Below are 72,089 nucleotides of genomic sequence, written 5' to 3' on the forward strand. Positions count from 1 at the left end.
GGTGATCGAGTTCGAGAACGAGTTCTTTCGACAAGGTCGAAAATGCCGGCGGATGAGCCGAAGAAGTATGCGGTCAGGCGGACCCTACTTAAACGACAACCACAACAATAACAACATATTTGTATTTGTTTAACCATTCTTATTTTAAAGTAGATTAACTGAAATTAATATAGAACCGTTTATGTAAAAAATGGGTTTTTAACGCCGCGTTTTGAAAGTCGCTTAATTTCATTTTTGGTACAAAACTCACACCTCGAATCTCGCGTGTAATATTAATTGTAATAGGAAAATGCCTAGTTTAGACTTCTTCTCGATTTTTGTTTTTCTTTGAACTTTCTCGAGAAATAAGAATAGTTGGGAAGGGGTCTGAACTCGCCATTATGTTTCGGCAAGTTTTGGAAACTCATCCAACAACTTGTTGAAACCGTGATTGTGTGTGTGGAAGTAAAGTTTCGCTGAGAGTCAACAACGGTGGCTTTCCTGATGAGCGTAAAGCTTCCAGGAAGAAAAGGAAGGAGAAGGAGAAAGAGGAAATCGAAGAAGTTAATAAGAAAAATTAAGATTCGAGGATCGAGGTGAGGCTTGTAAAAGGAAGAAAATAGGAAGGAAAAGATAAGTAGCTATTTCTTTGTTCTTTTGTGTCTTTGTAATATATACATAACGTCGGGACGTGTCCGGTATTAAAAGCCCATTTTTTTTGTTTGCTTTTGCTTTACTTTGTGTAATTTAAGTTTCAGTCATTTGTGATTTAAACTTTTGTTTTGGAAAACATTTTGGGTTTTAGTCCAGGGATCTTCAATCCCACGGTTTCCCTAAGTAATAAATTTTAAAGACAATCAAACGTTTTGTTTTGTTATTTTTTTTATTCGCTTCACTCATCATAAGAGTTTTGGAATTTTCTTCTTCGGGTTGTTAAAAAAAATTCCTGGCGCCCATTTTTATTGCAACGTACCCCACTGTAGGTACTTGCAATAACATAATTTCAAATTATAGCAATCTGATTGAGTTTATAAATCAATCAACATTGTTATAATTAATATAAATAAATTCTTCCAAAAGAACCCAACCCAGCTGAGCAGCCGCGGTTACAGCTTCGTCAACGAGCTGTATTGTTGCACTTTTTTTGTTCTCTTCTTTGTGTCGCGTTCGTACTCATTTGAGTGCAATTTCGTCACTACGCAGCCGCCGTCGTCATTTTAGTTACTTTCGATTTAGTTGTGATTTTAATTATTTGTCTACAAATAATTAATAATAATAATAAAAAAAAAGTGTAACAAATTGGCGCCCAACGTGGGGCGGATTGGAAGAATTTTCGGTGGTAGATTTTGTATCGTGTTTTGTTTTTATATTGTTTTTAGAAAAAAAAACACATTTAATTCGTCTCGTTTTTGTTTTTTTAGGTGTTTAAAAGGAAAAGGTGTTTTAAAGAAAAAGGTGTTTTGGTCCGGATAAATTGATCAACAGAGTTAACAGTGTTTTGATTAGTGAAAAATATAGAGAAATTTCTGTCTAAAAAATTCATCGAGGGAGTTCAAAAAGCGAAAACAAAAATCGCAAGTATACCTTTTAATTTGTGCAGTGTTAACTCGTGTTTTTTTTATTATTGATATTTTGTGTGGTGTCTGTTATTATTTAAATTGGTTTTTCTTTTTTTATTATTTATATTTAAATAATTTTGTTTTGGTCGACATTTTGCCTTCTAGTTCTCAATTTTTTTTGTTGTTCTTTTTTTTGTGTGAGAAGAGTTCTTTTTTTTCTAGTGACTTCCAAATTTCGAGTGACTTCCAAAATTTCGAGTGACTTATTTTTTCTTGAGTGATAAAGTTTATTTCAGAGTGTTTTCTAGTTTTTGAGCGAAAGTTAATTGTTACATTTTCAAAGAATTGAGTTCGAGTAGGATTTTAGTGTGACCATCCCAATTTTTTTTCGATTACCTTTAAATTTGTAAGGACATAATTTTTGGGTTTTTATTTTTAACTTTTTTTGGAATTAATAAAAATAAATTAATTCACTAATCAGAATTTTTAGTTCAGGGTTACAAAGTAGATTTTTTTACTTAAATACTTTTTTGTAAATAATTTTTTAAATAATATTTTTTTAAAGTTTTTTTTTGTGTGTTAGTTAAAATGAATATTGGTAGGTTAGCGCAGGACGAATTGGCCTATGAGATGAAGGTTAGAGGCTTAAAAGTAGGGACAGTTGAGGAAATGCGAAAGGCATTGGGGTCGTCGAGGTTGCTCGTTAAGAGGAACTCGATGGAAGTTAGTTTAGTTTACCCCTTCACTTATGAAGAGGATGTCAGGGCAATAGAAGCAAAGATTGAGGAGATTAGGGTCCTTCTTAAATACCTCCGAAGAATCCAAAGTCTTCGGAGTACATTAAGATAGTGACGAAAATTGAGTGGTGTATAGGCAGGTTAGCTAGGACACCTTGTGAGTCCGAAGGTGAAGAAGATGAAGTTAGTTCACTTCGGAACAAGGTTTTGTGTTTGTTAGGAGATCTCACTGGTGATAGTGAGAATAGTGATAGGGAAGAGGAAGTGGAAAAAGAAAAGACTCCACTTAAGACTCAAACCTAACTTCAAGTACAAGTTGGTTTGACTTCTTGTAGTGGACTGTCTGCGTTAGGACTGGCTGGAGGATCATTGACTGAACCGAGGGGTGGTGAAAGTAATCCTTCAGCCAGTGATATATCAGTTAGGATTCCAATAGGCAATAGGGTGGATAGGGGTGACACTTCTGTTGAACAAATGGTCGTTCAACAGAAATGCACCGAACATTTAGGGAAGTGGGGGGTGAAGTTTACTGGTGACTCAGGTGGAGCATCAGTAAATTCATTCCTGGAAAGAGTGGAGGAACTTCGTCTGGCTAACGATGTTCCTGAAAGCCACCTTTTTAAATCCGCTTCGGAGCTTTTGAATGGTAGGGCACTTATGTGGTTTAGGTCGGTTAGGGAAGATTTAGCGGATTTGCAGGAACTCGTCAAGGAACTCAAAGCGGAGTTTCTTCCTGCGAATTACGATGATCTCTTGTTGAAGGAGATTAATCGGCATTCGCAGGGAAAGGAGGAAACTTTCGGCGCGTATCTTACCACGATGAGGACATTGTTTCGAAGATTATCGGAACCTTTGCCAGAGGGAAGGATGCTTTCGATTTTAAGGAAAAATGTAGATCCCTTCTATCAGATGCAGATAGCTAGTGCCAAACCAAAGACGGTTAAGGAACTTGCTATCTTAGGTAGGGAATTAGATACGCTTAAGGTGAATGTGGATAGCTTTACCCCACCTTCTAAAAGCAAAAATTTGTTGGAACCGGAGTGCGGTTACCAACCTAGTTCGTCTGGACAACACCGAGTAGCGGCTGTTGCTCCAGTTTCGGAGAATCCATTTAGGCAGTCGGTAAGGTGTCACAATTGTAACAGGGAAGGACATATAGCTTCGAGATGCACCGTTCAGAAACGTTGCTTCGGGTGTGGAGCGGTAGGAGTGTTTCGAAGAGATTGTAGGTGTTCGGGAAATGGGAATCGGGCCCTTGTGTCAGCAGAACAAGGAGTCCGTCGACGTTAGGAAGGTCGTCCGCTGACGATCAGCGGGTAGAAGTTAACCTGAGTTTCACGTTAGCGGCAAATGGTAGGGACACTAGACCATATTTAGGAGTTAGGGTTTACGGAATCAAGTTTTAAGGACTTCTTGATTCAGGAGCCTCCGGTACCATTGTGGGTGGTGACGGGTGGAAAATTTTTAAAGAGTTAGGGCTAAGGTTAGGAAAGAGTAGTGTTGGGTCAGTAGCGTTAGCAGATGGAGCAGGTGTAGATGTAGCTGGATCTGTTTCTCTACCAGTGGAGGTTGAGAACAAATACTTTTTAATTGAATGTCTGGTCATTCCGAATCTTCCACACCAGTTGATCTTGGGTGCCGATTTTTGGGCACTATCGGGCATAGTCCCGGATTTGAAACCAGGTGTGTGGAATTTTTCGAGCCAAGAGAGATTGGCTTCGATGACAGACATGGTAGCGATTAGGGAAAAATCGGATTTGAACGATTCTGAAAATAGGGAGTTAGAATTAGTGTTAGAAGAACTTTTTAAATCAATGACCGAAGGTTTAGGGTGCACCAACTTAGTTGAGCACAAGATTAGGACGTCTGCGGAACCGATAAAACAACGATATTACCCTGTTTCGCAAGCGATTCAGAGACATATCGATCAAGAGCTCCAGGAGATGTTGGAGGCTGGAGTGATCGAGAAGTCGAAGAGTCCTTGGGCATCGCCAATACTTCTGGTTAAGAAGAAAGATGGCAGTTATCGGTTCTGTGTTGACTATAGAAAATTGAATGAGGTTACAGATAGGGATGCTTATCCACTACCATTTATTTCAGCTATTTAAGACAAGCTTCGAAACGCGAAGTACTTGTCTTCTTTAAGCCTAGTACATACTTGTGAACCATCTCGTGAACCCATACAAATTTCAGTTTTTGGTTCACCCGTGAACTTGCTCGTGAAGCTGAGTGGAGAACAAAGTGGAGAGTTTTCGTTCACGGGCAATTCATGTGCAAAATGTACGGGAACTGTTGGTGAAGCTTTGACATTTGGTTTCCGCATGTTCACAACGTGTACTCACAAGTGTGTACCAGTGAGCAATGTCAAAAGTTCACTTTCTCCACTGGCGAACGTTCACTTCACGTGGAAGTATGTACTAGGCTTTAGACATTAAATCTGCTTATTGGCAGATTCCAATGGAAAAAGAATCGCGCAAGTACACAGCCTTTACCAGGGCGTGGTCTGTATCAATTTTGCAGGATGCCTTTCGGCTTGCACAATTCCCCGGCAACTTGGCAAAGGTTTATTGACGACGTTTTAGGTCCTGACTTAGAACCGTTCGTCTTTGTGTACTTGGATGACATTATCATCGTCACCGATTCTTTCGATAGGCACCTAGAAATTTTAAAAGAAGTTTTTAAAAGGTTAGGAGAAGCAGGTTTAAAAGTAGGTAGGGAAAAGTGTAATTTTTGTAGGCCTTCTAGGGTATGTAGTTGATAGGAACGGGCTTCATGTTGACCCGGAAAAAGTGGAAAGCATGATTAGGATTCCTGCACCAAAAAACGTGAAGGAAATTAGGAGTTTTGTAGGGACTATTTCTTGGTACCGTAGGTTCGTACCAAATTTTGCAAATTTAGTTAGGCCTCTTACCGATCTCTTAAAGAAAGGTAAGAAATTTGAGTGGACAAAAGAATGTGAGGAGAGTTTTAGGAAAGCCAAAGAGTGTTTGGTTACGGCACCGATTCTGACATGTCCGGATTTTTCAAGGCCGTTTGTTGTACAAACAGATGCGTCGGACTATGGCATCGGGGCCGTATTATCTCAGGAGTTTGAGGATGGCGAAAAAGCCATTTGTTATTTAAGTCGGTCATTGAATAGGAATGAAAGGAACTACTCTACGACCGAAAAGGAATGTTTAGCGGTCCTTTGGGCGATTGAAAAGTTGCGGCCGTATCTCGAAGGTGTTCGATTTACAGTCGTAACTGATCATCACTCTTTGGTCTGGCTAAGAAACCTTAAGGATCCGCAGGGTAGATTAGCTCGTTGGGCCATTTGGCTCCAACAATTTGATTTCAAGATCATCCATAGAAAGGGGAAAGAACATGTCGTTCCTGATATGTTGTCGCGAGGAGTTCCAGAAGTAGCTGGTGTCTCTGAAGTGGATTCGGACCCTTGGGTGATTAAAATGAAATCACAGGTAGAAAAGAGCCCGTTAGATTACCCATCTTGGCGAGTTGAGAATGGGCGGCTCTATAAACATGTTAGGTTGAACCATATAGTCGTTCATAATAATGGTGAGGAGGAGAAGTTATTGTTGGGGAAAAGTGATAGGACGAGAATCCTTAACGAGTGCCATGATGGTCCGCTTTCAGGACATATGGGCGTTAAGAAAACTTTTGCTAGGGTAGCAGAAAAATATTACTGGCCCAAAATGAGGAGTGATATTACGAGGTACGTTAGGAACTGTAAAATTTGCCAAAGTGTGAAACCGGTGAACGAAAAACCAGCTGGTATAATGACCAAAAGAGTAGGAAATTCCCAACCGTGGGAAATGATTTGCGTGGACTTGGTGGGTCCATTAAAAAATCGTCGGAGGGTTCGTTTATATTTTGACGGTCGTCGACTATTTTACAAAATTCCCCTTGTTGTTCGCGTTACGGTCCGTAACGGCAAAAGCGGTATGTCGGGAGTTGGAAGAAAACGTGTTTCTTCTTTTCGGTATTCCTAAGTGGATTGTCTGTGACAACGGTCCCCAGTGAAGCGTACGGGTCACAACTTCGGTGTACGGCGAATTATCATCCGCAAGCGAATCCGGCGGAACGGATAAATCAAATCATTAAGACTACGCTCCGGGCGTATGTTTCGGAAAACCAGCGGAGTTGGGATTCGCAACTGGCAAAAGTGGCCTGTGCAATCCGAACTTCGCAACATGAGGTTTTAGGTGTGTCGCCATACTTCGCAAATTTCGGTAGGAACATGGTTACTAGTGGCCATGGTGTAGGAATTAGGGATAGCGATAGGGACCCAGATAAAACGGAAATTGATAGGCAGTTTCGGAAACTGAGAGAGAATATAGCTAGGAAGTTGGAAGCAGCGGGAAAGAAGGCTGCTAAAACTTATAATTTACGTAGGAGAGACGCGCAATATCACCCGGGTGATCTTGTTTGGCGTAGGAACTTCGCGCTGTCCGATGCAGCAAATTATTTCGCGGCGAAGTTGGCGACCTAATTTGTAGGACCTTTCAAGGTCAACAAGAGAATGTCACCTTGGACATATCTCTTAATAGATGATCGCGGTAAATAGCGAGGAACGTGGCATGTTAAGGATTTAAAACCGTTTGTTAATGTTTGAGTCAAGTCCCTTTTGTAGTAGTAACTTTTTTGGTTTTTCATTGTCATTTTTGTTTAATTAATATGCCACACTAATGATTTTCTTTTCTTTTTTTTCTTTTAAATGTAATGATGGTTATCCTTTGTTGTTGTTGTCTACCCCCGGCTGAGCCTTAAGAAATGGTTTGCTTTTCTTGAAAAGTAAACACATTTCTTGGGAGGTAAGGGTGGGATTTGTTAGGGTAAATTTAACCGCAACAAAAACCAGCCTTTGGCTGTTTTCTTTTTCCCGTTGTGGCTGCAAAATATCGGCAAAGTTGAGGGCAACCATGGTCTCATCAACCACAGGTGTACCTAGCCTTTATTTTGCAAAAGCAACAAAAACAGGTGATCGAGTTCGAGAACGAGTTCTTTCGACAAGGTCGAAAATGCCGGCGGATGAGCCGAAGAAGTATGCGGTCAGGCGGACCCTACTTAAACGACAACCACAACAATAACAACATATTTGTATTTGTTTAACCATTCTTATTTTAAAGTAGATTAACTGAAATTAATATAGAACCGTTTATGTAAAAAATGGGTTTTTAACGCCGCGTTTTGAAAGTCGCTTAATTTCATTTTTGGTACAAAACTCACACCTCGAATCTCGCGTGTAATATTAATTGTAATAGGAAAATGCCTAGTTTAGACTTCTTCTCGATTTTTGTTTTTCTTTGAACTTTCTCGAGAAATAAGAATAGTTGGGAAGGGGTCTGAACTCGCCATTATGTTTCGGCAAGTTTTGGAAACTCATCCAACAACTTGTTGAAACCGTGATTGTGTGTGTGGAAGTAAAGTTTCGCTGAGAGTCAACAACGGTGGCTTTCCTGATGAGCGTAAAGCTTCCAGGAAGCCGCGATACCGTGACCGACAATCACGAAAACGGATGCTTGTGTTGTATGAATGTGTGTGTGACTGGAATGGACGAGGGAGGAAGAAAGTAGTTGGAAATTAGCTTGGAAGGCACTCTAGATAGAGCTTAACAAGCGATAGGAGACAGTGATAAAGTGGTCGAGAAATTTTATTAAGAAAAAAGAAAAGTCGAGAAGGAGAAGGAGAAAGAGGAAATCGAAGAAGTTAATAAGAAAAATTAAGATTCGAGGATCGAGGTGTGAGGCTTGTAAAAGGAAGAAAATAGGAAGGAAAAGATAAGTAGCTATTTCTTTGTTCTTTTGTGTCTTTGTAATATATACATAACGTCGGGACGTGTCCGGTATTAAAAGCCCATTTTTTTTTGTTTGCTTTTGCTTTACTTTGTATAATTTAAGTTTCAGTCATTTGTGATTTAAACTTTTGTTTTGGAAAACATTTTGGGTTTTAGTCCAGGGATCTTCAATCCCACGGTTTCCCAAAGTAATAAATTTTGAAGACAATCAAACGTTTGTTTTGTTATTTTTTTTATTCGCTTCACTCATCATAAGAGTTTTGGAATTTTCTTCTTCGTGTTGTTAAAAAAAATTCCTGGCGCCCATTTTTATTGCAACGTACCCCACTGTAGGTACTTGCAATAACATAATTTCAAATTATAGCAATCTGATTGAGTTTATAAATCAATCAACATTGTTATAATTAATATAAATAAATTCTTCCAAAAGAACCCAACCCAGCTGAGCAGCCGCGGTTACAGCTTCGTCAACGAGCTGTATTGTTGCACTTTTTTTGTTCTCTTCTTTGTGTCGCGTTCGTACTCATTTGAGTGCAATTTCGTCGCTACGCAGCCGCCGTCGTCATTTTAGTTACTTTCGATTTAGTTGTGATTTTAATTATTTGTCTACAAATAATTAATAATAATAATAAAAAAAGTGTAACAAACTGAGCAGCCTCTATAGCTTGCCGGGTGATTACCCTTGCAGTTCACACATTTTGCTCTCTGATCTTTGCTCATAGGACAATTTTTAGTTGCATGTTTTCCTTCGCACTTTACACAAGCAAACTCTCGGTTGCAGTATTTTTGGGTATGACCAAAAGCTTGGCAACGTTTGCACTGTATAACAACTTTAGATTTTCGGAGTGGTTTAATTTTAACAGCTTTGCCCAAGATTGATCTCCTTGAGACTTTATTTGCAGTCAAAAGTAAGGCTGAATAAAGGCAGCAACCTCTTACTTGTCACTGATTCTCCAGAGGAGTTTTTAATTGTCTCATTCTTAAATAGATTGACTGCATCAAGGGCTTGGAAGCCTCTTTGTACAAGATCTTCTTCTACTTCCTCGGGAAGGCACGAGGAATGAAGACCTCTGGCTACTCCTTTAATTGACCTTGTAGCTTTGTTCTCATATGACTGCGATTGTATTCGGTGTTTGCTCAGTTCTTTAGTGATAGATCTATACTCGTCAGCTTCTTCGACTGTGACTTTCCAGTTGTCTTTGTTGTACGATTTGTATTTGCAAGCTTTTTTGGTACATTTTTCTATTATTTTCTTAAGATCTCCAAAAATTGCAAATACTGAGATCATAATTGGTGGTGGTGTAATTTTGTTGCTGTCTTTAACGTGAGATATTGATTAAGCAACAGCTACCACTTTAGTTCCTGTAATCAACTCTTTTTTACTTTCGGTTTAAGAGCTTTTCTGATTTCTTGAAGTAGTCTCGGGACTACTTTTACGTTTCTTTGTCGTATGCTTATTTTTCTTTTTCTCAGTTTCAAACAAGAGCTCTTCTTCATCAGTTTGATATTCAGGTTCAATATATTTTGGACTTAACTGAATCGTGGACTCTGAATCTTTCTTGTCAAGCAAGAAAACTTTCTCTTCGAGTTTTTTCACTTGCAGCTGAAGACTTTGAACTAGAACTTCAAGTCGTTTTCTTGCCGCTATTTCAAATTGCCATTCTTAAAAGTAGTTCTTTGATTTTGATTGGTCTTTCTCTTTGACTTTGTTGGAACTCTGTTGATCTGAGATGTCGATCTCTTCATTGATCTTGGTTCCTTTTTCGTTTATGTTTTTAACATCTATAGTATTGTTTGAGGTTGTCGATGATGTAACCCCTGAAGTAAATTTGTTTGGGTAAGTTCTTTGCATCTTTGAACTCCGTCTCTCAATATTTGTAAGCAATAATTGGTCCTTCCCAGAATCCATAGGACCGACCTCGTAAGAGAGGGGATTAACCAGTTTAACTAGAGTGCCACCTGGGGTATTTAATCTAGTCGTTTTGTTCATTTCCATAATTTTGTTAACTTAGTGTTCGTACTATAAATAGGTCAGTTACTTCTATCCATAGTTTATATTCAACCGCCCAAAGGGTACAGACGCTGACCAGTGTACCGCACAATATGTGCCAGACGCTCTTGGATTTAATCGTGAGCTGGTGCATTCAGAGCGGTGTTTCTATTCTTTTGCTCCTAGTTCCTGAAAAGATAACTCAGGTGACTCAGCTCATGGATCCAATGGATCAAACGCTCGTCGTTAGTTGGTATCCAGTCGGCACCACGAGGAGGTGACGATGCGATTTTGCCACGCCCTGGCTATCACATTAAAATTGTCTTAGGAGATTTTAATGCCAAGCTAGGAAGAGAAGACATCTTTGGTGGCATAATCGGGAGATACAGCCTGCACCACACTACCTCCGACAACGGGTTCAGGCTGGTCGATTTCGCTGCGGGGCGAGACGTTCTGGTAGCTAGTACACAGTTCACGCGTCTTAATATCCACAAGAGGACATGGAAATCTCCTGATCAATCAACCGTCAACCAGATTGACCACATTGCGATCGACACACGACACTTCTCCAATATCCAGGATATCCGAACATTCCGAGAGGCCAACATTGACTCGTACCACAACCTTGTTGTAGCCAAGGTACATCAACAAATATCCCGATCCAAGCCAAAACAAGGAATTACTGTGACAAGATTCAACGTTAGACAGCTTCAATCGCAAGAGACTGCCATGTCTTTTTCCGATCGAGTCTCTTCTAACCTCTTAACGAGTCCTATGCTTACTGCATTAAGCATTGAAAACAAGTGCCACCATTGCCTTGCAGCCATCAGAGATGCCGCCTCTGAAGTGCTAGGTTTCACACGACCAACACAGCGAAACCCCTGGTTTGACGACGAATGCCGGCGAGCGCACGCAGCGAAAGAGGAGTCATACATAACGGCGCTGCATAAAAGGACTAGAGCTGCTCGCAAGCTCTACGAGCAGAAGAGAAGAGAGGAATACCGGCTTCTTAGACGGAAAAAAAGAGAGCATGAGAAGCGTGCGATCGAGGAGATAGAGGGATGTCACAACAGGAATGAGGTTCGTAAATTTTACCAAAAGGTAAAAAAAACCTCCCAAGGGTACCAGCCACGAACCGAAGCCTGTAAAGACGATCAGGGGAACATCGTAGTAGAACCGCAGTCGATGCTGAGAATATGGAAAGATCACTTCCACTCAACCTCGGCGACGCAGATCAACAATTCCGCATAACCGACCTTGACGAAGTGAAGATAGCTATATCTAAACTTAAGTCAAACAAAGCTGCTGGAGCTGACGGAATCGCTGCCGAACTATTCAAAGCAGCAGGCGATGACTTGGTAGGGAGCATGCACCAACTCATCTGCAAAATATGGTGGGAAAAAAGCATGCCCGATGAGTGGAATTTCAGCATATTGTGCCCGATACATAAAAAAGGAGACCCTCTAAACTGCGCCAACTACAGAGGCATCAGTCTCCTTAACATTGCGTAAATGATCCTCTCTGCCGTATTATGTGAACGTCTGAAGCCATTCGTCAACAACCTGATTGGTCTTTATCAGTGTGGCTTCAGATCAGGAAAGTCCACTATCGACCAAATATTCACACTACGGCAGATCTTGGAAAAAACCCAGGAGTTTAAATCGATACCCACCATCTCTTTATCGATTTTAAAGCCGCGTATGACAACATCTATAGGGAAGAGCTCTACCGAGCAATGTCTAGTTTTGGCATCCCTGTCAAACTTATCCGTTTGTGCAGAATGACGATGGAGAATGCACGCTGCTCTATCAAGGTCGGAAAAGATCTTACCGATGCATTTGATGTCAAAAAAGGTTTTAGACAAGGCGATGCACTGTCATGCGACTTCTTCAACATCGTTCAGGAAAGAATTGTGCAAAACTCAACCGTCAACACTAGAGCCACAATCTTCCAAAAATCCATCCAACTACTCGGATACGCAGATGATATTGACATAATTGGAAGATCAAAGCGTGATGTCAGTGGAGCGTTTTTGAGCATTGCGACGGAAGCGAAGAAGATGGGTTTAGTGGTCAATGAGGGCAAGACCAAGTATATGCTGTCATCAAAAAAGGACAATGAACGACGACGTCTTGGACAAAACGTCACCATGGACAGCTATAACTTTGAGGTAGTTAAGGACTTTGTCTACCTAGGCACCGCTATTAATGCAGACAACGACACCAGCGCTGAAATCAAACGAAGAATAACTCTTGCAAATCGCTGCTTCTTTGGACTTCGTTCTGGAAAGAATAGTGCAAAACTCAACTGTCAACACTAGAGGCACAATCTTCCAAAGGTCCATCCAATTACTCGGATATGCGTTTTTGAGCATTGCGACGGAAGCGAAGAAGATGGGTTTAGTGGTCAATGAGGGCAAGACTAAGTATATGCTGTCATCAAAAAAGGACACTGAACAACGACGTCTTGGACAAAACGTCACCATGGACAGCTATAACTTTGAGGTAGTTGAGGACTTTGTCTACCTAGGCACCGCTATTAATACAGACAACGACACCATCGCTGAAATCAAACGAAGAATAACTCTTGCAAATCACTGCTTCTTTGGACTTAGAAGGCAATTGAGAAGTAAAGTCTTCTCTTGAGCATCTAAAATCACCATAAATAAGGCACTCATCATACCGGTTCTCATTTATGGCGCTGAGGACTGGACCCTGTCAAAGAAAGATGAGAGCGTCTTAGGATGTTTCGAGAGAAATATTCTTCGGGTGATTTTTGGTCTCGTACGCATGGATGGAGAATGGAGGAGAAGATATATCGACGAACTGTACGGGCTGTACAACGACACTGACCTAGTTAGCAGAATTAAAATCCAACGGCTTAGGTGGGTAGGTCATTTAGAGCGGATGGACATCAACGCTCCAGCCCGGAAGGTCTTCGAATCCAATCCCGAGGGACGGCGCAGTAGAGGAAGACCGCGACTCAAGTGGCGCACCCAGGTGGGAGAGGACCTCAACCAACTTGGCGTGCGGAACTGGAGACATCTAGCTAGGGACTGAGCTGGCTGGAGACGCTTGTTGGTTGAGACCCAGGTCCGCCCCGGACTGTAGCGTCACCTTAAGTATGTAAGCAAATATAAATATAATAACAACATAAATGCTTATAGAATGAAGTTAAATAGCAAAAAATCCTGTGATATAGATAACATTTCTTACTGTATATTACGAAAACGCCTCATACACTCGATATAACACTGTCTTGCAATTTCAACTAGTACATAAATAATGGATACTTTCCCATTATATGGGAAAAAATCAAAGCTTATTCCTATAGCAAAGAAGAGAAGTGTGAATGAAATTAAAGACTTTCTTTCTATATCTTTATTGTCAAATGTTGTAAAACTTTTCGAAAGTTTTAGCTGATTACCTTAACAGTTTTTGGGATGAAAGAAATATTATTGCTTATAATCAATTCGGATTCAGGAAAATCCATTCCACTGAACACTCAATACTAGTTCTGATTGATAGAATTGTTCAAAACCTCAGAAATAAAAAGTGTTTCGTTGTTATTGACTTAGATATGCAGGTGGCCTTTGATTCTTACCTCGCAGCTTTGCTACCTGCACATAATTCGCAGGAGCCAAAGTAGTGTGTGTAGTTTTGTCATAGCAGTATGCTTTTTTATCTTTATTTCATCAAAACTAAGAACATAAACTTTTTGGCTGACATATAACTGTGTCGCTACTTTTAATATTTTCACAACCGGTTTCAAAATACCCTTCTTACGGAACCTTTTTTTCTTTGCAAAAGTCTATAAGCTCTTGCACTCACTGAGTATAATGTTATAGACCACGCAACATCAATTTCCGACCAATGCGTAAGCTTAGAGCCATTTTTTAATTTTCTTATCTGACCGAAGGTGAAAATGGAAGCCAGTCTTTTCTCCATGTTCTTAATCTCAAATAGACTTTTTGTCAAAGACACTTCTTTTAATTTGACTTGAAGCTTTTCTTGATTTTTCTTCAGCGAATCAATCTCATTTTGCATTTTTTGTCTGATATAGCAGATGCATCTGCTATATCAGTCATATAAATTAAACAGTACCAGGTTTAAGTATTAGGCGTCTATGACTCAAAAATCCTAAAATTAAAGATTAGCACCACTCAAAACTAATGTCCAATATAAAACATTCCCATTTAATATTGGAGGTTCCTTTCGAAGTCACCAGACTCAAAGTGTTCGTTACAAATTCTTGCCATTTTTGTATTGAGTAGATCCGTCTTTTTACAAAAACGAATCCACCTTACGAGCAAGCTAGTATCTTTTGGAAATGAAAAATACGACACATTTTCTTTCATGAATTTGTCATCATTCATATTGTTATTGCACTCATGCACAGCACAACGCATTTTAATTTTTTAAAGAAAACCCACTTTTTATTAATAAATCCGAATTCAATTTTAAATTCCCGCTCTTTTTGTCTGGTCGACAAATATTTTTCAATCACTTCATAAATTGTACCAAATGTCAGAAAAATAGAACATGCGCATGTCATAATCTTATATTCTTTGATTCATGTGTAGATCAAAAATACTCCATTTACCAAGATCGGAATCTTTCGTACGTTTTACTCTCCCAAACCCGTTTGTTTACATTGTTGTATTTGTAATTTTGACAATTAGTCCATGAATAGATGTGAAAACAAACAAAAAAAAAACGATGCCGTGGGCTAGCGGCACTTTGCAAAGCAAAAACAAAATGGGGTGGTTAATAAGTTTGTTTTCATATTTTTCTTTTTACTTTTTTCGATGAAAAACTCAGTTTTAAGTTTTAGTTTTGCAGTCATTTTGTTGATAGCGAACCAATGTAATTTTTTTCTTGAAAAAAGCATGTTCAACACCAGTTAAATATAATTTATTCACTCATTTACAGCAATCACTACGAAATTGTTCAAATTTCATAACTAACTTCGGATTATCGTATCAAAAATGCGTTCGAAGAACCATCAAGTTAAGGGTGCGAGCGCAATTTATTGAATTCAAATTTTGTTTGCAAGTATTTAAAATCTGTATCAATTTAATTAATTCAAGTATATTTATAGTTTGTTTTTGATGATTTAAGCTTGCAACTATTTTTCAATTCCATTTCATTCCTTAAAAATGTTAAGTTACCAAAGTTCAAGTTTACTTATTATTGTTTGAAGGGTATGTTTAATAAAAATGCTGCTAATAATGAAAACAAATTGTTGAGTTTTACGTACATATATGTTTTTGTTTTTCTTAATATAATAAATACTATAGTAGCTTACTTTTTTTTAAATGCAGAACATAGAAGAAAGTATACATAAACAATAGTTTTCAGACATAAAGCAGAGGTTAGCTTAGAAAAATATTTTTGAGAAAGCCAATAATATTTAAGGTAATTAATATAATAAAATTTAAGGTATTTATTGCACTCATTTAGTTGGTATTGTGTTTAACCATATTGCCTATTTTTTCCTTAAAAATGCTTTACACAAAGCAACTTATTTTTAAAACATGGTTCCCTCAAATTTGTATTCCAAAATCTAACTACAAACAAAATTCTAACTCTAACATAGTCCCTCAAAAAGAAATTTTCAGAAATATTCCTGCAACAAACAAAACTAAAATTTGGTCGTGCAATTATCGAACTGATGATGAAAGTACTAATTTAATTGAGGAATCTAAACTAGCTAAAGTTGGCAATGGAACTTCACAAGTAGCATTGTCTGTACAAAGAAATTTTAAGGCATCCGCCTATTGTTTCCACCTGAACTTCTAACGTCGCCAAAAAAATGTTCTAAGCCAACTACACCTGAAAAAATTGTCTGTTTTGTCGTTTTACAAAGTATTGTGTTATACTTATGTCCATTTCCATCTATACTTAACCAGTTCCAGCTCATATTGCGTTCGCAAATAATTTAAGTAAATAAAAACCAGCACTAATAAATCATTAAATATGTATTTGGTCAATCTTATTTTATATACATTAACAACATTTATTTGGATTGAAATTAAAGAGCTACACAAATCTTCGAATTTAAGACCACGTCAGCACTTCAGATTCTGTTGGTTAGGATTGTTTAGTTTTTGAACGAGGCCATAAAACATTCTAAATAAAGCATTTAGATGTGCCAGCAGACTATAATAATGTGAGAATAGGTTTGGTTTTTGCATCATTTCACGCACACTTTCTCACATTTAGTGTGTACTTAGCTTGTAGGCAAACCGAAATGTCAGTCTGAGATTCCGATCTTGGTAATGGAGTATTTTTGGTGTAGATCAATAACTTAAGGAAACGCATTTTGTGGAGAAATGTTAAGTAACCTTGATTTATTTTAAGAATCAGCTGTTCTATCAAGTTTGTAGCCAGACCAAGATGGCTACTAAGGATTTATATCAAAAACACTCTAGTAAAGATATAAATCCTTCGTACGTATCACCCTCCAAAACCCATTTGTTTACATTGTTGTATTTGTAATGTGGACGAATTCAACGAGAAAAATTGACGTGTTTTCACGCATACATAGACACACTTCCTGAGGTTTTTTGAGAAATTTAATTAAATAAGAGGAGAAATTACACGCACACTATGAAAAAGTTTATGAGGTTGATTTCCGGTTTAGCTTGTAGGCAAACCAAGATGTCTACCGGGGATTTATATCTTTATATAGAGTGTTTTTGATTTATATCTTTATAAGAGTGTTTTTGGATCTGGTTGTGGTCCAGAATCTATATTCTCCGCATGCAATTGCATTTTATTTGTTGTTCCAACGACCTTATTCAAAAAAAAAATTAATAGTTAAAATTTGTTTACTTTGAAATGAGCAAGCGTTATTATAAAGAAACTATAAAAAATGATAATACAGACCTTAGATATGGATATAAAAGAATAAATGACTGTATTTGCAGAACAGGATATCTCATTAACATGCACTCGGTAAATATTTGTTTTTCTTTTGACCGGTAATTCAATTGCACATATTATCTTACGCCAATCAAATAGAATGTAAAAAAGCCTTATTATTTTACTGCAACAGAAATAAAAATCCGAGACATCGAGTACAAAGTAATAAGTAACATGTTTAGTAACATGTTTAAAATTTTGGTTACAAAGCCGGTAAGCAAAGGCTATCAATAAAATCCATCCGCAAAAATTGAAACAGGAGGGATCTGAAATGTTTTACTGATTAGCGTTTATAGCTATCAGTAAATTTTGCTTAATAAATTAAAGGTATTAAAACATTTCCTCCGAACCTGCTCTTTGATGTTGAATTCATCTTTAACTTTTTTATTGATGCCTTGGGACCAGTAAAAAATGGGAATGTCGGTAATAAAAATGAAATTCTGCTGGCATTTTTCAGTTAGGTGATCAGTAGAAAAAAATACTTGACATAAGAATCAATTTTATTGCGTTTATTTTTTGCTGAAAATAAAGCTTTTGATTGTTTAAAAATTTTTAAAAAAAATTCAATTTATGAATTCTATTTATTTACATATGTATATTAGAGTTAACAATATACTCAAATAGACTAATGAATAACACAAGTTTTATTTAAAACATAGGTATACTTAGTTTGGAAAGTGAGGTAATGGTTAGTTGAAGGCATTGTCCACTCTACGAACGTTTTCGCGAAATCAAGTGAAGTTCTATGAGAGCTAGTTAAAAAGGACAGTCTATGTGGTAAGATAAGATGCGATTAATAAAAGTAATAGCATACATCTCCTTTCGGTTCTATAGTGTCTGAATACCAATAAGTTGACATCTTATAATGTAAGAAGACATTTCAATGTTCCAGTTTAATTTATTAAACACATCGTGTGAATCTTTTTCGAATTGCTTATGTAACAGAGTTTCAATAAATAAAACCAAGCATGGAATTCGCTTTGTTAACTAAAAATTTGATATTTTTGTAAAAGTTTAATTATTGGTCAAAAATAACTCCAAGATCTTTTTTTGTAGAAACTACTTTTTCAAGTGTATGATTTCCAATGTTATAATTGTATTCAAAGGAAAATTGTCGGCGAATAAAAGAAAGTGATTGACATTTACGAATGTTCAGATATAATTGATTTATCATACACCAATCAGAAAGACTGTTGATTTTATTTTGCAAAAGATCACAATCGCTTGTACTTTGAATACGTCTAAAAAATTTCAGATCATCTGCAAGCAAGAGACACATTGAGTTTTAAAGTACTTTAGGTAAGTCGTTAATGAAAACGAGGAATAAGATCGGACCTATATGGCTTCCCTGGGGAATTTCTCATGATACAATTATATGATTTAATAGATTTGAATCAATATGTACAAACATACTGGCAACAATTAGTTAAATATGTTTTTAAGCATATTGGAATGAACCCCAATTTATTTAAGTTTTTAAAAAGAATATGGTGATGCACCCCGTCCAATGCCTTAGCGAATGTGGAATCTACTAGATAAAAAACTGTGTTATAAAGGAGATATTATTTCTTTGTGTAAATATTTGTTGGAGCCATTTTTATAAATTGGTATTATATAGGACGTTTTTCATTGAGAGAGAAACAAGCCATGATGAAGTGAGTTGTTTAAAATATTTTACAACAAGCGGAAGCACACTTTTTTAAAAGATTGTGGGGAATTCCATCAAGGCCAACATTATTGTCTTCATTAATTCTCAATTAATGCATTTTGTACTTCTGGTAAAGTTATACTTAAGTGTCCTATGTTTATAAAGCTAAAGGAATGTTCATCAGAAAAAATTAAATTAATTATTTTAAAAATCTCAGAAAAAGCATTACAAATGTCAGTTAGATTATTTAAAGTAGATCCTGGAAATTGAAAACCAATTTAAATTTTACAAAAAAATTAATTTATTTTAACAAACAAAATTAATCGCATGTGGGAATCATACGCCAATCTAGTAAAAATCTCCCCTTTTTGTAAAAACTCCTCTTTTATCTGAAGTTATGTATATCTTTTTTCTTTTCTTTTTTAAGAACACTTTCGTTTTAACGCACTATTAATCATTTATATGTACATATATATTGAAAGTAAATCGACTTACCCGTTCTTCTGCTGTAGTGGCCACTGCGGCTGGAAGGCTAGGGTCGATGAATAGTTTAACGTAGGTCATAAGATTTACGAAATTGTTCACTGTTAACTTCAACAAATAAAAATGTCAATTACATTTTATTTAACGTTTCCCGAAACGTATTTCATTAAAAGATTTTTGGCTTTGAGCAGATTTTATTTGCGCCACAAAAGTTTAAAATTTATTTATTTAAATATTTATTTATTCACATCAATTAGAGATCTTAACATCTACAACTGAAGCGTTCAAATGAAGAAGGGGGTAAGTGACATTTTTGAATTTTTCTGGTTTTTTTCACCAACGAAGAAGGTAAATGAAAACTTAAATTTCTGTGTCATTTGCGTCTTTCTACAATCTCTAGTTTCCAATATAGCCTTACAAAAAATGGTGTAAAGGAGGTAAATGCATCACAAAAGTGCAATATATTAGTAGAAGAAGGAGTTAAAATCACTTAACCCCTTTACGCACTGAAAAATCCAAATTGAAAACATTTTTGTTTGCATGAAGGAGTTAAATACCTAAATACCCCCTTCATGCTACTGAGAGAAATAAAAAAGAGACAATGATTTTTAGCATGAAGGAGTTAAATGCACATTTACCACCTTAATGCAAATAATTTATGATAAAAAAAATTTGTTTGAGAGTGACGGAGTTAAAAAAAAAAAACAAACAAAAAGAACTAAAAATGTCACTTAACCCCTTTGTTATTCCTTTGAAATAAATTTAAAAAAAAATGTGTGGAAGAAGGAGTTAACTGCACTTTTTGAGCAATGTTATCAAAAAAATGTATCTTAAAGCTATTTTTATTGAATGAAGTCCTTATATTTTAAAAGATTGTTATGTGTTTTATTTTTCTTCCTTATTAGAAAGTTTCAGTTGTAAGCCCAAAAAAAGTTCAAAACCAGAAACTTTGAACTCTTATATCTCAAAACTTCACTAATGTCACTTAACCCCTTCTTCATCTGAACGCTTCAACTATATTACAAAAGGTCAAGAAATAAATAATCATTTATAACAAAAAAAAAAATAGGCTTAATAATACATAACATTAAGTGCTTAAAATAACAATTTTATAATCATGGTTTGATTAATTAATTCGATAAGAACAAAAGTATATTATTTTTCAAAGCGTATCTGTTTATATGAAAATTAAAATCAATATGATTTGAAATGATATTAGTTTCTCTTACACAGAGAGTTAAAAGTTCATTACAAGCATAGTTTACCCTAGCAACGTTCTCTTATTTGACGCGAGGGAGCATACAAATCTATCAACGATAAAAGGAAAGGGCATTTGATATAATGCGACAAAATGTCACATTTCCTTCTATTTTCAAGTGATTGAGTTTCAAGAAGTTTAAATCTAGTCGAGTACGACGGGATTTCGATGTTCCAACCTAATTTCTGAATTATAAACCTTGTACATTTTTTTGGATCATTTCAATTCTATTTGAATAAATATTATAGTAAGGACTCCAAATCACACAACAGTATTCTAAGTTTGATCTAACATAGGAGTTAAATAGAGATTTAAGAATAAAAGGATCCTTGAGGTCTTTTGAATTACGTTTAATAAAACCTAGCATTGAATTGGATTTTGCTACAATATATTCTATATGCTTGCTAAAGTTTAGTTTTGAATCAATCACTACACCAAGGTACTTTTTCTTCAAAACTCTTTCAAGAACAAAGTTATTAACTTTGTAATCAAAAGAAATTTTCGAAAATTTGCGACAAAAGAAAAAAAATTGACATTTATTAACGTTCAAGAATAATTGGTTAGTTGTATATCATTCTGTTAACTTTTGGAGATCATAAAAGAATAAAGAATACAATCATTTAAAGAATGTATGCATCTGAAGAACTTTAAATCATCTGCAAATAAAAGTGTACTATAATTTAAGAAGATATCAGCCAGGTCGTTGATGAAAATTAAAAAAAGAAGGGACACCCGAGGTAACAATAATTGGACTAGAGAGTACTTGATCAATACAAACGAATTGTACACGATCCCTTAGATATGACTCCAACCATTTCAACATATTTGAGTGAAAACTAAATTGTTTCAGTTTTTTAATCAAAATAGTATGACTAACTCTATCAAAAGCCTTTGCAAAATCAGTATAGATAACTTCAATTTGGTAGCCTTCTTCGAGTTTATTTAAAACGAAGGGTCTATTCATAAACGCAGAAAATCTGCGCTAGTATAATCGCATTTCTTTTTTGATGCATTTTTGAACGCACTCCCAATGCAGAAAGTCTGCAGTAAACAAAATGGTTTGACTTAGTCCGATTTGTGTGTAAACAGAGTTCATAAACTTCAGAGAAAAATGGCGTATTTTTTCTTCTTTCCAGCATTGAATTCCATTCTTATTCTTATTAAAGTTTTATGTGGTTAGTTGTTCACACAGAACCTACAGTACTTTTATCATCCCCTTAAAAACAATATTTTAAATTATTTTTATCAAAAAATTAACCAAATATTTGACGTTACTTACATTCTTTTCGAGTCAATGCCGCTTCGTCCTTCTTGTTGTAAAGATTATTTTAATAATTCCCGCACTTTCTGCAGTCAAACAAATTCAGCTGCACAATCTGCCCGGCGCTGACGACAGTCTGACGTTTATGAACGGTAGGTACTGCAGTTCGACTAGGTTAGTTCGATCGAAAATCTGACTTTATGAATGCAGATAACGCAGTTCTTAGTTAGGCTGACGTTTATTAATACACCCGAAATTGGAAAAGATAGAAAGATGTTGAAAAGGTGAAATATGCTCCATAAGGAGAAATGTCAACTTTTCAAATATAATTTTCTCCAAGAGTTTCGGTATACTTGATAATTTACTAATAGGACGGTAATTATTTACTTCCTGCTTAGGACCATTTTTATGAATTGGAGAAAGAAATGATTTTTTCCACACTGAAAGAAATTCACCTCTCCCAAGAGAGGCATTGAAAATGAAATAAAGGGGCTTAGATATAGCAAGTGCACATTTCCTCAAAATAATTGGTGGAATTTCATCAGGGCCTTGCTTGCAATCGTTATTTAAATTCAAAAGACCTTCTTCGATTTCCAAAATATTAATTTCTTATTGTCCTATGTCAACCTTATAACTATGATTAGACAATTCGGCTATTCTTAATGGATCTGAACTAGATTTCGAATAATTTGATTCGAAGTAAAGGGCAAACTAATTACAAATATTTGAAAGATCCGAAAATGTAGAACCCAAGTAGTTCATACTGCTAGGAATACCATTTGACATTTTTTTTACTATTAATAAATGACCAAAAACATTTTGCATTAGTTTGTATGTTTGATTCAATCGATAAAATGTAATTTTTTATATAGAAATTTGTTAAGAACATCGAATTTTGTAAGTATTTTTTAAATCGATATTATTCTTCTTCTGGATGGAATATAACTTACAACAACAAATAATACGTATTTATTTTCAAACATGATTTTAACTATAATTTGGTCAATGTCGTACGGACAAGAAGAAGCAGAAGAAGGCGAACTCATTTCGATGCATACGTATGTGGAGCAGACAGCAAGTAGCACACCTCCACCTCTTTCCAAACCAGTAGTCTGAGAACAACGATCTTTACGAAAAAGAGCATAGTGATTGTTGTTTCAAATTTTTAAAAGAACTTTGTGTATTCCTGCGGAGCATCCAATGTTTTGACCATTCCCTTGTGTTTTTCTTTTTTTTTCCTCTTCTTCATTTAGCAGAAATAAAACATTTGCCGCTGCGAATATTGCAGTTAAACAAATAATTTCATTATTTGTATCCATTTCAATCTATAAAGTTCTATATCTTGTAAAAAGCAGACAAAATCCTATGCATGTCGGTAGTTATCACCCGCTCAAAATCTCGAACACAAATGTTTCAAGTTCTTCGTTCCACAACACAAAATGGAAAACGGGTCATGAGTAGTCACAACACATGTAGACACATAGAGTGTTGTGAGCACAACGTTGTGGGCACAACGCGTATAGACAGGCACTCAGATAGTCAATGGATAACCAAGTTTCGGTGAGTGCAACGAAATCATACCGAATAGATGACAGAGACAAGAACATTTGTTGAATTTTCGTGCGCATTACTCCGACGTTTTGGTAATAGCCGAATAGCTGATTATAATTACCAGAACACTGATAAGAGTGCGAGGGAGAGCAATTTAGTTTAGATGTTGTAAATTTTGATTGTTAATTTACATTGAGTGGAGGATGTTGTAAAGGCTGTTGCGTTGATAGGGGCGGGTGGTGGTGGTGTTGGTGGTGATGATGATGACGGTGGTGGCGACGACGACGGCAGCAATGTTGACTGTGATAGTGATGATAAAAATAAAATTTAGATAAATGAAATAAATATATACAGTGATGCTAGAAACATTTCGGGGTTTTTTAGTATAATGCCTTCCTTAATTTCCACTAAGAAAAATTAAACTGAATTTGTGTTTTGTGTTAATTTCTAAAACATATTGGTATACTTTATAATTAGTTTGATGTTTAAGTAACGAGTTTTCTTGTCATTTGGATAACATAATTAATTAAAAGAAACTAAGCTGGTTGTTAGCTGTCTAATAGAAATTATTCGATTAATAAAATGGCTAAAACACGTCACACAAACGCTATTCGTTATAAAAGTATCAACCCGGTACAACACAAAATGTAATCGCTGAAATGCTGAAAATTCCAACTTCTACGGTTCATGACATTATAAAAAAGATTAGAAGCGGAAAATAAGTAGAAGCAGAACATCGTGGCGGACGCCCTCGCAAAACAATAGCTAAAACAGATAGGCGCATAAAGAATTTTCGTCATAAGGACCCTTTTCCGTCATCGAAAAACATATGTGAGGATCTAAATTTATCTATAGCGCCATCTACGGTAAGGAGTCGTTTACTTACTGAAATACATCGTAAAAAAAGGTAAAACATGATATGATAGGTGTATCGGAAAGACTTTCAATTTCTTAATTAAAATATTTAATCAGAGTTAAATTTGCAAAAAAATCATCTGAACTGGACTATACGCAAATGGAAAAGTATGCTTTTCAGTGATGAAAGCAAATTCAACTTATTTTACTTCGATGGTAGAATGACAGTAAGACGCTTAAAGCCAGCAAATGCACTCCCTACGGTTAAGCACGGTGCTGCCTCGGTGATGTTCTGGGGTTGCTTTTCCGGTTCAGGCGTTGGTCCGATACATTAAATCGCAGTAATTATGGCCCTTTTCAAATAAATGGATATTTTGGAGTCAACAATGTTGCCATATGCTGAAGAGAAAATGCTTTTGCGTTGGGTTTTTCAGCAGGATAATGATCCCCAGCATTCTTCAAAGCTGCAAAAAGAGTGGTTTGTTACAAAAAATATTCGTGTCTTAGATTTTAACCCCATTGAGAACTTGTTGGCTGTTTTAAAAAAGGGGGTTGGAAAGAAAACGCACACTTCAACCAGCTCTCTTTTTGCTGCTTTGAAGAATGGGTGGGAGAATGTTCCTGTCTCGATAATCGACAATTTAATCATCTCTGTACACAATATTAATTTTTTTAAGATTAAGTGACAAAAATCCGGTTCATTTTTAGCAGACGATTTTCTGAATTAATTTAATTTTTTTTACCATCATTTATTGTGCGAATTATTTAAACTTGTTTTAATTTTTGTATGATCTAATTACATTATAGAAAATATAGCCTAATTAACCCTAACTTAAAACTAACTTACTGGTCCCATACGGACACAAAGTTAAAATATAACACTTAATACTAATGCCTCTTGGCCCTAAGATCTATTTTACTGTAACTAATTTTATTTATTTTGTATTGATTAGAAAATTTGAAATAAACTAATTTCAATATCTTTTTTTATTTTTTCTTAAAGACTACTTAAAATTAGGTCCTTAAATAAAACTTAAAATACCTATTCCACATATAAACTACTTAAAACTAGGACAACCACATTAGCAAATCTAACTATCTAACATTTTTTGTTTTTCATATTTTGTTGTCCGTTTATTATTCTTATTCCAATTTTAATTTGGTGCCACCATGCCTATTCTACTTTAAACTAAACCCTAAAACTATAAAGTCAGTATGTAAGCCAGCCAAGGCTCAAAACCCCATCCGGACTACCACTATCAAGTGCCGATTGAAGCCACCAATACTCCTGTTTCACCCTATCAGTTCGGTCCTGTTCGGACACAGCCCTATTGAACCGAAGGAGCTCTGCTCCGCCTTGTGCCATGACGTCTCGATTGTATAGGAGTCGCTTATCCACGGTTCGTCGTAGTGAAATTTTAAAATTTATTCAAGGAACAATAAAAACAAGCAAACAAATCGACATCAATTTTTGGCTTTCGTCGAGTTTATGAAAAAAAATAAGGGCATTGCAACGGGAGAATATCGGCTAAAACAAGATAACTATGGGACAATATTTCAAAAGTTTTAAATAGCCAAGGACCCCTCGAAAAAATGTTGAAAGCTGCAAGAAAGTATGCAAACATTTTGTTCTTTTAACCTTATCATGCCATGATTTTTTTAAGGTATGGAAGGATTTCAAATACAACATAAGAAAAAAAACTTCGAATACAACATAAGAAAAAAACTTCGTCAAAACACCAAATGCATCCGTGGAACAGGTGGTGGCCAAATACTCAATACACGTTTTCTCCCCTTGAAGAAGACAGAATAAAGCTTCTAGATTTGAAAGCATATGGGACTGGGATTGATGTGTCTTCATAAGGGTGCTAGGAGGAAAATCGTCCCGAACAAATGGACACGAAAGCACTTCTAGTCAAAATGTCAAAGGCGATGAACAACCAGAATACTCAGAAACTCCGCAATCGCGGAACTGTGAAACATTCGTGCCTTCGACACCAATTTCAAAAACTTTGGTGCAACAAACACAACCATTTTCAAAAGCACAGCAATCGCAGTGTTTTGAAACATTCGTGGATTCGACACCGATTTCACAATCTTATTCAAAAACATCTGCAACAACAGCCAAGAAATTGCTGGAAAAACAAGTGTCGCAGCAGGAACAATACCAAGCCAAAATGCTGAAACTACAACTGAACCACGATGAACACTTGCAAAATCAAACTAAAGAGCTCAGGAAAATAGCCGATGAGCTAAGAAAATAAAACAAAAAAATACGACTTATAGAATTGGAAATTAAACAAAAGAGAACTTGAGAGACTGCAAAGGGATCTTAGCCAACAATCTGATTATGTTCCTTTTTAAATCAAAGAATAAAAGCCTGTATATCTAAATACATACATATTCATTTACATTATTTATTTTATTATTAACTGACCAGATCTTGCGGTACTTTAGTACTTTAGTTTCAGTTTATTTATTTGTAAAGCTTACACAGTAAGATAACTGATATCTTATAAATTTGTGAGAGCCTATGACTTAACTTAACAATTCAAAATACAAAAGCAAATAATATAAAATAAAATTAAAGAAAAAACTAAATTTATCGAAAAAATATTATTTTACTTGAAAACAAAGAAATAATAGAATTAAAAGAAAAAAAAGGAGAAAGAGATAGTTAAAGTTAAGAAGAGAAGATAAGCTAAGTTAAGTAAGTTGCTTTGCTTTGAAAAGAAGATTTTAATACTTTTTTCTTTTCTTTTCTTTTCTTTTCTTTTCTTGATATAACCAGGCATTTGCTTGCGTTGAGAATCAACCCATTGCAAGACGCCCATTAAGATATCTTTTCTAGTTCTTGATTCAGGGTGAAAACGCAGTCTTCAATTAAACCCAAAGGACAGCTTTTGTAAATTTGAATGTCATCATGTTTTGATACATTTAAAGTTAGCTTTAAGTTTTATATTAAGGACCTTATTTTAAGTAAAAATAAAAAAGGACCTTGATATTAGTTTTTTCTCATAATTTTCTAATAAATACAAAATAAATAAAATTTAAATTGAAATAAAATAGATCTTAAGTCATAGTTTAAATTAGAGTGTCCGTATGGGACCATTAAGTTAGTTGTAAGTTATGGATAACTAGGCTAGTTTTATGAATTTTTGTCTAGCTTTGAGATAGGTTTAAGAATGAATTAATAAAAATGAATTAAAAAAAAAAAAGTGCGTCGGACTGTCATGCAAGGGGTCTCGGGTTCAATCCCTGCCTGTGCCATCTTAATTTTAAAAAAAAATAATTTTCGCGGGTACTGCCTCTTGCGAGGAATTGACAAATCCTTCAAGAGTAATTCTTGTCATGAAAAAGTGCTTTCTCAAATTAGCCGTTCGGATTCGGCCCAAAATTGTAGGTCCCTTCCATTCCTGACAACATTACTCGCACATAGGAATGGTTGAGAGTTGTAAGTGACTAGGGCTGGTTCACAACAGACTGTTGCGCCACCCAATTTATTTATTTATTTAAAGATAGGTTGAATTTGTGACGCAATTTATTCAGAAGTATCGAGTGATTCACCATGTCGAATGCTTTTGAAAAGTCTAGTAGGACTAAAAAAGTTACTGTGTCAATCGAGTATAGTCCCTATGTCTTCGCGATTATTTTAGTTAGTGCCGTAATACAGCTATGTTGTGAACGAAAAACCAATTAAACATCGACTAAAAGGTTGTTGCGACTGATGAAGCTGCTTAATTGTTTTTGCATTATCCTTTCACATACTATAGATAGAAAAGGAAGTATTGAAATCGGTCTAAATTCATTACATAGCGAGTTTTTGGGAATAGGAATTATTTTGGCTTTTTTCCATTGATGCGGGAAAATGCCAGTGGTAAGGATTGTATTTTTTATATGTGTAAAGTAAAGTAGAAGCAGTGGAAGAATAGCTTAAATAAAAATTGGATTCAAATCATCAGCACCAGTGGCATAGGACTTTATACTTATGCAACTTTCAACTATGTCTAAGGCGGTCACGCAATCGAAACTGAACAAAGTGTCTGTAGAAGTTGGTGGTATGGTATTGAGAGAAACATGATCTTTTGGAGTTACTAATGGTGTAGGAGCAAATTTACTGTTTAGCTCATTTATATTCATTGCAGCTGGAAAATTATTTCTTTGTTTACCTATTCCTGGTGGAGGTTGTTGCATAGTTTACGACCATCGACCTTTAATCTAGACGCTTAGAGTAGAATTATAATTTTGCGCGTCTAACGTCTTGAACTACTTTATTTCGTAGTGTTTTGTGCAACTTACTGAGCTCTTTAATACGGAAACTTTTCCAGCGTCGGTATGCTAGATCACGCCGATTTATTAGGTCTTTAATCCTACTAGCAAACCATTGTTTATTTTCGCAAATCCTAGTTTGTGTTTTCAATGGAACGTGTTGATTAAATAAAATACTACGATTTGTGTTTAAAAACTCGACTTGGTCATCTGGTGAAGGCATTAGGAAAATGTCATTCCATGATATCATGTTTATATCATTTTCAAGATGTGTTTTATTGATATTCTTAAAATCTCTAAACTGAATTCTAGAAATTACTTGGTTTACACTTGAATTTAAATCATAGGTCAAAAAAATAAGATCATGTCTAGAAAAAACTGGAGTTTCGAGCTGATCATATAACAGTACTCGATCGATTTCACTCACATAGTATTGATCTAATAGCGTACAAGATGACTGAGAAAAATGGGTTGGTTGAGTAACGTTGACTGAGTGCAAGTCGAAGGATCTCATGTTCTCAATTAACCTTTTGTCAGTTAAATGGTCGCAGTTAAAGTCACCGCATGCGATAATGTTTGAAGAGATGACAGTAATTTCTTCTATAACTATAGATTTGTTCCAAATAGATATACCTATTAGGTCTATAGATATTTCCCAAGAGAAGATTACCCTAACTGCCTTTAACCTCCAAAAACAAATACTAGCAAGAAGAGCCGGGTAACGAATAGTATAACTTCTTATAGGTAAGGTTTTCCCTGACATATATAGCAACACCTCCTCCGCGGTTGCACCTATCAGACCGGAAAATCCTATATCCGCTAAGAGAGTATGTTGCATCTTTCACAGATGCAGAGAACAAAGTTTCGAAAACACAGTTCGCGTCGATCTGCGATTCTTCAAAAAGTAATCTGAATTCATCAAACTCTGATTATTGATATGAGCAACTTTGAAACCGTCACGTCGACAACTCAAAAATTTTAACATAGTTCGCAATATAACATCACTGGTGTATCCTATGAATCTCACCATACGTTCACTCAACTCTATGAAACGAATGGTTATAAGGCGAGATCTAAGTAACATACATATAATATGATGGGGAACAAAGCAACAACTTTTACAAAAAGATTTTCATATGATAGCAATAATAAATAAATATTGGTGAAAAGGGAAAATAAGATAGAACATAATAAGAGGAAAAATAGAAATAGTGCAAGGTAATAATAATAATAGTAGTAGTACACGTAATAATATTTCATACAATAAAAAGTTGTTCATCATGTTGAATGCTGGTGAAATCCTTCTTCCTCTTGATTGCCTGTCACAGCAGAGGCAGCGAGTACGGTTTTCAATATTGTATCGTTGTTGATGTGTATTGTCTCTCCTTCTTCGCTCTCTTTAACATAAACAGAGCCGGGGCGCGTATACACTTTACTAAGAGCGCCGCAGTGTTTGAGACGCATTGCTTGCTGGAGGTTTTTAGATGTTAATCTTGCATGCAGGTAAACCTTATTCGCTTTTTTTCCTTGTACATTTATTCCCGTGTCGTCAGTGCTCTTTTGTGTGTTTTGTGAAAGAGAGCAACAGATTTTAGTACCAAGTTCCTTTTGTGTGGCGAACTAAATTTTAGTATGATCGGATCGTCGTGGGTGTTATCATTTTTAAGTTGCAGTTGGAAAGAGCTATTATAATGTGAGGTACACATTCAACTGCATGGCAGATGCGGTTTAAGACAGATTGAAAGTCTTCATTCGGCAGTTGAGGTATACCGAGAAGAACAGCATCGGATGCAACCTCCTTTCGGTCAGACAAGTTACATCGTTGTTTTAGATCAGCTAAGTCATCCTTTAGTTCATTTACACCATCTGAGTGATGGGATGCGATTCTGGCAATTCGCTCTGTAAGGGATTTTATCGTCTCATTTGTGTTTTTCATGAAGGTGGTCACGGTTTTTTCAATTTGTTCAAAACGTAGGACAAAATCCAAACGTAGCTCTTTGATCTCTTGTGACAATCTATTGACGATATCGATTGATTGGTCTTTTATCCGAGCGTCCATTTCAGATCGGGAGATTGAAAACGTAGGTGACATAGATTCGCTCCCTTTAGTGGAGGGCGGTGTGGTATCAATGGCAGCAGTGTGAGTGATGTTGGCGGAGGTTGTTGGATTGTTGATAAGGTCTTGATGGAAGCGGTTGTGTTCGGAGTTGATTTTAATTTGATTAGATTTTGTTTTACTATTGCGCGAGGGGATATTTTAGTAATGGGAGTAGTTTTTTTTTGTTTTCTCTATTTTTTGGAGGTTGCAGGGGTGAAAGCTTTTGAATTCTCTTTATCAGATGCGCGAGTCTTAACACCAGACATTATTTCAAAGAGAGAGAACAAAACAAATATGAACTAATGGAGTTAATGTACAGACAAAAAAGGACGCGTGCCACTCGTGAAATTTAATTAATTTTGTTTTGTTTACTAAGCACACTTTGATTTCTGAATAAATTTGTCGGTTTCAATGCAGCCGATCGTATTCCGCACACACTCTTGGACTTTTATAGACAGCGATACAAAATATGCGTATAAATTAAGCTGTTTTGTCCGACAGTACTATTAACTCATGAGAATTTTCTCTTTTTACTTGTTAATTGATAACCTGTAGTTCTCCTTCTCTCAACAGATTGACATTTTTTATTGACGACTTCAGTGTCCTAACCTCCAAGTCGTGTGAGTCTGTAAGTCTGTACGAGTTTTTAAGACGTTGTCAGTAAGCCACTCTTGAGACTACGTAGTGCGTCAATAGTCGTGTTTCTGTAAACGTCCATTTGGTCCCGTTCTTTGTACTTTGGTATTGTCCGTTCCATCGTTCGTTTTATTGTTTCAACCATCTGTCGTAAATGTTGGTCAATTTCTGTATTTTCGGCGCCTAGGCACACTAGCCTACCGCGCTTCTACAGCTTCTTGGGTTCAATCCCTGCCTGTGTCACCAATCTTTTTTCAGGGGTACTGCCTCTTGCGAGAAATTGACAAAACCTCCAAGAGTAATTCTTGTCATGAAAAAGTGCTTTCTCAAATTAACCGTTCGGATTCGGCATATAAACTGTAGGTCATTTCCATCTCTGACAACATTACTCGCACGCCAGAATGGTTGATAGTTGTAAGTCACTAGGCCCTGGTTCTTCATAGACTCTTGCACCACCTAATTTTATTTTATTTATACATATTCATATATGTAAATTATGTCAAAATTTTACCTTATTTGTTTGATACTTCCCTTTTTATTTAAAGGAACACCAAATGGAATTAAAAAAAATGTCCCTTAAAATAAAACTAACGCTTTATTTAACCGAAATAAATTGAGTATTTAAACTTATATTTTGAAATTTAATTGTTTGATACTTCCCTTTTTATTTAAAGGAACACCAAATGGAATTAAAAAAAATGTCCCTTAAAATAAAACTAACGCTTTATTTAACCGAAATAAATTGAGTATTTAAACTTATATTTTGAAATTTAATTTTGACTGCGAACTTTATTTGCGGATGCTTTTCCTATTTTTTCCGTTTATTAAAAGAGTCTAGTCTTCCTAGCTAACTTGCGGACTACCCCTTTTCTTATTCTAGAGAATCCAGCAAAGCTTCATCCAGTTGATGGTTCTCTAACTCACCAACACACGAATCCCAGTCCCCATCTCACGCTTCTGAATCTAACGCGGATTGGTCTCTTCTTGTAAAATGGAAATGTTGCATCCAGGAAACTCTACTCAACCTAAGATTCTTAGCCAACAGTTCCACCTTACCCTTTATTATCTGATAGTAAGGTTTGCCTTCTTTTTGTTGCATATTTGAGGGATTCCCGGTTTCGGTTAGTTTGAAATTCTAGGACTAGGTAACAAGGTCCAGAAATATTTGCTATTGGATTTAAGTTCAGATTCAATTTCATTGATATAATTCTTATATAGGAATTTATTAAGAACATTAAAATTCTTCTCCAAACTTAAGTAATTTGTACGCAGATTGGAATTACATGGAAATTTTCGTGAAAGTTTGTATGCTTTATTTTTTTATTATTTAAATTAAAAAGGTGTCTTTTATATCAAGGTGGTTAAGATGTGTTGAAATATTTAATTTTAGGCACGTATAGATCAATAACCTCTTTCAGTTAGTTTAAGAAATTGTTTTAGTATTCTGATAAATTTTGACATTCGATCGCGTCTGTTACATTTAATTCGATCTTGGTTTGGTTTTAAAAAAGTTAATAACATTGTTGTGAGAGAATATCTGTCCTTTCGAAATACTGAGTAATGTGAGGAGTAAACATTTCTGAATTGTGGTGATTTTCAATAAGCCAAGTCTCAGTAAATGCTAAGAAATCGTACTGTTCAGAAGATGATGATTAAATGTTTGACGCATATTTGTTCTCATTCCTCCAACGTTCTGATAGTAACCTTGAAACTTCTCTGTATTATTTTTGCATCAGATAACAGAGATTTAAATGCTGGCGGTGTTGTTAAATGTTGACTATGCATAGTTTGTGAAGTATTATGAGAGTGTGACAATGTTGAATTTAGGCATTGTGAGCATTGATGATTACGATGATGGTAACATTGATGGCGATGACAATGCAGACAGTGGCAGTGATGACGAGAGCTGAGAACAATGAAAAGCCGGATAGGAAAGCTCTTCACTACCATTGTGCGTTAGTAATGGAATTGTTGATGATGAAAGTGAAGATGTTGAAGATGAGAGTACGCATGATAAGGGAACTGATTGCGAGGTGGTTGGCGTTGTAATATATCGCACCCTTAATATGAAAGTGACCTAACTTGTTGCAACTTGTGGGAAATGACGAAAAAGTCTTCTTCTTGCGCAAAGGGTTAATAATACCATAACGACGATGGTTCATAAATACTAGCCGCTCCAGCACCCGATTTTTTACTTTTTTGAGCTTATATATCTCATATATTTGTTTTTAACTAAACGGTGGTATCCTTGATTTTTTATAATCCTGTTACTATAATCAAGACTCTACTTTTTAAAGATCCAGATATTCCCTGCTTAGGTAAGAAGTTTAATTTGTTTTTCAATCATTATTATTTTTAAGAAAGTCCGCAAAATCATTGTATATTCTAGATATATATTTTTTTTTTCAAATAAACGGTTGTACAGATTTTCACATTTACGTCGCAAAATATCTGCACAAGTTGACGAACCTGAGCAAATACTAAAATCGCTTTGATTTTCACACATTTACAACAAGAACAATCACAATTTGCGCAGTTATATTATCGTGAATTGCCGGCCCAAGTCTCAATACGGTAGCCAGGATTGTAGTATTTTATATATTCGTGATACAACTGCCATCTATTCTATTCGTGATAGATCGTATTTCCTAAAGACGCTGCCTATATTAAAATTTATTGTGGAACCTAAGAGAGGCGATAAAAAAATATATAAAGAAAAAGCGCGGATAATAAATTTATACAGATGTCTCATCCCTGCAGGAAAAAATGAACAATTTTTCCCTTAACAGACAGGGAGCTTTTAAAAATAAAGCGCTTTTTGCCTTTCATATTTTTTTTTCTTTTTAAAAAATTTTCTCTTCTCTTTTGTCATTGGTGAGTTGGTGTAGGTTATGTCTTATGCCCAGTAGGAAATTTCAAAAAATTCATCGGTGAATCACCAACTTATTCCTTGGTGAATGGAAGCTACACCTCATGAAAACATGGTGAAAACATCAGTGAAATTAACATGGGGATTGGATGGGCGTTTGGTGTATTCCAAAGTGAATTGTAGTTGCTGAAAAATACCGCGAATTCACACCGGGGAAATCACTGGGTTAGTGGAGTTGCTGATATACTTGTGTACTTTACATTGGTGAAAAATGTGATGAATGTTCACCAAGGAATTCACTTTGCAAAATTGAACGCCTTTTTCATAATTGAATATTGACCAGTGGTCAATAGTTAGGGAAGCCAATGTAACCCATTCACTAATGCAAATTGACCTGGTGAAAAATTTCGTGAATGTGCATAAATGAAGTCAATCATGTTTTTATTATCGAATTATTTTTTACTCATACCTAAATCTTTGGATACAAATATTTAAAAAAAAACAGTCATGTAAATTTTTATGATTTTATTGAAAAAAATGCTGCCAATGTGCAAATCCCATTTTTTAGCTGCTCAATGGTGACACACAAACGTTTAATGTCCGCTCTCATTTCGTCTATCATATCTTGTTGATTCTATACAAAATGTAAAGCAGATATATAGAAATTTAATTTAATAAAATAATAATAGTTATAATTACCGTTTTCTTAAAAATCCGCCTTGGCTGCTTTGTGGGTGAAAATTCAATGGAGTCCATTGCCAACTGTTTAGATCCGGAAGCCTTTAGAAAAAGAGCAAAAAAATAGGACTAGATAATTGTAGAAAGGGATTTGTAATTTAAATAAAATTACCTGAATATTTTCCTTGTCCACAATTACCTCCCAATTTACCTAAATATTCACTTTTTTACGCTTATAATTTATTTTCTAAACTCTTTTTAATAATTTTAAGCTTTACTCACTTGTTGACACTATGAACAATGGAATTCAACTGAAAAACAGTTTCTCGAAAAAACAACAATGCTTTCAAAACAAATCACTTACCCCGAACACTGTGCGTTGTTGTTGGAAATAACTTTGTTTCTCAGCAAACCAGGCTGAAGATCGCGAATCGAAGTTTTATGATATGTAAAAAACCCGAACATTGCAATCCTTCAACCATGCGTCGCCATCACCGTCGGTCGTTGTTGTTGGAAATAACTTTGTTTCTCGAAGCAAACCAGGCTGACGAACGGGAACGGCAATTTTTTATTGTATGTAAAAAACCCGAGCATTGAAATTCTTAAACTGAAGCCAATCTCCGTATTATTCAGTGGCAGGTAGAGAAGAAAAAGGCAAATATAAACAAACACAAAACACCCATCTCGTGCTTCATATCGTGAATGAAATATTTTACAAGGAAAAAGATAGGGTGGATTGTATAATCATAGGAAAAACGCAATGCCTTTCAGTAAGGATTTCATTGCATGCTATTCCTCAATGATTCGAGTAGCTGATTTCCTTGATGATTTCACACAAAATTTTCATTGGTGAGCAAATTTCCTACTGGGATGCATATTGTTTTTTTGTGCGCATTTTGGTGTGTAAAAGAAGAAAGGGGGTGATAATGTTGGATAGCTTTTTGTTTATTTTTTTGTGAATGTTAGATTGTTAGTTGTCCGGCTAGAAGAATAGACAAGGTTGCTTGTTGATTGATATATGAAATTTGTGTGAATGTGCAGATGTATTGGTTTCTGTGTTTTCTATTTTTTCTTTGGTATTTGATTTGATTGCATTTCGCGCCTCTTTCAGCAATTCAAGGAATTTCATTTGGAAAGTAAATTCATTAAGATCAAGAGCTAGTTGAATATTATATAGGTGATTTGTTAAAAGTTTTATTTCAAAACTAAGTAACTTTAAAACTACTGAAGAAAACAAGTGTTGTAAGATTGCGGGCACTTAACATCTTTTTTATTTTATTACTTAAATTGTTTTTATTACATTTTTTATACTTACATTCTATATTATACTATTTATCATTTGAGTTTCTTTTTTTGAATTGTTTTATACATAATTAATTTCCTTATTGCAAGTACCCGTGGCATGATAGTTAGTGCGTTGGACTGTCAATCGTTATTTGACTTCCAACCAGTGAAGTAGTGATATTTTTATTTTATTTTCAACTAAAACAAGTCCAAGTGTGTTAGTTAAATATAAAGTTGGCAAGTTGCCACAGCTTGATATAACTCATCGGTAGCCCAGTGGAAGTGGCGTCTGGGGCAAAGTGAAGGGTCGTGGGTTCGAGTCAACGCGAAATATTATTGCTTTTTTTCACAATCGAGAAATTATTGATTTCATCTATTGGGAAGAAAAGCAAATGGTAAAGGAGAAGAAAGCTGAGGTATAAGATACCTCTGCCAATAAATCAGGCGATGTTACGGTGGTGCCAGTAACAGTATCACAAGCAACAGCAACAACATCTGACCATGCGACAGTAGCAACAACGAACCAAAAGAAGAGGCTCAAGAAGCATAGCCCAAATAAAGTGGGGAGAGCCAACTCCGCTAAGCGGCGGGATATGCGTAAAGACATGGACCGGGGTAAGGGAGGAATTACCACCGAGAGTGAGTTCTCAGACTACGCTAAGTCTGAGAAAACAGAGTACATGTCCGAAGGTGGAGAGGGGCTCTTCAGGTCTCCGAATAGGGATTTAATCCTATCGGAGCCACAGCCAGTCCCGTAGACAAACAAGGCTTTGCAGGTAGAGGCGGACCTCCAAGATGAAAGAAAACTGGTGCAGGCCCTGCAAGACAAACAGGCAGCCATCAGCCAGCCAGTTTGAGCAAAGCCTAAATAAGCTTAAGGAGGAAATTGAGCCCCTCCTCAGTCAGCTAAGATGAAACAAGAGGCGCGCCGAAAGCAAGACGCTGCCCAAAAACAAGCAGGAAATAATACAACAACAGCAACAACAACTACAGAAGCAAAAACAGCCACAAGCCAAGCCCGCTCCCAAAAACACAGGAGCGGATCAAAATAAAAAGAGGCCATCTGCAGTGACAGGCCCAATATCCGAGAGCCATCGACTTCGGCTAAGGCCAAACAACAGCTACAACTCTTAAATGAAAAAGAAAAGAATTATTCGGTCCAGTGTTTTTCACTTGCCGAATACAAGTTAGTAAAAGGGTTGCTAAAAGAGGCCACAGCTGAGTTTTTCAGCTGCACGCCTAAATGTGAAAAATTTAAGACGGTCCTTCTGAAGGGCATAAGTTCCTGCACGGAACCGGAGGAGCTCTTAGCTGAGCGCCGCCAAAAAGCCAATGACGATCTCGATTTTATCGGGGTCAGCCATTCACTACGGTAAAGTCCCGACGAGAGGGTTATAGGCTACCAATGTTCCTCGTAACATTATCGCCCCAAAGCAGTTTTGATAGTGTGAAGAGAATCGAATCTCGACAATCAAGCTGTACACTGGGAGACATTAAAAAGGCACGACGACATTCAACATGCCAATGCCAACTGCAATATGCAGTTGCGCTGTGTCAGGTGCTCAGAAACCCACATCGAAAGCGAATGCAAGCTGGGGAATGAGCGGGTTGACGATTTGACCCTGCTCAAGTGTGTCCTTTGTGGAAACCAAGGGCACCCGGCTAACTATAGGGGTTGCCCTAAGGTCCAAGAAATTAAGCAAAAACAGGCCAGTCAAAAAGCCGAAGGAAGTCGAACAGTTCGACAGGCTCTAACACAAAAATTCGTGGATCACAAATTCTTTTACGCCCAAATGGTGTCAGGGAATGGGAACACGAGACAGGCTCCACCAACGGTTGTCCCAAAGGCCCCTTTGATTAAGGCACAAGTGAGGCAGCCTGACATTGTAGCCTTGTTGTTGAGCATTCAAGGTCAACTAACAGGACTGCAAAGTCAGATAAAGGAGCAAGTCAAAAGGATAAATCATCTCTACTCTTTGTTGCCTGGCCTGGCGCAATGCCAGCGCCTTAAAGTTCTAGCTGTGAATGTAAATTCACTGATTAGGATTGACCGAAGAGCCAATATGTGCCAATTGTTGACAGGCTACAGTCCCGATGTCTTTATGGCTAGCGAAACTAAGCTAAACCAAAAACACAAATTGACTCATAAAAATTACAATATCGTAAGAAGAGGCCGACCCGACTCCACTCCAGGGGCGGTGTCGCTCTCATTGTACGAAAAGGCATTAATTATAAGGTCATATACAACAATGAATTCTGAAAGCTCAAGGATCTTATGCTGTACGACACCACACTGAGAGAACTTCGTTCCAGTGACATAGCCCCACCAAACAACAGAAACCTGACAAATACAGAAATTGACCAACATTTACAACAAATGGACGAAATAATAAAACGAACGATGGAACGGACAATACCAAAGTACAAAGAACGGGACCAAATGGACGTTTACAGAAACACGACTATTGACGCACTACGTAGTCTCAAGAGTGGCTTATGGACAAGACTCAAAAACTTGTACAGACGACTTATTGACCCACACGACTTGGAGGTTAGGACACTGAAGTCTATCAATTAACAAGTACTGGGACCGCAAGATCCAGTCAGTTAATTCGAGTGACCCTGGTATGTTCCCCAAAATCAATAAGATCTTCAGGAAAAAAAAACAATAATGACCTTCCGTGTCTTAAACTACAAAGAACGCAATCAAGTTGCGTTTAAGGCTCAAAGAGGTTTCATTGACGCCTTGCTTCACATCGACCATGCCATTTCAAATGCTCTTTCAACCAAAAAACATATTTCCATACTCTCTCTTGACTTCGAAAAAGCCTTCGATCGTATAGGTCCTCATATTATATTAAATAAGCTCATAAAGTGGGGTGTTGGAAGCAGAATATACGGATACGTAAAATCATTTTTAACAAACAGAAAACTTGTGGTAAAAACCAATAACGTCTACTCTTCCAGCTACCCACTTCATAACGGTATTCCCCAGGGATCACCTCTCTCGGTAATACTGTTTATTATTGCATTCGATGATGTTAACGCAATACTAATTAAGTACCAACTTTTGGATCATTGCAGCTATGCAGATGATATTTATATTTTATGCAAAATTAATGACCTAAATAAATGTAAATCTTTATTTCAAATCGCATGAGAAGATATAATTGAATGGTCAACAAAATCAGGTGCAAAACTTTCAATTGAAAAATGTAAACTGCTTCATGTATGTCGCAAACAAAATTGTCAACAACCCAACCTTAACATAAACAGCACTATGATAAATAATGTAAGTAACTTAAGTATTTTAGGATTAATATTTAACTGTAAATATTCTTGGAAAGAACATTGTTTAGAGCTTAAGAAATCCCTAGCTGCACGAACTAACATAATAAGATATTTAGCAACATATAAAAGCAATGTACATATTAACACCCTTTCATACATAACCAAAACTTTAGTTCTAAGTAAAATTGATTATGGGCTGGTTATATATGGTCACTGCCCAAAGTATGTTTTAAACATCATCAAACCCATCTACAACACAGCAGCTAGAAGAAGCATAAACGCCTTTCGAACAACTCCAATAAAAAATATCCTAACTGAAGCCTCCCCAGCATCGAAGTACGAAGAGATACACTAACTTTAAGAATGCTCGCAAATTTATTTATTATTCTTAATTTCCTTGTTTTCACGTTTTAATATATTTTTGTTTCAAATTTAATTTATTACATTTAATACATTTATGTATAAGTTTATATTATTGATTACATTTTTACTTTTTACTTATTTAATTTATTAAAAATAATTTATGTGTAAATTTATCTACAAAATATTTTGACTGGTTATTGTATAATTCTTTCTATTGCTATTATCTATACTTAAAAACATAAATTGTCATACAAAATATATTGTTATTAAGAAAATATAATACAAAAAAAAACGTAAAACTGGCATCTTTTAAAAGTACAAACTGTTCAATTATTCATTGTGAAGCAGCAAAAACTTAACGTTTAAATATAAAATTATTTGATTTTCCAAAAAAATACTACAAAGTATACGCAATGGTTAGCATAAGTAGGAAAGTCACAAGAACACGTAGAAGGCCTAAAACGACCCCATATATTTAGCAAACATTTTGAGAAAGCATTAATCGGAAAAAAAAATTAAAGAAAGAATGCATATCCCTCAATCAGTTTGAAACGATCTGAGGAGGTGTGTATTTCTGATAGTGAATCCGTTAATTTTGATCCGAGCAAAGCCAAATAACTTATGAAAAACGAAATGAAGCTGATATGAGTTATAATGAAATTGATGCTGAAGAGTTGAGTCGTGCGTCAAAAAGATTATCAGCAAAAAAATCAGACAAAGAAATAGAATTCATCTGTACAAACTGCGAAGCTAATCTTAAAAGGAAACTAAAGAAAGAAAATCTTGTCTTGAAAATAAAAATGTTACAGAAAAGCTAATCTAAAAAGGAAACTAAAGAAAGAAAATCTTGTCTTGAAAATAAAAATGTTACAGAAAATTAGTCGACTTAAAAAGACTAGAAAAAGGCTTCGGTCTGATGAAAAGAATTCTCTGGAAAGAGAAATCGATTTAATTTAAGGTATAAATCAAATCACCAAGAGTTTTTTTAAAGTTATTTTATCGCAAACCTTAAGAGAATATACTAATGAGGAAAAGTGGATTACACAGTGCATTTTTTCCGTTCGTCCTGCGGTTACAACTTTCTCAGAGATCAACTTGGATTACACTTGCCCAATTCATCTTCCTTACATAGATGGATCAATATAGAAAGCCTTTTTCATGAGGTGAATATTAAAGTTTTAGAAGAAATAAAGAACGTTACATCAAATTTATCAGAAAAACATAGAGAGGTTTACCTTAATTTTGACGAAATGAGCTTGCAAACTAATTTGACCTACCATAAATTGAAGGTTTTGTTGACTATGGAAAGAACCAAAAGTCAAGTATTTTGGCTAAATCTGCATGCGTCTTCATGATTCGCAGTGTCTGTGGCAATTTTAAGCAGGTCTTATATCATGTTTTCTGTCCAAGCAATATTCCTATGAAGCAACTTGAGATTGAAATACATAATTGTCTTGACATATGCACAGGCCTAAATCTAAATGTAAGAGATATATGCTGCGATCAAGGCCCTACAAATCGTAGTGTATTTAACAAATTAAATCTTGATGAAAGCAAATTCAGTTTTACATACAAATAAAAAGAAATATAGGGAATGTAAGATATTCCCAACTTATCGAAAGCATAAGGAACAATTTATTAAAATATAATTTTTCAACTTGTGATTTAATTGTAAGTTAGAAGGTAAATAAATACCTTTATAATATTGAAAGATGTAATACCACTAAAATATGTCCGAGACTGACTTCAGCACATATAGACCCAACTGAATTTCAGAAATTGAGCGTAAAGTTGGCTGTTCAAATTCTAAGTAGATTTGTCGCCTCTGGAATTGAAGCATTAACTAAAACTGGGAAAGTTTCCGACCGAAATAAATCAGTTTTCAAAATCAACAGTCGAATTTATTAAAAAAATTAATCGTCTGTTTGTTCTATTAAATGGAAAACCTGCACTCATTAGAAATTACCAAATCATATTCTTTACTAGCTGACCCGCAGACTTCGTACTGCCTCAAGCGATTAATAAAAGACCTACACTTTTGTATGAATTAATTTCAAAACAAACAAAACGTTTTGAATAAAAAAGCATTTTTTTTGAATGAAGCATGATGTTTTATTATTATTTTCGACACATCATGTTGCTTACTTAAAAAAATACAGAGTTTTTCTGAAATACTAGCTATTTATAAGGTTTGAATTTTTATTAACAGACACACACTGTTGAAAAAGTTTGTTAATCAATTTAAAGCTTTCTCATAAACTATATTTTTTGTCTTGTTTTGTTTTGTGGTGCGTAAATAAACAATGAAGACGGTTTTCCCACGCGCGAACACGCAATGTATAATTGTCCATGCGCGAAACATGAAAACTCCAAATTGATTCCGCAAAGTTCTAAAAACTGTCCTTGCGATTTATTTGTTGTCATCGCAAAGGCCAGAAGTGCTGGAAATTGTAAGTGTTTTAAATCCATTGGTAAATCCGTTGGAATCATCGGTATTCGCGGGATCAAGACATCCTCTCCTTTGTATTTTCCCTTTATGATTGTAGCCTCAATGACGTTATTCATCAGCTTTTTCACAGCCAGTCTTGTTCTATTGCATAGTCGAGATTGATTAATGTGACCTCTTATGGGCCATTGTGCATTCATCCCAAACAATTAATTTGCATACATGTAGGATCTTGGCCATTGCGCTGTTTAGCGATGTTGCAAATTGGTGTTTCGGTGATTTGCATGTTTAATGGAACTTTCAAGGCAGAATGTGCAGTTTGTCCGCAGCTATTCCAGATGAAGCCAACCCTAGAGCAACATCATTTCGCGATCTGATCCTCGCCAAAAGCAATGAAATTACTTTTTTCCGGTTCCTCCGGGAGCATCAAGGAATTAAATTCCACGAGATCCAATGTGCACAGCTTCTATCAAAGTGTCGTATTCTTTGTTGTTGATTTATTTATTATTATTATTATTTATTAAAATATAAAATAAATTTACATTATAATATAAGCATTTACAGCACTAGCTACCACAGACTTTAGGCTGGAAATAAGAGATCTATTTAAGATAAATGTTTTAGGATAGATACAATGCACGTGGCTGTCAAAAGGCTTGAAGACCAGCGATTGGGGTACAATCGAAGGTATGTTGTTGATTTAATTGTGGAACATTTGTACGAATTGCCAATGCTTCAATGTCGTACTGTTGTTCCCTTTGCAACTCGTGGTTTAATGGATCGTGCATATGACGATTAGGTACTGTCATTCCCAAACACGCCAATACTTTATTTGCTATCAATAAACACATATCTTCTATCATGATCAATGTCTCATTGTAAATTTCTTCAGTCATTTGTAGTGTAGTTTTTAAAGTTTCACGGCGCACACGATGCAAAACATCCTCAGACATGTCATCTCTATACTTAACCCACAAATCTTTTGGATTCGAGGGGAAACATGTCGATATGATAATCGCAAACAATGTACGAATTTGATGCGGCGATTAAGATATTACCGAATCATTGATTCATCCCAGTTCATCGTTCTGAAGTAAATGTAATAGTTGGCATTCCTCACGTTAAGTCGCACACTGCTGTCCATTAAAGATCAAAGGATATTGTAATCCTCCTGTTTCTGAACATAGGGCGAAATATGAAAACAAAATTTGGCCCTCCGTTACAAAACTGACTACCTGCTGATTGATTTACTATGGCAGGGCCAATTTTTTTTTATATTTCGACCTATGTTTTTTTGGGGAAAGTTGTTGAGTTTCATGAGCACATTCACCTCCTTCAGAGTTGATACCCCCTTCCGTTACACGCTGTATGTATATTTTAGTACAAACTTGAATGTTATAAAAAAATATTCTGGTATAATACCTTGAAAGTGGGCTTGCATTCCAAGCCTATCCACTTCATTTTCACTTATTAAATAACGCAATTCTGACATAGCAATACGGCTATTTTCTTAATCTGTCTCTCTCTGATAATCAGTGTGGTTAGCACGTGAGGTAGCTCTTCGCACATTTGATTGATTAAGTCAGGTCGTCTTCACCTCGGCATCGTAACGTAATTATCCGAAATGAGAACATTTCTCGCTCACTTAACAGTAAAGTGTCACTATCACATAATATCAACAAAAAAAGAGCACACTACTTGAAATGTCACTATCGCAAGGGATCACAAAAGTAAAGAAAGTCACAAAGATAGAAGGATGCACTCATAGAATATCGTAACCATGATCGTAACACAATATATTCAATCGTAATACTTTTTTCCGTGTTCTGAAGTGAATGATTGATATATTAGTTGGTCGTCAAATCTAATGTCAAATATTGTATTGTTTTAAGGGATAAGCATTAACAATTAAAAGCATTCTTTGCATAAAAGAAACATTATTTATCAAGTATATCGATTTATATTATGCACATGTAAATAAATGTATTCAAGATCTATTGAAAAACTTATTTGGAAAGATAAGAAACGTTCACAAAAGTAATCCAAGTGTATCAAAATTCGGTGCCCTGTTAGCCAAAGTTATATCGCTCAAATTCTTATTTAACTCAAAATGTTCCCATTGCGCATTGCGAAGAAGATGATGCGGATTATCTTCGGGTAGTTTGGAAAGCCAAAATAAATTGTTATCCAAGGAGCAACCTCAAATCGAGGAAATTTTTGATGTGACCGAATGCTTTGAAAATGACATCAATGTTAGCAATGTAGAAGATAATGGGATATTGTTTTTTTCAAAACGATGACAAAATTAAATAAAATCTGTGACGATTGTGTTAGAGAAATGTCTAAGGAAAAACACAGTTTTAGTTTTACAGAATTATTAATAAGCTTAAAAGAGTACGAAAATTCAAAAGAAAAGACACTTCTCTTATGGCTAACTAAGACTTATTTTCAAGTATGCCGTCTTCATGTGAAAATATTTTTTTCTTATTTCATAAAACATCCTTCTGTATTTAACTTAAGAGACAAAATAATCAAAGAATGCATAAAGTCGACAAACAGACCGGTTTAATGTAAATAATAATTGCTATGAGCATACAATTTATTTAATAAACTTTCTTATAGTAGTATGGTACAAAAATTAATAAATGTTATGAACGTTAAAAAAATGTATACCAAAAGTTCATTGTAAAAATATTGTATAACATATTTTGTTCCATTACATTATTGGATCTTTAAAGAAGATTTATTTGTAAAACATTTATGATAAGTACTATCACCGCCGTGATTTTACTCAACTATTTCAAATTTGAGCATCATATTTTAAATTGTGGGTAGGTATTGTAAAACTGTTATGGGGTACCGCTGATAGCACCACATTAGTATAACCTGATGAATTGGCAGAGGTATCTTTCGATACTAATTAATTCATTTTTATTAATTCAACCTTAAACCTATCTTAAAGCTAGACAAAAATTCATAAAACTAGCCTAAATAACCATAACTTACAACTAACTAAATGGTCCCATACGTACACTCTAAGTTAAACAATAATACATAATTCGAATGCCTTTCGGTCCCAACATCTAATTAACATCAAATAAATTTTATATACATTTTTATTCATTACAAAATTTAAAAAAAAAACTAATATCAATATCCTTTTTTATTTTTACTTCAAAACTACTTGAAATTGGGTCCTTAAATAAAACTTAAACTACATATTCCACCTATAAACTACTTAAAACTAGGTCAACCATATTAGCAAATCTAACTATATAACATTTTTTGTTTTTCATATTTTGCTGTCCGTTTTTTTTCTTAATAGCAGTGCATGACAAAGTACTAGATTTATTATGTAAAAAGGAAGAAAAACTGTAATAAGTTATATAAAAGTATACAAATAATGTTAGCCTACAATTAGTTCTCTGTTGCATAACCATTGTTTTTTATGATGCTTCGCATCTACGTGGCACCGAGTCCACTAAAACCTGACACCTCTCGACTGGTATTCCGTTCCACGAATCACGCACTGCTTCCCACAATTTTTTCGAATTCTTAGGTTTTGCTTTACGAACTGCGTTCTTAACATCCCCCCACAAATCTGCGATGGTGTTAAACTCGGGGTATTGAGCGGGCCACACCATAACGGATAACTTATTCTGCGCAAACGATGGTTTTGCCTTTTTGACATATCCTTTGGGACATAGTCTTATTGGTATACCCAAACCAACGGCATTTCCTCTTCAGCATAGGATAACATAACCCCTTCGAGGATTTTCACATACTCGTTGGCATCCCTTATAACCCCATGGGATAAATAGGCCCGAACCCATATCATTATTTTTCACCCACCATGCTTCACTGTTTTTATGGTGCACCGTGAATGGTATGCTGCATTTTGCGGTCTTCTCACATATTCTCGACTACCCATGGACCCAAAAAGATTGACTTTGCTTTCACCGCTCCACAGAACATTTCTCTTTTGCCCAATTTCTATGCGCTTTAACAAACTCCATTCTCTTTGCCACATGCCTTTTCGTAAAGAATGGTACCTTGCGTTCACTTCGGGCTGGTAACTTCGCTTTTAAAAGACGTCTTCGTATTGTGACAGCGCTAACAGACAGTTGAAGTCAATTTCTTATTTTCCTAAAGCCTAAGGAAGGGTTCTGTTTTGCTAACTGAACAATTTTTCTTTTAGTTATCTCAGTAGCCATCCTGTTTGGGCCTCGCGTTTTCGGTTTATTTTGCCATTTTAAGGCGTTACTAACCATTTCTGCTGAGCAGCCTAGGATGTCTTGAATATTTTGGTAGGTTTTTCCCTCCAAACGCAGTTTTCGAATTTCTTCGGTGCCCTGTCTTGACCGTTCCATTGTTTATTTTTGAGCTAATATTTATTAATTTTGTATATGCTAGTATGTTACAAATACTTAAAATTTTAAATAGTAAAATAATTAGTTACCGAAAAATAAAAAAATGAATTTTTAACCTTTTTAATTATAAAATCAAAAGCACTGCTATTTTTATGAACACTCTATATCCAGAGAGTTTGAAATAATGTGTGTTCACCGGGAAAAGTAGAGTATAACTTTAAGCTAAAAGTCTCCAATATGAAAACGAAAGACCGTTAAATGCAAGAAACATGTTCATTTTTTTTGTAAGAACTTCTGTTATATAAATAATTGACAAACTAATAAAATTTTACCAGCACTGCTATTTTTATGAACACAACTGTATACATGTGTTTGTGTGCCCCCATGCCTATTCTACTTAAAACTAAACCCTAATACTATTAAACAAGTATGTAAGCCGGCCAAGGCTTAAAACCCCATCCCGACTACCCACTATCAAGTGCCGATTGAATCCTCCAAAACTGGTTCTCCTGCTTCACCCTGTCAGTTCGGTCCCGTTCGGACACAGCCCTACTGAACCGAAGGAGCTCTGCTCCACCTTGTGCCATGACGTCCCGATTGTATAGGAGTCGCCTATCCACGGTTCGTCGTCTGACGTGGTAGATTAGCGGAACTGCCAATCTATCCTGTATCAGACCGCATCTATCTAAAAAGAGGAATGCCTCTGGTGGAATGAAGTCGATCAAAATACTCGTCGTTCGGATAGAACGCCCCGAAAATTAAATTGTTGGTCGAAGACATAGCTCTTGCAATGTGACCTCGAACGAGTTTTATTACGAAATTGTCAATTCTGTTGATTCGAGCCCCGTTGTATAGGACCTCGTTGGAATAGTAATGCACATAAGAAGATTCGGCTGTTCGATATAAACCGGTATTGCGCCGTAAACACTACCGCTCGAACACCCGAAACATCTCCATCTGGGAAGGGGCAACGTTGAACCACACAGGACAACCATAAACGATCATTGGCCGCATGAGGGTCATGTAGAAATTACCTTCACTCTGGGGTCAAGCCGGCTGCTAAAAAACAGACTTTTCGTCAGAGCGAAGGCTCCTCTGGCTCTGGTCAGAGCAGCATTTATATGTCTGTTTCGAGGGTGATTACCCACTTTGTCTGTAACTGTCAGTCTTGTGTCGTACAGCAAAAGATCCAAAAAGGAGCCGCTTCTTGGATACGATGGCTTTTCAGTAGCCAGCAGGTCGACGCCATAGTCAACACTGTAAAGATTCATCAAATTAAAAAGATGGTTACCTCTGGGATTACTATGTTGATTTCCCCAATCTTCATGTTTTGCGTTCAAATGACCGGCCAAGATGAAATAGTTTTCGACCAAGCTCAGTTTAAGTTCCCTAAAAGGAATCTCAAACTAAGTAACCTGCGGAGCTCCAGCCGCATAAGCCGCAATCATATACATCCGCTTCCCTTGAGTGAGAGAGATGCATACAACGAAAACTTCTAGCTTCTTGAGCTTTCGCACTTCGTTGTTGTATACGACTTAATAATAATTCCTTTTCGTATAAAAAGAGCGACACCGCCCCCTTGTGCGACTCTACACAAGTGTCGCTTTTACCAATCTTCATACGATATTTTAATTTTTATGAGTCAATTTGTGTTTGTGGTTTACCTTAGTTTCCCTAGTTATAAACACATAGGGAGTGTAGTCTTTCAACAATTGGAACATATTGGCTTTTCGTTCAATCCTAATCTATGAATTTACATTCACAGCTAGGACTTTTAAGCGCATCTCCGGCAGCGCGCCCATTATAGTCTAAACTGCGCCAGGCCAGGCAACAAAGAGTAGAGATAATCTACCCTTTTGCTTTGCTCCTTTATCTGACTTTGCAGTCCTGTTAGTTGACCTTGAATGCTCAACAACAAGGCTATGATGTCAGGCTGAATCTCTGGTACCTTAGGCACGGGAGCCTTTGGGACAACCGGTGGTGGAGCCTGTTTCGTGCTTACATTCCCTGACACCATTTGGGCGTAAAAGAATTTGGGATCCACGAATTTTTGTGTTAGAGCCTTTCGAACTGTTCGACTTCCTTCGGCTTTTTGACTGGGCTGTTTTTGCTTCATTTGTTGGACCTTAGGGCAACCCCTATAGTTATACGGGTGCCCTTGGTTGCCACAAAGGACACACTTGAGCAGCACTTCTCCAGCTTGCATTCGCCTTGTTTCTGAGCACCTGACACAGCGCAACTGCATATTGCAGTTGGCTTTGGCATTGCAAAACCTCTGACACTTCGGACATTGAGAATGTCGTTGTGCCTTTTTATTGTGTCACAGTGTACAGCTTAATTGTCGAGAGATTCGATTTTCTTCACACTCTCAAAACTGCTTTTGGGCGATAATGTTACGAGGAACATAGGTAGCCTATAACCCCCTCGTCTGGACTTTACCGTAGTGAAAGGCTTGACCCCGATAAAATCGAGATCGTCAGTGGCTTGTTGGGACGCCACCTCCACTAGGCTGCCGATTACTTATTTAAAACAGTGGCACAATGCCAACTTAGTTAATTCTTAAACACTTTTAAATTTAAATTGCAAATTATAAAAAAAGATGTACAATTCTTCACTCGCTGGAAGTCAAATAACGACTGACTGCATACACCACCTCCACTGGGCTACCGATGAGTTAAATAAAATTGTGGCAACTTGCCAATTAGATTTAACTAACAAAGTTGGATTTGTGTTATTTTTAATTTAAAATTAACTATCACTCACTTGCAAACACTTGCTATCTCTCTGGAAGTCAAAGAACGACTGCAGTCCAACGCACTAACCATCTTGCCACGGGTACTACTAAATAGAATTTAAATTGGCATCCGAAAATACCGGCTGCCCGATATATTCATCCTAGTTCCCGGAAAAATTGTCAGCACCAGAAAAATCCAGTCTATACAAATTATCGGTTACCAGGGGTGGAATCGGCTAAGGTGATTTTTGATTGTCACTTTGTGATCATAAAAAGTGATCAAACTAATTTTTGAGTCTGTGTAAGGTGATCATCAAATTTTGTTTAGAATTTGGTATCACTTTAAAAGAAACTCACTGACGTTTGTTACAATTCCAGTGGTTGTATTCAAAAACCGATTTCAAGCTATCCGGATAAGTTTGTGTTGTTGTAATATTATATATATATTTTCTATTGAAATACATATTCTCATTTTCCGAAGGGTGGAGAATAATAACATAACTCCCATCAATGCAGCCGATTACCAGGAAACAAATAATAAAATAAAAAACAAGTAATAAAATTAGTTTATTTTTACTAAGAAACAAAATCCTACCTCCAGGAATTTGATATTTTTCGTAGAAGAACATTTTTGTTGCTTCTGAAGCCGATTGATTAAATTTGATTGTAAGTATGCAGAATTTCCTCTATATTTGTTTTAAGGTCAAAGAAATAACCTCACAAACATTACTTTGGCCCATTGGAGCTGACCAGTCAGAGCCAACTTGCCTTTGGTAGCCTCCACCTCTAAGAAAATTTAAAGTCACGGCTAATCGAAGAATAGGGGGAATGTGTGTTGACCGCATTCCAGCTGACAAATCCAGAAGCGGTAGGATATGTAAAAATGTTTCCTTATTCAATCGAAAGTTTTTTAAGAATATTAATTATAAATAAAAAAAAAACAAGTTATAATAAATAGGTATTTATGTATATGTGAACAAATATATAGCACATATGCGTACTTACTTTGGACTTGGAAGACCAAGAATGTTTATTTTGTTGCGGAGGTTAGTCCTCGATAGCCGGACATTTCTATTATGATTAATATTTTCATTTCCAGAAGGTAAAATCAAAGGCACAACACATTTATATTGTCTTGAAATTTCAGCAACTAAAAATAAAAATCAATTTCCAATGAAAGTGACAACTAAAGAGCTGTCACCAGATAAAGTCACCAAATCGTGATTGTCACCGGTGACTATCACCTTACACAGACCGAATTTGTTGATTGTGACTGTCACCTATCACAAATCACCTTACCCGATTCCACCCCAGGTGACCAAAGAATAAAGCAGGCAGCCGAATAACAGTTTGAGCAGTGCAGGTACTTCGCTCCATAACCAGCATTAGTACAGCCTTTGTAGGGATTTAGAGGGTCACATAAGTGCTGAGTTTGGCTTCGCAAATTTATGCAGCCGCCGTAGTACCGTAGTATGAAAAACACAAAATATTAGATAGTTAGATTTGCTGCTGTGGTTGATCTAGTTTTAAGTAATTTATAGATAGAATAAGTTTATAAGTACAAATAAAAAAGGATATCGATATTATTTTTTTTTCAAATTTTTCTAATAAATACAAAAATAAATTACAGTAAAATAGATCTTAGGGCCGAAAGGCATTAGAATTTAGTATTATTGTTTAACTTAGAGTGTCCGTATGGGACCATTAAGTAAGTTGTAAGTTATAGTTATTTAGGCTAGTTTTATGAATTTTTGTCTAGCTTTAAGATAGGTTTAACATTGAATTAATAACAATGAATTACAAAAAAAAAAGCCGCCGCTCAATTCAAGGGTTCATAGCAGAAATCCAGGGTTCGAGTCCCGACCAAAATCAAAAGTTTTTTTCCTTTTTATTTAAATATTTTTTATATAACGTAAATTTTTCTTACCATAAATTCAAATCTTGTACGCCTCTAAATTGGTATTTCGGAGTACGAAAAATTAACGTTTTAATTCAAAGTATCACCACACGAACCGATTCATAAGTTAAAATTAATTTGCGGAAGTGAATTATATATGTATGTATGTATTAACCCTAAATATCTTACGAACCAAAAACGCTAGAGATTTAAATTAAATTTTATATAATGTATTGTAATGTGATATCAAAGAAGTATAATTTTTGAAATAAATCCATTTAACGCTTTTTTTTAAAAATCAAAAAAAAAACTGGAAAAAAATTTGTCACCTCCAAAATTTTACGACTAAAATATGATTTCATCTCCGAATCGAATTGACAGTTTTTTTTATAAAATATAAAAATCAAAAAAAAAATTACTAAAAGTTGGTAAAAATTGAATATCGATTCAAATATCTTTTCAAAAACTTGAAATTTAGGCTTCAAACTTATTTTATCTTATAAGAAATATTTTTTTCAACATTCTGAAAAATATTGAGAAAAATCGAATTGACAGTTTTTTTTACAAAAATTTAAAACCTGAAAAGAATTTAACAAAAGTTGATCAAATTGATTTTCGACTCAAATATCTTTTCAAAAATTTGAAATATTGGCTTCAAACTAATTTTATCTTATAATAAATATTGTTTTGAACATTCGATTAAATTTTGAAAAAAATCGAATCGACAGTTTTTTAACAAAAAATAAAACTCTAAAAAAAACAATACTAAATCTTGATAAAAATTTACTTTCGACTCAAATAGTTTTTCAAAAATTAAAAATATTGGTTTCAAACTTATTTTATTTCACAGAAAATATTGTTTTCGATATTCAGTAATTTTTATATAAAATCCAACAGTCCATTTTTTCATAAAAAAGAAAATCTTGAAAAAATAGTAAGCAAATTTGGTAAAAATTGATACGAGCACATATGGACAAACTTTTAAGCAAGACAAATCGACAGACGGTATGGGAAGTTATCAGTGTGGGTCGCATCCCAGCCTCTTTTTTAACATTGTATTTGAAAGAATAGTTCAGAGCTCATGTAAACCAATGCTCCCGCCCGGAGTCATTAAAAATTGGTTTTAACAATCAAACGAATCACAATTGTTTTTCTATAATTATAGCATTAATTTTTAGCATATTTTAGCAAACCAGATTTTGGTTATTGTCACGTATATAATATTTTTGTCTGTATAAAAATTGTAATAACATCAACCAGATTGGCCATATTGCAACCGGCGTTAGACACGCTTCCAGCCTCATGGATGTCCGAATCTTTCAAGGAGCTAACATCGATTTGGAGCCACTTGCCCCAGCAGGCTCTGACCGTTAAATTTATCCTTATCGACATTGTTTTTTTTGCCTTATCAAAATCTGGTCTTATAAGTTCTTTTCCGATATTAATTTAATTTTAATGGAAGATTATTTTACTTTCAATATACGCTTTTCATTTATTTTTGTTTAAGAAAGGTGTATCCTTAGTTAGCCTTAATAGTGGCAAAGTACTTGCACACTATTGTTTTTCTGTCTATCTTTACCAAGATATATAGGAAAACAGTATGAAAGAAAATTTTGTGTTGAAGTAAATTAAACAATTTTTGAGTAGGTCATTCATTTTCTTCCAATACTTAAAATCCAAATTTTTTTTAGGCAAATTTGAAAATTCCAAAACAAGCACTTGAATGATTAACTCTTCCTAAATAACTTGATTTCTTATTGAAATGTTTTTTTTTTTAGATCGAATTATTAGACGCTAAACAACGGCTATTGTCAGCCTTGGATTTGTTTTTCATCGAGATGGACGGAAAAAGATACAAATACACGATTTCTTACTCTCCATACTTTTTGATATGCGTAGAAGAAAAACACTGCAGCGAATTAGCTCAATTTTTAAGGTCTAAATTTGGAGACGAAATTGTAAAATTTGAACAACTCTATAAAGAAGACTTAGATTTGCCAAACCATCTTACAGGAATCAAGCAGCTTTATTTAAAATTATCATTTTATAATCAAAATGGGTTGATGAAAGTTCGAAAGTTTTTAATAAACGCCCTTAAAAAGAACATTGAGCGTTTGAAAAAAAAAAATATATTTGCTCAAACATTGTCTGAAAATTATACGACTAATAAACCTACTTCTAAAGAAAACAAAAACATAATGCAATCCGAACCCATGGATTTTATTTCGGATATACGAGAATATGACATTCCCTATCATGTTCGAGTATCAATAGATTTAAAAATATTTTGTGGACTATGGTATGATATAGCAATTGAACATAGAAATAAAACGTTATCGCCTATAATTAAATCTCGACCTGATATTTTAGAACGTCCAGAACCAGTTGTCTTTGCTTTTGACATTGAAACTACAAAATTACCATTAAAATTTCCTGACGCTCAAACAGATCAAATAATAATGATATCATATATGATTGATACCCAAGGATATTTAATAACTAACCGTGAAATAATATCAACTGATGTTAAAGATTTTGAATACACACCTAAACCTGAATTTGAAGGAAATTTTGTGGTTTTTAATGAACCAAATGAACTTCAAGCCATTAAAAAATTTTTTGATCATATTATGGAAGTTCGTCCGCATATTTTTGTTACTTTTAATGGTGACTTTTTTGACTGGTCATTTATTGAAATAAGAGCTTCTTTGCTTGGAATTAATATGAGTAATGAAATTGGTTTTTCCAAAACACGCGATGGTGTCTACTTATGTAGATCAGCCATCCATATGGATTGTCTTTGTTGGGTTAAAAGAGATTCATATCTTCCTGTAGGCTCTCAGGGACTTAAAGCAGTAGCAAAAGCTAAACTTCGTTATGATCCAATTGAATTAGATCCCGAAGAAATGTGCAAAATGGCTGTTTTAAAGCCTCAACTTTTATCCAACTATTCAGTTTCGGATGCTGTTGCAACTTATTATCTTTATATGAAGTATGTACATCCATTTATTTTTGCATTGGCAACGATTATTCCAATGGAGCCGGACGAAATACTACGCAAAGGATCAGGAACACTTTGCGAAACACTATTGATGGTAGAAGCATATCATGCAAATATTATATTTCCCAACAAGCAAAAGGAAGAACAAAATAAGTTTTCTAGCGATGGATATCTTATAGACTCAGAGACATACGTGGGAGGTCATGTCGAGGCTCTGGAATGTGGAGTATACCGAGCAGATATACCATGTCGTTTTCGCTTGGACCGAAATATGATAAATGAGCTAATAGACAACATAAGCAACGTTCTTAAGCACGCAATTGTTAATGAAGAGAGTGTTCCACTTAAGGAAGTCTTAAATTTCTCAGAAGTGTCAACTGAAATAAAACAAGCTCTAAAAGGTTTATATGATATTCCTAATCGATTAGAGCAACCAGTTATCTATCATCTTGATGTTGGAGCAATGTACCCTAATATAATTTTAACAAATCGGTTGCAACCTCCCTCTGTTGTCAATGATGCTGATTGCGCTGCGTGTGACTTTAACACATCTGTTGCAAAATGTCAACGAACAATGAAATGGCATTGGAGAGGGGAAATGCTCCCAGCTTCTAAAAATGAGTTACAAAGAATAAAACACCAGCTAGAAATGGAAACGTTTCCTCCCTTGCATGCTGGAGGAAGTTCCAGATCATTTCATGAATTATCAGAAGACGATCAAATTGCATATGAAAAAAAGCGTTTGTCAGACTTTTGTCGCAAAGTTTATAAAAAGACAAAGATTGTTAAACTAGAGGAACGAAACTCCACAATATGTCAAAAAGAAAACAGCTTTTATGTCGATACAGTTAGAGCTTTTCGCGACAGGCGCTACGATTATAAAGCATTAACAAAAATTGCAAAAGCATCTGTCATAGAATCTATAAAAAAGGGAGATGCGGCAGAAATAAAATCAGCTAAGGGTAAAGAAGTACTTTACGATTCATTACAACTCGCACACAAATGCATCTTGAATTCTTTTTATGGTTATGTAATGCGAAAAGGGGCTCGATGGCATTCAATGCCAATGGCAGGTATTGTATGTTTAACAGGATCAAATATTATTCAAAAAGCCCGTAATATAATTGAACGGATAGGACGTCCGCTTGAATTAGATACCGATGGTATCTGGTGTATTCTACCTGCATCGTTTCCTCAGGTATTTACTATTCGATCAAGTCATAAAGGAAAGAATTCGTTCAACGTTTCATATCCTAATGCAGTGTTGAATAGTATGGTACAAAATTATTTCACAAATGACCAATACCACCAACTTATCAAATTAGACCCAATTACAAGCACACCTGAGTTTATAATACGTTCGGAAAATTCTATATTTTTTGAAGTTGATGGGCCTTATTTAGCAATGGTTCTTCCAGCAGCAAAAGAAGAAGGTAAAAAGTTAAAAAAACGTTACGCTGTTTTTAACTTTGATGGATCATTAGCAGAGCTAAAGGGATTTGAAGTTAAAAGGCGTGGAGAACTACAGCTAATTAAAAATTTTCAAAGTTCTGTATTTGAATCTTTTTTATCCGGCACTACTCTACAAGAATGTTATGACAACGTAGCTAAAATAGCCAATTATTGGCTGGATGTTTTATATAGCCAAGGCCAAAATCTTCCAGATTCTGAATTATTCGATCTTGTATCAGAAAACCGATCAATGTCAAAAAAGTTGGAAGATTACGGGGCTCAGAAAAGTACATCCATTTCAACAGCTAAAAGACTTGCTGAGTTCTTAGGAGATCAAATGATAAAAGATGCTGGATTGGCTTGTAAATATGTTATATCTAAAAAACCGGAAGGGTTTCCTGTTACTGAACGAGCAATACCTCTTGCTATATTTCAATGTGAGAAAAGCATTAGAAGTAGTTACTTACGTCGTTGGCTTCGTGATAACTCTATGGGCGATGCTGACATTAGAGAAGTTCTTGATTGGGAATACTATATCGAACGTTTAAGTGGAGCTGTTCAAAAAATTATAACTATTCCGGCTGCGATTCAGGGCTTGCGTAATCCCGTGCCTAGAGTATTGCATCCTGATTGGTTGAATAAAAAAATTATGTCTACTACTGATAATCTGAAACAGAGACAAATTAATGATATGTTTTCCAGTTCGATGACATCTAAAAGCCGTGAAAATATGGACAAACTTACTACTAAAATATATCATGATGAAATCAAAAATAATGGAAATGTAAATATACATAAATCAAGTACAAATAAACGTAATTTTTCAAGGACTGACTGGAATGTTAATACGAATTGGAGAGAAGTTATTGGGTCCCCTCCTTTAATTGGTGGCACGAGATCTGAAATTATAAACTGGATATTGTTTCAAAAAGAAAAATGGTCTTACCAAATAAAAGAGAAAAATGAAATATCTCAAAAATCAAAAAAAATTAAGTATAGTAGCAGCAAGGAACGAAAAAAAATATCATACGTATCTGAATTTCTAACAAGAAAAAAAACGAATATTCTAAAAGGCTTATGGCACATAATTCATTTATTTGCTGAAGACGATTATGGTAGTTTTATAGCTTGGACAATAATTGAAGATGAACTCTACAAAATCAAACTCCAAATACCACGAATATTATACATTAATCAAAGGTCAGAAAGTGGCAGTGATGTGTCATTCAACAGGAAAAAAGTAAATGCCTTATTGCCAAGATCTGTGCCAGCCCACTTTATTTACCGTTACATACTTAAGGAGAAAGCTTTTAAAACTAATAGTGTGAATACTATAGCAAATGTACCCATAACAGATATTGAAGGTGTTTATGAAACTAATATATCCTTAGAATCAAGATTTCTAATAGAAATGGGGTGCTTATGCAGTATACGTAAAGATATCTGCAATCCACACAACACCTCACTTGATTGTGATACGTATAACTTTGAACATCTTGAAGCAAAGACCGGTGTTCATATTTATTTAGAAAAATCATGGAAACAAATTAAAAAAAACTTTCTTTATCAATACAGTTCTTATGGTAAACGGCAAATTTGGGGACTTTTTATGCCAGCGTGTAACAAAACTGTCATTGTGGTATTAGACAAAGTACGATCAAATCAAATGCCAAATATTAATCAACTCTACTCATCAGAACGTGTTAACTATTTTAAAAAAATTGATGGAGCTGAAAATGTAATGGAAAGTGTGCCAGAAGAAATAAATTTTGATGTGTTCATGGAAGTTGATTTAGCGCAAGTTTACCGCCACATACAGAGATCTTTAAGCAAATACAAAGAAGACAAAAGAGGACCAACTTTACTTTGCACACAAACATCTTTAGATATAAAACAATTAAAAGCATTTATACCTATGTTATCAGAGTTCCCTAATATTAAAATTCATATTTGCGATGATGCATCCACATTACACGGCCTTGATTGGCAAAAACAATCTTCTCGTACGATGATACGACATTTTCTTAACTTTAACAACGTTGTTAATTTGATGTTAGACCAAAGTCGATATTTAAACATTCCTATTGGTAACATACCAGAAGATCCTGTTCTTACAGGTACAGATATATTTTATGCACGTCTTTTGAAGCAAAATAATTTTGTTTTGTGGTGGTCAGCAACAAATCGCCCTGATCTGGGGGGGAAAGAAAACGAAGATTATAAATTACTTGCCGAAGTCAATAAGAACGGACTTTTTACTCAAAATATTTCCGGTTTTTACAACGGTATTTGTGTAGCTTTATCAATACAAAATTTAGCCTTGACTGCTTTGCTTCAAGCTAATAAAATTCTTGAAATGGAAAGCGGAAGATCAATGATAGCTTTCGGCGTTAACATACAAGCTACTCTTGAAGATGTTTTGTTCAATAGAACAAAGGATTTGCAAATTATGTCAGAGTTTACCTCATGTGGCCCAGCAATTCGGATATTAAAAACAATGGCCAACGGATGGTTACGAGAGGTTTCGCTAAATCACAATGCTTTGTCAGATTATCACATAACTCATTTTTATAGATGGATGAGATCCAGCACTGCTTGCATGTTTGATGCAGCAATTTGTAAAATTTTAAAGTATTTAATGGATAAGATGTATGTGGGCATTCTCACCGAATTGAAAAGGTTAGGAGTACAAATTGTTTTTGCAGACTTGAATCGTATTATTATTAATTCAAAGAAGAAAACTATTACTGATGCATTAAGCTATGCAGAATTTATTGTTCAAAGCATACGGAGGATAGAATTATACCACGGTGTACAACTTTGTTTTGAACAAAGTTGGGAAAATTTGATTTGGTTAGATATTTCAAATTTCGCAGGCCTAAAATGCAATGGATTTTCAATGGAAAACAATGATTATGGTTTTATAGCTGATAAAACTTCTTTAAATATTAATTTTACTATGGGATCAGATATCTCAGAAAATAAGGAATTTAAAGAAAAATTTGAACAGTTTATGACTCTACTGTTAAAATCCTTGGATGAAACTAAATCTCTTACTAAATCAGCACAAGAAATTTCCCATGACATATTCGATCTTACAACACAAATATACCAAAAATACTCTAAAACCGATGCGAAATCTGTATCAAAATTTGTACAAGCAATTATAACGGTCATCAATTTAAGCGATTTCAATGAATTTCTTTTGATATTAAAAAGAAATTTAATTGAAATAATTGGTCTCAAAGAATTAAATAATGACATAAGACCGCTTAAAAGAGCAGAATGTATGCTCAATGGATTTATTTGTAAAGCATGTAATGAGTATAGGGACATTGATATAATTAGTGAAAAGCACAAAAATATGAAAAACGAAATGTAAGTCTAAAAGATTCCTAACACATTGATTTAAATTTAATATATTTTATTTTCTCTATAGATATACATGGTTATGTAACCGTTGCCTTGTCGCTTATGATAATCAGGATGCTGAGATTTTAGTAACTGAAAATATTACAAAGAAAATAATATCATATACATTGCAAGATTTACAGTGTTCTCAATGCAATGGCGTTAAAAGAGATAATTTATGCCGATCGTGCGAATGTGGTGGGAAGTACAAACCGCTTTTAAAACTGCAGAATTACATGGAAACGTGTAAAATAATATTAAATGTGGCTAAATTACATCAAATGAATGTACTTCATCATTTCCTTTTAACTGCACTAACATAGCTGCGAAAGCGTCAATATTTTATTTTTAGTCTTTTGTATACTTATAAAAAAGGGACCTTGTTGTATTTAAAATATATTGTATTGTAAGACTCTATCCACTAGGTTAAATAAAAGAGCATACAGTTAAAGCATTCATTATCATTAAGTACATACATTTTTTAACGAAACATGTTTTTCTCAATACAGAATATAGCCATAAATTCCCTGCATAGTAAATATGCATTTTGCAATGAAGCGTACTTTTAGTTTAAAAGCTTGAAAGTTTGAAGTTCAGTTTGTAATAAGAGTGGCAACATTTTCAAAACCGTCGATGAGAAATTCGAACTTAACTTAGAAAAAAGAGTATTTTTTGTTATACTTGAAAGGACATTTTTTCGTCGGTTCCACACAACACAAACAAAAAACAACAACGGGAGCTTGAATCGCCAGAGTCACGCGGCGAGTTTTAGTTTCTCCAGCGTCCCGTAACTTAATTCTTTCCCTTATAAAAGTTTAGCTGTTCCTAATCGGACCGTAATTTCCTGTCTACAAAGAGCTCGTTGCGGGTGGACAATATAGGGGGGTGCAAAATTTTGCGTCGCGTCGCTGAAATTTCCCTATCACAATTAAACTCAGGAATTACAAAAAAAAAACTAATGCGAATGAATATAAATTTAAAAAAATGTAACGAGAAAAAAAATTAAATAAATTAATGATAAGAAAAAAACAAAAAGGTAAAAAAAAAATTGAATATATAACTATATATACATGAAAATTAAATAATAGACATGAAATGAGATAAAACTATATATATAAGAAGAAATGACATCAAATAATAATTTATAACAAAAAAGCAAAAAAGAGATTTAAGGCAATGAATCCTAGTATCGTCTAGTATGTAACGAAGGCATAGTACGTATGTATCAGTGGCGAGGCGTGACTTATTTCTAAAGGTAAGCAGGAGAAAAATCAGGGACTATAAAAAATATCAGAAATGTACTTGCTGAAAAAGATGTTATTGTAATGGGTCAGACGTTTAAAGATCCCTAGAGTCGAAATGAAAGATTTTTAGAAAGATGTCTGTGCGTTCGCAACGTTTTTTCGTCGTCAATAGGTCAATAACCAGTAGAGATATCAACTTCAACTAAATTTTGTTGTGCAGATAATAATGCAGAAAGGCTCTCAAGAAAATTGCGTGGGTGTTTTCTTACAACATTTTGGTTAACCTTAAATATCTCAAGAACCAATGACATTACAGACTTGAATTAAATTTTATATTATATATTGTAACGTGATACCATACAAATATATTTTACAACTAACGGCTTTTTTTATAAATAAAAAAACTGTAACAAAAATATTTTTCATCTCGAAAATTGAAAGAACTAAAAATGATTTTATTTCTGATAAAAAATTGTGCAACGAAGAATAACGTTTTTAACATCTGGTAAAATTTTAAGAAAAATCGAATTGTCAGTTTTTTACAAAAAATAAAAACCTAAACAAGAAAATTAATAAAAGTTGGTACAAATTTTTTGACTCAAATATATTTTCATAACTTTAAGACATTGGCATTAAATTACTTTCATCTTTGAAAAAATATTGTTCTCAACATCAGTAGAATTAAGAGAAAAATCGAATTGACAGTTTTACAAAAAATAAAAACCTAAAAAAAAATAATACTTAAACTTGGTAAATATTTACTTTCGACAGAAATAGCTTTTCAAAAATTAAAAATATTGGCTTCAAACCTTTTTTTATTTCACAGAAAATATTTTTTTCGATAATCCGTTTTTTCATAAAAACAAATCTTTAAAAAAATAGTACGCAAATTTGGTAAAAATTGATGTTTGGGTCTTGATATCCCTCAAATTAATTTCATTCATTCCAATTTGTAAAAATTAAAGAAATACTACTAAAATTGGTAAAAACTTGTTTCGACTAAAAATCAATTTAACAAAACTAGATTTTCAAACTATACTACTTCTTCATATGAAAAAATATTGTTGGTAATTTTTAAGAGTAATTCAACTGACAACTTTTTTAATCCAACGCGAAAACCTACACATTTTTAAGCAAGACAAATCGACAGACAGGATGGGGACTATTTTAAAATTTAAAAGAACACCAGTTTTCGCAAAAATTTCGAAGATAATTGTGAGAAAAAAAAACAAACATCTTTGCTTTTTAATTGAATAGATAAGCTCAATGGAGGGGTAATCACCCTATTTCTATCACTATTTTTCTTTAATAAATCATGTTTTTCAAAGTTATTATTTTCATCTAATAGAAATAGCCATCTATTCTAGTAACTAAAATATCTACAAAATGCAACCACTTTTTAAAAATCACTTCCAATTCAAACTTCAATTAACTTTTTATATTTAATTAATAATTTCTTTGTTCACACTTTTATTTATACACCTTGCACTGCAATTTGCTTATAAACTCTCTTTTTGAACAAAATCTCATTTGCCTGGTTAATTTTGGCTACTTGTGCGTACTAAAATACAGTAGCTCTTGCTTAAAATGATTGCACTATACCATTTTCTTTAATCGTCAACCCCAACTTCTTAAACTTCATTCAAAATATCCAATAAGTCTCTAAGAGACGGGTTACGTTTGCCTTTTTTCCTATACAGAATGGTTGAATTTTTGTTTACTCTATGAAAATGAATAACAAGTCTAGTGCGTCAACGTACTGCTTTGCTTTGCTTAGGCTCAACCAGACATGCGCTATGCGTATTTCTCCTTTTCAACACTCTTGTTTGTTTTTTGCACATGCAAGTGAATTTTCAGATACATACATACAAATTCATTACTAACTAATCGGTAGCCTAGTGGAGGTGGCGACCGAAGTCAAGGCCCAACTATAATAGGCATAAGCTAGCATATGCGCGCATAAGTAAACGTGCGAATACAAAGAATCTCAATACGAGTGAACATAATGGAGTCTAGCTCCGTTTCGTTCAATTTTTCTCAGTTTCGTTAACTTAAGCACACTTAAGCAAGAGCGATCCCAATCCCAGTCGCTCGCCGCATAAGTAAAATCTGATATTTAGATACGTGAGCAAAATTGCATTATGGCTATGCAGTAATTTCGCTAACTTAAGTGAATTATCGTTGGGTTTTTGACATAAGCTTATGTTTGCTTATGCCTATTATAGTTGGGCCTTAATAGGCATAAGCTTATGTCAAAAATTCACTTAAGTTTGTAAAATTACTGCATAGCCATAATGCAATTTTGCTCACGTATCTACATGTCAGATTTTACTTATGCGGCGAGCGACTGGGATCGCTCTTGCTTAAGTGTGCTTAAGTTAACGAAGCTGAGAAAAATTGAACGAAACGGAGCTAGACTCCATTATATTCACTCGTATTGAGATTCTTTGTATTCGCACGTTTACTTATGCGCGCATATGCTAGCTTATGCCTATTATAGTTGGGCCTTCAGTCGTTCTTTGACTTCCAAAGTGTGAAGAAGTGTTTACAGATTTATCTTAAAGTTAAAATAGTGCAAGTGATAAGTAAAAAGCAAAGTTGGCAGTTTGCCACCATTAAAATTAACAATCGATAGCCCAGTGGAGGTGGCGTCCGAAGGATCTGGTTAGATCAGTATTTATATTTCGACAGACATATAAATGCTGCTCTGACCAGGGCCAGAGAAGCCTTCGCTCTGACGAAACGGCTGTTTTTAGCAGTCGGCTTGACCCCAGAGTGAAGGTAATTTGCTACATGGCCCTCATATGGCCAATGATCGTTTATGGTTGTCCTGTGTGGTTCAAAGTTGCACCTTCCCAGATGAAGAAGTTTCGGGTGTTCGACCGGCAGTGTTGAGCGGTTTCATTCCTCCAGAGGCATTCCTCTTTTTAGATAGATGCGCTTTGATACAGGATAGATTGGCAGTTCCGTTAATCTACCACGTCAGACGATGAACCGTGGATAGGCGACTCCTGTACAATCGGGACGTCATGGCAGAAGGCGGAGCAGAGCTCCTTCGGTTCAGTAGGGCTGTGGCCGAACGGGACCGAACCGATAGGGTGAAGCAGGAGAACCAGTTTGGTTGGCTTCAATCGGCACTTGATATTGGGTAGTAGGGATGGATTTTTAAGCCTTGGCCGGCTTACATACTTGTTTTATAGTTTTAGGGCTTAGTTTTCAGTAGAATAGACATGGTGGCTCAAAAATAAATAGAAAAAAAAATACAAAAGAAAACATGAAAAAAAACATGGAATACAAAAAAATTAAAAAAAAGGCAACAAAATATGAAAAGCAAAAATGTTAGATATGCTGCTGTGGTTGTTATAGTTTTAAGTTTAAGGTAGTTTTAGGTAGAATAGGTAGTTTAAGTTAGACTTAAGTTTTATCTTAAGGACCTTATTTAAACCTAAAAAATGAATTTAAAAAAAAAGTGGCGTCCAAAGATAGTTCCAAGGGTCATGGGTTCGAGTCCCAGGCGGAGTCGACAAGAAATATTGTCGTTTTTTTTATGACAGAGAAATAGGCGATTTTATTAACTGTAAAGAAAGAAAAATGGAGAAGGAGAAGAAAGTAGGGGTATCGAACGATACCTCTGCGAATTAATCAGGTGATGCTAATGTGGTGCCATCAGCGGTACCCTAATTCACCGCAACATTCATCAGGCCACCAGTCTGATGGGTCTATAAAATCTACAATAACGGCGAAAAGGAGAAGGAATATGCCCAATCTGGTAGACATAAATAATGCTGAAAAGCGTGGAGCTATGCTGGAGAAAGTGCAGCCAAAATTATTATCAGACGGTGACATTGACTACGTCTCCAAAAGTGGACAGTGGCACTATAGGTCACCCAAAAATAAAAATAGGTTTTCAAGCCTAGCACCGCCAGAACAGCCTAAGGAAAGGGAGATGGAGGTGCCTGATGCCCCCAACGACAACGAAGCCGATGGAGCTGGCACAAATGCTGCAGGCAAAAAAGCAGCAAATAGATGCCTATGAGGACCAGCTAAAAGAGCTGAACGAGGAGATGGAGCCCTTTCTCTGTGCAATGAAAACCAAAATTGAAGCCCGCCGACAAAAAGAGGCAGCTGAGAAGGAGGAAAAAGCAAAACAACGGCTGCAACAACAACAACAGCAGCAACAGACGAAACAAAAAAAGCCTGAAACAAGACAACAAAAACAACAACCCCAGCAGCAACAACCACAGCCAAACCCCACTTCCAAAATCACTGGAGCGCAACAAAAAATGAAGGCTTTACCAGCAGTGACAGGCCCAATGTCTGAGGGTCCATCCACTTCGAGTAAGGCCTAGCAGCAGCAGCAACACCAGAAACAACCACAGGCTAGAAAAGAAAAAATACCACCCATTAGGACCCATAAGGCTGACATACAGAACATTAAACAGGTATGTAAGTCGGCCACTAAGAGCATTAAAAATTGTAAATGAAAAAGAAAAGAATTATTCGGTCCAGTGATTCTCACTGGCCGAATACAAGTTAGTGAAAGAGTTGCTAAAAAAGAGGCCACAGCTGAGTTCTTCAGCTACGCGCCTAAAAGTGAGAAATTTAAGACGGTCCTTCTGAAGGGCATAAGTTCCTGCACGGAACCGTAGGAGCTCTAAGCTGAGCTCCGTCAAAAAGCAAATGACGATCTTGATTTTATGGGGGTAAAGCCTTTCACTACGGTGAAGTCCAGACGAGGGGGTTATAGGCTGCCAATGTTCCTCGTAACATTATCGCCCCAAAGCAGTTTTAATAGTGTGAAGAGAATCGAATTTCTCGACAATCAAGCTATACACTGGGACACATTATCCTTCCGATGCCAAGTGCGGTTACCCATCACCCCACTACTTTTTATAAACCTTAAAAGAATAATTTTCTCAGTTTCTTTTAATGTAAATACTCGATCTTCAATAAATTCTTATAATTGATTTTCAGTTTCATTACTGTTTTTTTTTTTAAAAAGGTGATTGGACGATGAGCAACAGCAGATGTAATTCACTAAGGCAAAAAAGCCTTGCCTTCGGAAGGTTAAAAAGGCACGACGACATTCTACAATGTACGAACTGCCAGAGGTTTGGACATGCCAATGCCAACTGCAATATGGAGTTACGCTGTGTCAGGTGCTCAGAAACCCACATCGAAAGCGATTGCAAGCTGGTAAATGAGAGAATTGACGATTTGACCCTGCTCAAGTGTGTCCTTTGTGGAAACCAAGGGCACTCCAATAATTTTCCTCTGGAACCAAAACAACTCGATTGAAATACCTAGGGAATGAAATAATGTTCACACCTCGATCCTCGAATTATTAGTTTTATTTTTAATTTCCTTGGCTTTCTGACCTTTTATCTTTCCTTTCGATTTTTCTTTGTAATTTCAAAATTCCTCGAACTTTTCCTTCTCTATTACTAATCGCTTGCAAGGCTCTAACTAAAGTGCCTTCCAAGGTAATTCAAAAACTAATTCTTCCTCCCTCGACCATTCCAGTCACACACACATTCATTCAACACAAGCATTCGTTTTCGTGATTGTCGGTCACGTCATCACGGCTTCCTGGAAGCTTTGCGCTCATCAGGAAAGCCACTGTTGTTGACTCTCAGCGAAACTTTGCTTTCACACAAACAATCACGGTTTCGACAAGTTGTTGGATGAGTTTCCAAAACTTGTCGAAACATAATGGCGAGTTCAGACCCTTTCCCAACTATTCTTTTTTTTCGAGAAAGTTCAAAGAAAAACAAAAATCAAGAAGAAGTCTGAACTAGGCATTTTCCTATTACCATTAATATCGCGCGAGGTTCGAGGTGTGCATTTCGTACCAAAAATGGAATTAAGCGAATTTAAAAACGCGGCGTTAAAAACCCATTTCTTACATAAACGATTTAATGTTAATTTCAGTTAATCAACGTTAAAATAAAAATATGTTGTTATTGTTGTTGTTGAAGTAGGGTGCGCCTGATCTAATACTTCTTCGACTCATCCGCTGGCATTTTCGACCTTGTCAAAAGAACTCGTTCTCGAAATCGATAACCTGCTTTTGCAAAATAAAGGCTAGGTACACCTGTGGCTGATGCGACCCATGGTTACCCTCAACTTTGCCGATATTTTGCAGCCAAAATTAGGGAAAAGAAAACAGCCAAAGGCTGGTTTTTGTTGCGGTAAAATGTACGTAACAAATGGAAGAGATGTCAAAAATGAACTCTATGATCTAATAGCCAAATTAGACGATAGACGACATGCTTATGCAGTTCATTGGAAAGTGCCCAAACCTGAAAGAAATGAGAAGAACATTCCTTGGCAATGATGTCTTAAGCCATACAGAGGTAATAACAGTAACACAGTTTTACTCATACTTTCAAAGAGACATGTCCTAGAGAATCCAAATTGTTAATACCAGCCCATACAAAGAACTATGTTCACTTTTTTATTTGTATTTGTCTTTTGTTATATTAAAAATTACATGTCTTTTACCTTTCAGTAAATTATGTCAATCGAGCAGACGACAAGCCATGCTTAACAGATGTTTGTATCTAAATAAATATAAATGCATATTTATATTTTGAAAATTAAATAAATCTAAAGTGAGCTATAATCTTATCTTATAAATGAATAAATCAATTAAATAAAATTCGTTTTGGGTTTAAAATTATCTTACTTCTAGTGGTGTAGCTCTGATGTAGCGGTTGTCTTTTTCAAAATCATTGCAATTCTAGGGTGCGGAACTGCGCATTTAATTTTTCTTAAATTATTATAATAATTTTCAACGGACTTCAACTTACCCCTTTTTTGAACGGTTAAGTTCACCTTATTGCTCTTCCCATGCTTGAACAAAAAGTGCAAGAGAAAAAACTAATCAAGAGAGTCAAATTTCCTTCTAGTCCCCACAAAACCTTTTACTGGCATTTTTTATGAGGTGTTGAATTCCCATTGATGTCATGTTTTCACCTAGGAGAGTGCACAAAAAAACTCCGGTTTAGGGATTGTGACATGTTTTGTTTCCGTAACCAAGAAGATTGTGTTTTTTAAGTCCTATTATATTATCTGTTTTTAATTTTCCATTAAAGAATGAACATAAAATGCTTCTGGAAATTAATTGCCATTCAAGAAGAAAGGATGTGTCCTTGGCCAAAATGTGTTGAAGAAAATGTCAATTGTGTTAACTATCATGAGTTTTCAAAAGTGGAACTTGTCCCATGCAAAATAAGTCTATCGAAACAATTAAGAGTATGTTGTATGTTTGTACAGTACCAAATTGATGGCCTATCATCACTTATTTTCAGCATTTCAGAAATGGAAAGAAGAAAACAATGTTATATACATGTTTTTTAATGTTTCTTCGTTGTTTTGTTGTCATGATCCGTGTTTACATTCTGTAACTTTCGTATCGACAAAATTAAGTCAATAAACTCTGAAAATTTAAACAAATCAGATGAGTTTTGTGCTTTTTCAAATTAGATTTTAGGATTCAGCTTAAAACTGCAGGTCCCTTCAACTATTGACAACATTACTCACATACAGGAGTTGTTCAGGGTTGTAAGTTTCTAGACGCCAGTTTTCATTGCCCAGTTGCGACGCCTAATTTATTTTCATTATATAATAATCAAAATTGACTTCTTACTAATATTTCTCTAAAGCGTAATTTGGAATCGTTTTCAAATCTTTATTGTTCTCTGAACTAACAAGAGTAGGTTACCAATTTTATTTAACATTCGAATCAAAACTACTCTATTTAACAAGATGGGAATCTCAACCCGACATTTCGGTTTGCTAAAAACCAAACCAATTCACTCGTTAAGTTCTCGGGCCGATCAAATTGCTTCAATTTGAAAGTTCCATGGCCGCGTTTAAAAACGAAACAATCCCAACCAACAGAATCCGAACTGACATGGTCTTTAATTGGAAGATTTGTATAGCTTTTTGATTTAAATGCAAGTAAATGTTGAAATATATATCAAATTAAATAAAATTGACCAAACACATATTTAATGATTTATTAGTGCAGTATATTGTTTATTAAAATTATTTGCGAACACAATATGCGCTGCAACTGGTGAAGCATAATAAGAAATGGACAAAAGTATAACTCAATAATTTGTAAAACAAGAACAAAGGTTTTTACATATTTTCTACACAACAACCTAAAACACTTAAGAACAAACTTTTCAATTTTGTCAACATTAGATTTTGTGTATTTTATGAATTAACGTTAATTTTTTTACTCTATTTATATGCTGCAATATGTAATTTTATATTTTTTTTATTTAAATTTTATAAAATAAAGATAGGAAATATATTTGTAGTTGTTTTTCCTTTGGTATTGTAAAACATTATGCCTTAATAAATGTTTGAATTTTTTTAAAGTTTAAAAGACCACATATTGTGTGAAATTTAAAACATTTAATAAACTTGAATGTATCACCATTTCAATGAAGCATTCCAATGTTTTCCATAAATACTTTAGGTCTTCTAATTAAATTTTATATTAAACATTATTTAATATTTTCAACCAGTCAATTAAACTCTAAAACAAATAAACAAGGTGTTTTTTTATGAATCGCACTAAAAATGAAATGAAATTAGTAAAATGCACTAATATAAAAACAAACTCGTTTTATCTTATATAAATCAATTTAAACAAGTGTAGACGCACCTCAAATAAACACTTTGAAAAATATCCTAGGGAATATTAATGTTATTTTATAAAAAAAAAATAAAAATCATAAAAAAAAATTCATAATTCTCGAATTTTTGTGTATGATGATGGAGTTTGTTTTACATGTAAGTTTTTTTCCAAAAATGTGTTTTGGATTGCAACTTAAATCCAATTTCAATACAAAAAATGGAACTCAAAACCATATGAATGAGCTCAATGTAGTAAGTCGTTGGAAAATGGGAACTTGGTTGAAGTAAAAATTTCGGGAATTCAAGTTTTGTTTGTATTATTTTTCATGAAGTGGGTACAAAAGTCATTCTGTAATTCTGACATTGTTTGGTCTATATTGGTGTTGAGATGTTTCTAAACTGCAATTTTAGTCTTAAAAGTAATCAGAAAAGCTATTTTTATTGAAAAAATATATAAAAGTATCTGATCATATTTTAATTTTAAATAATCTTTAAAATTACGAAATTTGTAGTAAATGAACACTTCTAGACGTTTTACAATGAGAACACTTAGATATGTCATGAGATAATTGGCTGCTTTCAAAGCTTAATTTTTAAGGAATGAACGAAAATTATATTTTGCGTTAAACTGTAGGAATTCACAAAACATTATCGATTGAATGATCTATTGAATGAGTTGGGCATGGATTCAGAACGATTTTTTGACGTTTTCATTTTGTGACAAATGCCAAATTTTGCATTTTATTTGTTCTGCATTTATTCAAAGTGTTCGCTATAATCGTTCTGATTTTAAAACATCGGTGTTCCTTTTATGTGTTACATAGTTTTTTTTGATAGGAAATACATGTATACTTTCATCAATCAAGAATGTTATGGATAAGGTATTTTCCACTAATAACTTTTGTAAAATTTAAAATTTATTAATCAAAATAAAAAAGTAGTACCCGTTTCACGATGGTAAGTGCGTTGGACAGTCATTTAAAGGTTATATCACTGGTATGGCGTCTTGCGAAGAATTGACAAATTCTCCAAGAGTAATTCTTGCCGTTTTAAGTGCTTTCTCAAATTACCCGTTTGAATTCGTCTTAATACTGTAGGTCCTCTCCATTCCTGACAACAGTACTCGCACACAGGAATGGTTAAAAACTAGGCCATAGTTCTCTACGGACTGTTGCGCTACTCAATTTATTTATAATCAAAATTAAATTGAAGTTGAGTATTTAAAACAAATTTTAATCGTTTGCAAAAAATGTATTTATGCCGTTCATTAACGAAAATTTAGTAGAATTCAATAAATTGCACTCGCACCCTTAACTTGATGATTCTACTAACGCATGTTTATTACAACACTCCGTGGTGAATTCTGAAATTAAAAGAATTTCGTGGTGATTATTGTAAATAATTAATAATAATTTATATTTTATAAGGTGGCAGTCCATGAATAACCAGGGCCTAGTGGCTTACAATTTTCAACCATTCCAGTGTGCGAGTAATGTTGTCAGAGATGGAAATAAATAAAATAATTAATTATAATAGACAGATGTTGACCATGTTAAGACAGAAATGTATATTGGTTCGCTATCAACAAAATGACTGCAAAAGTGAAGATTATAACTGACTTTTTCATCAAAAAAAAGTAAAAAGAAAAATCTAAAAAAAAATTTGTTCACCTTCCTATGTTGTTGGTTTTCACATCTTTTCATGGACTAATGTCAAAATTATAAACACAACAATGTAAACAAACGTGTTTTGGGGAGTGAAACGTACGAAAGATTCCCATCTTGCTAAACAAGTATTTTTGTTTGAAATGATACTACTACCAATCGAAGACAATAAGAATACTTCCTTAGGCGTATTTTATTGGTGAATTATAGCTATCTCCAAGTTGTTAACTGTGCAATCATACTTATATCAAAATCAGCTGTCAACAAAAAGAATAATTACTTGAAAGAAAAAAATTAAAATGGAGAAAGAAACAAGAAGGTAAAAGTTATTAAATTTTAAACTCCTTGCCAAAAATATTTTTTTTTATTTCAGATCTTATTAGAGTATTTATTGGACTCATTATCAAGCAGTGAAGAATGCAGTTCATCATCTGAACTTGATCGCTTAATGAGTTCTGATGATTCTTCATCTGATGAGAAGCACGCAAGTACAGCCCAAATGCAAACAATATTCTTGGATTCAACATGAAAGACTTTGTTAGTTAATAATATATTTCCCACATTCCCATATCTCCACTTGCACCTCTCCCACATTCGTTATCTCTACTTGTACCTCTTATTTTCCCACGTTCTCGCACCTTACTTATTTTCCAGTTCCTGCACGCGAAGTGTCATATTGCAATAATTTTAATGTAATTTAAGAAAAGCTTGCAAATGCAAAAGCAAAATGTTTTAATCGCTTTGCAAGCGAAAATAGAATTAAGTAAAAATATATTAAATAAAGTCAGTTTAAAAACAGAACTCAACGACTAAAGGTCTTTTATTTACTTGTATTTTATGTAGCATTAAAAATTCCAAAGTAGAGAGGAACTAAAACCCAAAAGAATTGTGTGAGGGAAGATTTTGTCCTTTCCCGTAACCCGTCTTGCCTACAAGCTCCCAGTTGCAGGCAACTCAGTTTTTCTATGTGAAAGGGGACAAATCAAAGCGAAACATTCAGCGCCACAATAAAACTTCCTCTTCTCAAAATAAACTTAAAGTATGATAACTGACGCGTAGCGAATCAGGGCGAATCATTCATAATGATAACAAAAATGACAAATAAACAATGCCGCGTCGACGAATATGCCACTTTCGCGTTGGTTTGAGAGAGCCTTTAAACCCGACCAATGACAAAAATTTTGTTTTTTTATCAAATGTTTCGCTTTGGTTTTGGGCGAGTCCTAAAGCACTATATACACAGTTCAACTTGTCTTTCAATTTAATGTCAATTTCATCAAATCAACTCGTGTGTGGGCTTGAATTTGATTTTTTTGAAGGTTGACGATTGAGTTGGAAGAAAATCAAAAGATTTTCAAATTGTTCAAGTTGATGTGAATGTTTTCAACTTAGTTGAGGTGTGTGTAGGCAAGTCATTTGATTTACTGTCAAACCAAACGCATTCCATCTCTTTCTTAGCAAGAAATTAAATGAGATAAAAAAACAGAGACGTGAATAATCTCAATAGAATTATCTCTGTGGTCATGTCTGATGTTTCGTCTCTCTGGTTTCGGTGTGTTTAAATGACATTTTTTAACGAGAAAAAAATGATGTTTTGACAGTTGAAGCAGAAGTCTTTCAACAACGTTTATGTAGTGTGTGGCGAAGCATCAATTTAGTTGACAACTAAATTGAAAATAAAATTGA

At 34.9% G+C, this 72,089-nt stretch overlaps 1 protein-coding gene and 2 long non-coding RNA genes across 4 annotated transcripts; 2 read left to right on the plus strand and 1 right to left on the minus strand.

Annotated features, from left to right (window-relative positions):
• Positions 1-16,767: 16,767 nt before the first annotated feature.
• LOC129943336 (uncharacterized) lies at positions 16,768-17,627 on the minus strand. The gene is made up of 3 exons (XR_008781212.1): positions 17,336-17,627; positions 16,950-17,281; positions 16,768-16,856 (listed from the first exon to the last, which is right to left on the minus strand). It is a non-coding gene; the product is annotated as an uncharacterized LOC129943336 (long non-coding RNA).
• On the plus strand, positions 16,775-59,311 carry LOC129943334 (DNA polymerase epsilon catalytic subunit 1). 2 transcript variants are annotated; one of them, XM_056052684.1, is made up of 4 exons: positions 16,775-17,018; positions 52,755-58,807; positions 58,869-58,929; positions 58,984-59,311. In XM_056052684.1, the coding sequence occupies exons 1-4, from the start codon at positions 16,902-16,904 to the stop codon at positions 59,161-59,163; spliced, it is 6,411 nt and encodes a 2,136-aa protein (XP_055908659.1). In that variant the 5' UTR covers positions 16,775-16,901; the 3' UTR covers positions 59,164-59,311. The 2 variants fall into 2 exon arrangements, with proteins under 2 accessions (XP_055908659.1, XP_055908658.1); XM_056052683.1 differs by having other exon boundaries at positions 16,776-17,018; positions 58,869-59,311.
• Positions 59,312-70,381: 11,070 nt separating this feature from the next.
• On the plus strand, positions 70,382-71,209 carry LOC129943335 (uncharacterized). The gene is made up of 2 exons (XR_008781211.1): positions 70,382-70,722; positions 70,777-71,209. It is a non-coding gene; the product is annotated as an uncharacterized LOC129943335 (long non-coding RNA).
• The last annotated feature ends 880 nt before the right edge of the window (positions 71,210-72,089 follow it).

The sequence above is a fragment of the Eupeodes corollae genome, chromosome 1 (genome assembly GCF_945859685.1).
Source record: "Eupeodes corollae chromosome 1, idEupCoro1.1, whole genome shotgun sequence".
Classification (NCBI taxonomy): domain Eukaryota; kingdom Metazoa; phylum Arthropoda; class Insecta; order Diptera; family Syrphidae; genus Eupeodes; species Eupeodes corollae.

Bases quoted from the DNA above. Each gene is read 5' to 3' on its own strand.
- LOC129943334 (XM_056052683.1), top strand. From the start codon at position 16,902: ATGAGCAAGCGTTATTATAAAGAAACTATAAAAAATGATAATACAGAC. The intron at 17,019-52,754 runs GTAAATATTTGT...TTTTTTTTTTAG, and splicing joins ATCTCATTAACATGCACTCG to ATCGAATTATTAGACGCTAA. The intron at 58,808-58,868 runs GTAAGTCTAAAA...TTTTCTCTATAG, and splicing joins AAAAATATGAAAAACGAAAT to ATATACATGGTTATGTAACC.